General features: G+C 52.3%; 3 protein-coding genes and 1 long non-coding RNA gene across 9 annotated transcripts; 2 read left to right on the top strand and 2 right to left on the bottom strand.

Moving 5' to 3' along the window:
* Positions 1-7,317: 7,317 nt before the first annotated feature.
* Positions 7,318-20,750, bottom strand: GLRX3 (glutaredoxin 3). 2 transcript variants are annotated; one of them, XM_050976553.1, is made up of 11 exons: positions 20,585-20,750; positions 17,918-18,026; positions 15,297-15,371; positions 13,804-14,011; positions 13,287-13,459; positions 13,129-13,190; positions 11,661-11,718; positions 10,967-11,019; positions 10,168-10,207; positions 9,638-9,839; positions 7,318-7,548 (listed from the first exon to the last, which is right to left on the bottom strand). In XM_050976553.1, the coding sequence occupies exons 1-11, from the start codon at positions 20,650-20,652 to the stop codon at positions 7,484-7,486; spliced, it is 1,113 nt and encodes a 370-aa protein (XP_050832510.1). In that variant the 5' UTR covers positions 20,653-20,750; the 3' UTR covers positions 7,318-7,483. The 2 variants fall into 2 exon arrangements, with proteins under 2 accessions (XP_050832510.1, XP_009085338.1); XM_009087090.4 differs by having other exon boundaries at positions 9,638-9,730.
* Positions 18,035-20,578, top strand: LOC127059789 (eukaryotic translation initiation factor 3 subunit A-like). Its single transcript, XM_050976554.1, has 2 exons — positions 18,035-19,716; positions 19,870-20,578. The coding sequence occupies exons 1-2, from the start codon at positions 19,339-19,341 to the stop codon at positions 20,530-20,532; spliced, it is 1,041 nt and encodes a 346-aa protein (XP_050832511.1). The 5' UTR covers positions 18,035-19,338; the 3' UTR covers positions 20,533-20,578.
* A 5,093-nt stretch (positions 20,751-25,843) lies between the features above and the next one.
* On the top strand, positions 25,844-29,748 carry LOC127059747 (uncharacterized). Of its 5 annotated transcripts, none has more exons than XR_007777874.1 (5): positions 25,844-29,175; positions 29,216-29,297; positions 29,339-29,524; positions 29,565-29,583; positions 29,719-29,748. It is a non-coding gene; the product is annotated as an uncharacterized LOC127059747 (long non-coding RNA). The 5 variants fall into 5 exon arrangements; XR_007777877.1 differs by lacking the exon at positions 29,719-29,748 and having other exon boundaries at positions 29,339-29,401; positions 29,484-29,524; positions 29,565-29,578; XR_007777876.1 differs by lacking the exons at positions 29,565-29,583; positions 29,719-29,748 and adding an exon at positions 29,664-29,685 and having other exon boundaries at positions 29,339-29,420.
* An 18,480-nt stretch (positions 29,749-48,228) lies between these two features.
* On the bottom strand, positions 48,229-49,207 carry LOC127059746 (uncharacterized). Its single transcript, XM_050976110.1, has 2 exons — positions 48,882-49,207; positions 48,229-48,823 (listed from the first exon to the last, which is right to left on the bottom strand). The coding sequence occupies exons 1-2, from the start codon at positions 49,205-49,207 to the stop codon at positions 48,229-48,231; spliced, it is 921 nt and encodes a 306-aa protein (XP_050832067.1).
* Positions 49,208-60,948: the final 11,741 nt, after the last annotated feature.

Genomic DNA, 60,948 nt, shown 5'->3' with positions numbered 1-60,948 from the left:
CCACCCTGTCCCAGCCCAGAGCTCCCAGTGCCACCTCCAGGAACTCCTTGGGCACCCGGGGATGGGCACTGAACCCTCCCTGGGCACAACAGGCTGCAAACACAGCCTGGGCAGCAGGGAAAGATCCCAAAATGCCAAAGGGGGGGTGGAGGAGCTCCCTCCCTCCCTGTCCAGCCCCAGCCCATTCCCTGTGCCCTGGGCACAGACATTCCCAGGGCTGGGCACACATTCCCAGGGCTGGGCACACACCCTGTACCCCCAGCAGAACCAGGGACAGAGCCTTCAGAACAAGGATAAACTGAATTCCTGAGCTGGCTGTGCCACCCCTGGGCTGGGCTGGGCTGGCACTGGGAGTGGTTCAGGGCACAGGGGATCCCTGACAGCCCTGGGGATCCCTGTGCCAGCCCTGGGGATCCCTGTGCCAGCCCTGGGGATCCCTGTCCAGCTCTGGGGACTCCTGACAGCCCTGGGGATCCTGCCAGCCTGGGGTCCCTGTGCCAGCCCTGGGGGATCCCTGTGCCAGCCCTGGGGATCCTGTGCCACTGGGGTCCTGGCCAGCCCTGGGGGACCCTGTGCCAGCCTGGGACGTGCAGCCCTGGGGATCCCTGTGCCACTGGGATCCCTGTGCGCCTGGGATCCCTGTGCCAGCCCTGAAGGATCCCTGTGCCAGCCCTGGGGATCCCTGTGCCAGCCCTGGGGATCCCTGTGCCAGCCCTGGGGGATCCCTGTGCCAGCCCTGGAGGATCCCTGTGCCAGCTCTGGGGGACTCCTGACAGCCCTGGGGATCCCTGTGCCAATCGTGGGGGATCCCTGTGCCAGTCCTGGGGTCCCTGTGCCAGCCCTGGGGATCCCTGTGCCAGCCCTGGGGATCCTCTCAAGAATAACAAAGTTCTGGAATGTTCTGCCCGGGAGGTGGTGCAGTGCCCATCCCTGGGTGTTTAACACAGCCTGGATGTGGCACTGGGTGCCAGGGCTCAGCTGGGTGTTGGGCTGGGCTGCACTCAGTGATCCTGGAGGTCTCTCCAAGGACTGAATCCCCACTGACGTGAGTGACTCTATCACACCCAGCCCTCTCCCAGTTTCCACTGTCCCAGGTTGTTCCCAGCCCTTCCATCCTGGCCCTGGACACTTGCAGGGATGGGGCAGAGCCATTCCTGCAGTTTGACAGCCTTGGGGCAGAGGATCTCCCCTGCATCAGCCCCTGCATGCCTCTCCCAGAGCTCCTACAAGCAGGCCCCTCTCAGTTCTCACCCTCACTAAAAACAGAGATACTCTGCCCAAATGTGTTTGATAATTGCATTTTCCCACTGCCCTCCCACCATCCCCGGTGCCCGCAGTGCCCGAGCTGTTCAGGGGGCAATGGAGAGGGCACAGCCCAGAATCAATAATTGGAATTATCCCAGGGCCGTGCTGCAGCTCCCCCTGCCCTGGCACACCCCACAATCTCCCGGGGGCTCGGGGTGTGCTCAGAGTGACAGACGTGACACCCCTCTGGTGACACCCCTCTGGTGACACCCCTCCGGTGCAAGGAGGGCACTGGGAAGTGTCCCCAAAGCCACAGCACCAAACAGTTCTGCCCTCGGAAGGGTTTCCCCAGGACAGACAAACAGCCGGCTGTCTGACGGACGGGAGGTTCTGCACGTCCCTGGGCGCTGCCAGAGCCACGAGCACAGCTCTGCCCGCTCTCCACATCCCCCAGAGCCGTGGAATGCCGTGGCTCTTTTTTAGGCTGCTTTGGGTTGGCAGGGACCCCCCAGCTCAGCGCACCCCACCCCGGCCGCGGGCAGGGAGCCCCAAAATCCGCTTTAAAAACTCTGTGTGCAGCCCTGCCTCTCGGTTCGGAGGCACGAGGGATTTGAGTCACTCGGTCCAGGTGAGCTTTGCCCTCCGCAGGTGCGGGGAACCCTTCCCCACGGGTTTCCCCTGATCGCCCCCGGTTCCAGCGGCGGTGGCACGGACACGGCTCAGAGCCGCTCCCAGCTCCGAGCTCCTGCCGCGCACAGGAGGCTCCATCTAGTGCCACACGGGCATATTCCCGGGAAAAAGGGAAAGAAGGGGGAAAGGCAGGGGAGAAGAATTGCTATGGGCTTTTAAGCTGCCAAAAAACCTAAAAAACCGGATTTTCCTACCGTGTTTTGCTGTCCACAAACGGTGAGTTCCAGATCTTCCATGGTGGCTTTGGAAAAGGGAGGGACAGCACCCAGGGAATGGCTCCCACTGCCAGAGGGCAGGGATGGATGGGATATTGGGAATTGGGAATTGTTCCCTGGCAGGGTGGGCAGGCCCTGGCACAGGGTGCCCAGAGCAGCTGGGGCTGCCCCTGGATCCCTGGCAGTGCCCAAGGCCAGGCTGGACACTGGGGCTGGGAGCACCTGGGACAGGGGAAGGTGTCCCTGCCATGGCAGGGGTGGCACTGGGGGGGATTTGGGGTCCCACCCACCCAAACCAGGCTGGGATTCGGTGATGGCTGACACTGCTCCATGAATTCTGAGCCATCACTCCGTTACCCCAGGATCTGCACCCTGACCAGCACTGGGCCCAAATCCAGGAGGAATCTGAGCAGCCCTCGGGGGGCAGAGCTGGCACCCCGACTGTGCCAGGCTCAGGCACTCAGCGAGGATCAGCCCAGATGCTGAGGGGCAGAAATGCCAGGCTGGGTCTGCCAGGAGCCCGAAATCCCTGAGAGTTTGGGTCCCCCTGACAGCTCCAGCCTGCCCAGGGGAGCACTCCCAGTTTAACCCAAACCTTCCCAGGGGCAGGAACGCCTCGGCTCTGCCCTTCCTTCAGAGGCACCCGTGGCACCCCGGGGGTTCAGAGCTGCTCCTGGGGCACTCAGACTGAGCAGCAACCACGGCTGATACTGGCATCATCATCATCATCATCATTATATTACTGTTATTATTATTGCTATCATGATTACTATTATTACTATTATTGCTATTATTTCCCAAGCATTTGATCTGAGAAATGGCTGAAAAGTCCAGGTTTGCCTTGGGAACAGCAACCAATGGATTTAAATTGAAAGTTTAAATGAATCCCCAGCAAAGTCACGTTGGACACTTTACCCTGAGACCAGGGGGGGCTGGGCTAAGGAGCCCCCAGCCCTGGGGCCCCTCCTCTTGTCCCCATTTCCCACCCATCCTACAGCATTCCCTGCCCCGTTATTCCCTATTGTCCCATCCCACAGCATTCCCTGCCCCGTTATTCCCCCATTATCCCACCCCACAGCATTCCCTGCCTCGTTATCCCACCCCACAGCATTCCCTGCCCCATTATCCCACCCTGCAGCATTCCCAGCCTGATTTCCCTCCCTATCCCAGCTCCTACTCCCCGATATCCCCCCGAGCTCCCCCTCAGCATCCCCAGCCCCGTGTCCCCCATCACCCCCCCACCATCCTGACCTGTGGCATCCCCAGCTCTGCTCCCATGCCCTGCCACTATCCCGTTATCCCGGGACAGCACCCCCAGCCCCATCATCCCATTATCCCGGGACAGCATTCCCAGTCCTGCTATTCCACTATCCCGTTATCCTGACACAGCATCCCCAGCCCCATTATCCCATTATCCCGGGGCAGCATCCCCAGTCCCATTATCCCATTAGCCTGTTACACTAGGGCAGCATCCCCAGCCCCATTATCCTTCTATCCCATTATCCCAGCGCAACATTCCCAGTCCCATTATCCCACTATCCCGTTATCCCGGAGCAGCATCCCCTGCCCCGTTATCCCGCTATCCTACTATCCCGTTATCCCGTTGTCCCATTATCCCTCTCTCCCTCGCTCCGCGGTGCCCAGCACCGCCCCGTGGCCATGCCCGGTGCTGCCGCCCCCAGGAAAATCCCGGGATTGGGTTTCCCCCTGTCCCGGACTCTCCAGCCCCGTCCCGTCCCTGTGCCCGGAGGGTTCCCCGGAGGGTCCTGCCGGGGCCAGTTTGGGACCCCCATGAGGGTTTGGCTCAGTTTGGGGTTTGGGTTTGGTGTTTTGGGGTCAGATTGGGACCCCCATGAGGGTTTGGGTCAGTTTGGGGTTTGGGTTTGGTGTTTTGGGTCAGTCTGGACCCCCATGAGGGTTTGGCTCAGTTTGGGGTTTGGGTTTGGTGTTTTGGGGTCAGATTGGGACCCCCATCAGGGGTTTGGGTCGGTTTCGGGTTTGGGTTTGGTGTTTTGGGGTCAGTCTGGACCCCCATGAGGGTTCGGGGTCAGTTTGGGGCACGGGAGGAGCCCCTCAGCCTCCAGGCCGGGACAGCAGAACGGGAATTCCGGGATGGCAGAAGGGAATTCCGGGATGGCAGAACGGGAATTCCGGGATGGCAGAACGGGAATTCCGGGATGGCAGAAGGGAATTCCGGGATGGCAGAAGGGAATTCCGGGATGGCAGAACGGGAATTCCGGGATGGCAGACGGGAATTCCGGGATGGCAGAACGGGAATTCCGGGATGGCAGAAGGATTTGGGGAGCCGGGACCGATAGGGGGGTTCAGGGTTCCCACAAAGGAAAGGTCGGGGCTCTGCTGACACCTCGCTGTCCCCACTCCCCAGTTTTTCAGCTCCCTCGCAGGAGTTTGCCCGGCTCGGGGGATTCTGCTGCCCTGGCCTGGGGGATCGTAGGGACAGGAGGGGACAGGGACCGGCCCCGGGGACAGCGGCACAGCCCTGCGACACCGCGGCCGTGAGGGCAGGCACAGCATCAGCAAACACAGCTCCTTAACCTCAAAAACAGCTCCTTTCACCCCAAAACCTGCTCCTTTCACCCCAAACCAGCTCCTTTCACCCCAAACCAGCTCCTCCTTTCACCCAAATCAGCTCCTTTCACCCCAAACCAGCTCCTTTCACCCAAACCTGCTCCTTTCACCCCAAAACCAGCTCCTCCTTTCACCCCATGTCCCCTAACTGTCCTTCAAATCCCCCTGGATCCACACCTTGAAGGAAAAACAAGTCCCTGTTTGCTCCCCTGGGGTCTCAGCCCCATGAAATGAAATCCTGATTACTCCCCAAGAAATGCCCCCCTAATTAAAATCATGAACTAACCCCGATTTCCCCATAAAATACACCCTAATTAAAATCATGAACCCTGATTTCCCCATAAAATACACCCTAATTAAAATCATGAACCCTGATTTCCCCATAAAATACACCCTAATTAAAATCATGAACTAACCCTGATTTCCCCATAAAATACACCCTAATTAAAATCATGAACTAACCCAATTTCTCTCAGGCCTGGCAGAAGCCCTCCATCAATGTTCACATGCAGCCAGGTGTTCAATTTTAATTTAAGTCCCAGGTATTGATGCTTCCTGTTCAAACCTGGAATATTTCATGGAGCTTGGAAGGAATTTCTTATCCCAGCACCGAGGAGGTGACAGAGGTGACAATTATCTGCCAGGTGAAGTTGTTTAAGATATTTAGTAGCACAGAGGGTTTATTCACTGGCTGTTCCTCTCATCTTCCTTAGGAATATTTGGGGACTTTTTTCCTAATATCCCAACATTAAATTGCAGGGAAAAAAATAATCCAGCTGAAATGTTGGGACAAACAAGGGAAATATTGCAAAATAAGGAGGGAAACACAAACAAGGCACCCACAGCTGCTCTGGGCACCCCATGCCAGGGAACAATTCCTTCCCAATATCCCAAACTGGAATAAATAAAACCACAAACTGTCAGGAACCAACTGCTGTTCCCTGCATGTCTATAAATCCATTAACAGGACTCCATAAACCCCAAATAAATTCCACTACACTGAATTCTGAAGGAAAACTAAATAGCATTTGGTATTTAGTATTTAATTAAAGCTCCTAACTCCTTATTTCACCACAGGGGTGCTACGTTTTGCTGTAATAAATTATTTTTTTCCTACTGACAACTACCTGAATGCATTTGCAATTCACTTAAGAGGATTAATTAAGGCTTGTTTTCATGACAAGGATTTTTTTAAAGCAATTAAATTCGGGTTTAAAGTTATAACACATATTTGATAGCAATTACTAAAACTAATCCTAGAAAATTAAATATCCATCCCTAGGAATGCTCCAGCACGTGGAAGGAAGGACCTGCTTCCCTGCAGCCAACCCTCTCCAGGTTGGGATAAGCTTAACAGCAGATTAGGTTCAGGGTCTGAGACCTGGATCATGTTTAGGATTTAGGGAAAAAGGCCCAAAGTTGCTCCCCAAGCCTTCCCCTGCTGCCTGAAGGTTTCAGCTCACCTGGAGATTTCCAGGCACACCTGGGAATGTCAGTCCTGGCCCTCCCAACAGGGAGAGACTCCTGCCAGCATCTGGGGACTTGGACTTCACCCAGCTCAGGTGCTGCAACAGGGACTGAGCCCAAAGGAAATCCCCTGGGTGCAGCAGAGCAGAGCCCTGGAGCAGCCTGGAAACCTTTCCCAGCCCTGGAGGATCCCGGGGTGTCAGGAGCCAGCACATCCATCCCTCGGGCTGCCCTGGGTGACTCCAGACCTGCCACGGGGTCACAGACACTGTGCCTTGGATTTTAGCCATGGAAACGATTCCCAGCTCTGTGTGAGGAGTTACAGAGCACAGGGGTTTGAGGAGAATGACAGTGAATTTGTCACAGGGTGGAAAAGTGGAATTTTGGGGGTTTAGAGTGGGGGATCAGGAGGCAAAGTGGAGGAATCTGGGTGTGTCCTGTCCTTCTCCTTCTGGTCCTCCCTCTCCTGCTGGGATGGTGGCACTGCTGGAGTGGTTCAGAGCACAGACAGACAGACAGACAGAGCTGGCAGGGATTGGGAAATCACTGTACATAGAGCTCAGGCAGCTCTGAGTACAAAAAGGGCAGGGCTGAGGCACAGCCCGAGCTGCTGGGCAGAGCTCAGCAGGGCAGAGAGAGAATGGGGTGGGTGGCAGAGAATGAACAGCCCTGAGAGCCAGAGCCCGGCAATCCCAACTTCTTCTGTCCTGGGGCTGGGAAAAAGAGACTTTCCAACACCTCGGGGTCATCTCAGCCACAGAAACCTGAGAGCTGAGGGTCCAGCAGCACTTCCAAAACCACTGAAACCTCCCCAAAACCCCACGTTAGTGACTGAGCACCCCAAATTAGCAATTAGTGCCCCCACTTAACGAGTTTGCAGGGCACAGAGCAGCAGCTCTTCAATAACTCCCTAAAGCTGTGCTGGCTCAAGGCTCCCAAAGTGTTTCTCTTGTTCATTAGACATGGAAACAATTGATGGGGGCAGGAAAAGATGGTGCTCCGTTAGCATTCCCCTAATGAGAGCTGAGCCCAAAACCAGCCAGTCCCAATTTCACCTGAAATAATTCTGGGGTGGACAGGGGTGCAAATAATGAAACCCCAACACCACAAATCCTGGAGCACTGAAAATTTTAATTGACCTTTTTGTGTCCCTAGTCAAACTCCTTTTCACAGAGAGAATATTTCTATTTATTTGCTGTCTGCTTCCCCTCCTGATGCTGCTCAGGGCTGCAGGTGTGTGTTTCTCCAGGAGAATCTCTAATTGTCCCAGGGATTTCTCATCTCCTCCCCATCAATTCTCCCCCTTGAGCACAGGCAGCAGCTCCCCAGTTTCCTTCAGCTCCTGAAAGACACAAAGGCAGCAGAGGTGGATGGGCTGGGATGGTCCAAGGGGATCCCAGCAGGATCACTCCCTGCCAGCAGGGCACTCCTCACAGGGGCCCCTCCTGGGCAACACTCTGAGCTTTATAAGGATTCAAACTCTGCCCTGGCTGGGTTTAGGGCAAAGGACAGAACTCTGAAAGCTCTGCCCGGTGTCCCTGATCTCCTGCCAGGGGAACTCCAGACACTGCAGGCACAGAACCCCCCAACAGCCCACAGCAGCAATTCCCCACCCATGGATGGGCTTTGTCTTCCCACCCATAAAATAAAATAAAATGAAAGAATAAAAGAAAGTGTGAAAAAAATGTGTAAAAGTTAAAAAATTGAAAAAATAAAAAAAATAAATTTAAAAATAAAATGAAAATAAATAAAAAGTAAATAAATTTGTAAAAAATTAAAAAAATAGAATTAAAAAAATAAAAATAAATAAAAAATAAAAAATATAAATTAAAAATTAAAAATATAATTAAAAAGTAAAAAAGTAAAAAAAATAAAATAAAGTAATAAAAATAAAGTAATAAAAATAAGGTAATAAAAATAAAGTAATAAAAATAAAGTAATAAAAATAAAATAATAAAATAAAATTTAAAAAATGAAATGAAATGAAATGAATGAAATGAAATGAAATGAAATGAAAAAATAAAATAAAATAAAATAAAATAAAATAAAATAAAATAAAATAAAATAAAATAAAATAAAATGGAAGCCCTCAGGAGTGCGAGCAGGAGGTGCCTGCCCTGCTGATGCTGGGGACTGACATTCACACTCAGGGCTGGCAGCTGCCCCAGGACACGCCTGGGAACAACGTGGAATGTTCTTCTTCTCCCCCCCCTGGAACCAACAGCTCCAGTTCAGTAATTCCACACTAGGCTGCATTAAAAAAGGAAATGTAAAGCACTGACAGCAGCACCCAGCACACAAACCATGAATTCAAACAGGCCAAGGATGCAAAGAGAGAAATTACAGAGAAATAGCAAAAAAAGGATTTTACAGCAACTCCCAGTGCCCAGGACTTCTCCTCCTGAGCACTGCAAAAGCCCCACACTTCCTAAATTACCCAGATGAATTTCATTGATTTAATCCCCACATTTGCCAAATAAACAAATAAAATTAACCTATACATTAAGTTAATCTATATAAGCAAAATTAATCTATATCGTTGAAACAATCCCTACACCAGTTAAATAAACAGAATTAATTATATACTTTAAGTAAAATTAATCTATATAGATAGAATTAATCCATATAATTTAAGTAAAGTTAATCTACATAAATAAAATTAATCTACAGAATTTAGGTAAAAATAGTATCTATAAATAAAATTATTATTTATATACTAATTTTATAATAATTTCAATTATAAATTTATATAACTGAAGCAATCCCTACACTTGTTAAATAAATAAAAATTTATATACTTTAAGTAAAATTAATCTACCTAATTGAAGTAAAGTTAATTTATATAAATAAAATAAAGCTATACAATTGAAGTAAAATTAATCTTGGTAAATAAAATTAATCCATATACACTAAGTAACATTAATCTATATAAATAAAATTAATCTATGTGATTGAAGTGAAATTAATCTTTGCAAATAAAATTAATCTACGTAATTGAGGCAATCCCTCACACTCCTTAAATAAATCAAACAAATCTCTGTAATTTCAGAAGTCCCAGGATTTTTAGAATGAAATGGGATTTATTGCTTGAGCATCCCCAGGAGTCTGAGGAATTGGCTCTGAGCCATCCAGGAATGGGCTCAGCAGGATTTGGGAACTCTGGGGCTGCTCCAACCACTCCAAGAAAATTCCCGTTCTCCCAGGAATGTTTCATGGGGGAAAAAACCAATATCAGGAGCAAAATTAAGGACGAGGAAAGTGCAAAAACAAAGGGTAAAAATTGGCTTTTTCCAGTCATTCCTGGGGAATTAAAGCTCCTTTCCCTGGAAAAGCTGCAGGGATTCTGTGGGGGACAGGCAGGAAAATCCCAATGCAGGGAATTTTGAAATGCAACAAATGGAGTTTGGATTGCAAACAAAACCAGCTCCTACCTTGACAATGTCCAGGCCCCCCACCAGCTCCCCCTTGACGTAGAGCTGGGGGTACGTGGGCCAGTTGGAGAAGGATTTCAGCCCCTGGCGCACCTGGAATCACACAGGGAATGCTGGGAATGCTGGGAATCAGACTGGGACTGCTGGGAATGCTGGACAGGGCTGGGAATCCAACAGGGACTGCTGGGAATGCTGGACAGGGCTGGGAATCAGACAGGGACTGCTGGGAATGCTGGACAGGGCTGGGAATCAGACAGGGACTGCTGGGAATGCTGGACAGGGCTGGGAATCCAAACAGGGACTGCTGGGAATGCTGGACAGGGCTGGGAATCAGACTGGGACTGCTGGGAATGCTGGACAAGGCTGGGAATCAGACTGGGACTGCTGGGAATGCTGGACAAGGCTGGGAATCAGACAGGGATTGCTGGGAATGCTGGACAAGGCTGGGAGTCAAACTGGGATTACTGGGAATGCTGGCCCTGGAAGAGGCAGCAGGGAATGGGTCCCCAGGGAAGGGCAGCTGCTGTTACCTCCTCATCCTCCAGAATGTCAAAGGTCTCGTAATCCACACTGGGGAGAGGGAAAAAAAATGGGATAGTCACAGCAAAAATGGGATATTCACAGCAAAAATGGGATATTCACATTATTCACACTGCAGCTGGGAAGAAATGCTCAAAAAGCAACAAAACCCCACAACATTTGTAAAGAAACGCCTCAAAATTCTCATTACAACTGCAAAAATTACCCCCAGAAATTTCTAAAATCTCAACGTTTTTAAAAATCCATTTAATGCTGGGAAAAACCTCTCAATGTTCTCAAAAACCCCTCAAAATTATCAAAACCTCCTCAATGTTCTCAAAAACCCCTCAAAATTATCAAAAACTCCTCAATGTTCTCAAAAACCTTCAAAACTTAGAAAAAACCCCTCAAAGTTCTAAAACTTCAAGATTTTTTTCAAAAGCCTCAAAAACCCCTCAAAACTCTCAAAGCCTCGAGGTTTTTTAAAAACTCCAAAAATTTTCAAAACCTCTCAAAATTCTCACAAGAAGTCCTCAAAATTCCCAGAAAAAAAAAACCCTGAAAATTCTCTCAGACAAACCCCAAAATCTGGAAAAAATACTCAAAATCTTCAAAAAAACCCTCAAAATTCTCAAAAATCTCCTCAATGATCTCAAAAAGCCTCATTAAAATTCTCAGGAAACCCTTCAACTGCTTGAAATCCTCTTGAAAAATAAAACCTTAGATTTGAGGAATAATCCCACTCATATTTTCCACTCTGTTTTCCATAAAATGCAGTTTTTACCCCCAAACTCAAACCCCGTTACCTACCCGGAGTCATTCATGATTTCTAGGATTTGCTTGCTGAAGCCACATTTTGCCATCTAAAATATAAAATACAGACATTAAATGTCTCTGCTTTTTTTAATCCACGGAATTCCAGCTGCACTGCAGCAATTCCCAGTTTTTTGCTGGATGAGCCACTCCCTAATCCCTTTTCCATCCTTTATCTCCTGATTTTTATGGATTTATGGAATAAATCTGCTGCACTTTGAGGCATCTGGATTCACCATAATAAATGATAATAAACAAGAACAGCAACTTGCTATATTTATTATCATTAGAATTAATTGAATTATAATTAATTTAACTGCAATTAAATTCATCATAGTTGGAATTATAATGATTTAATCATTCATTTCCACTGCAAACTCTTCACATGAAGACAAAAACCACAGAGCAATTTTTAGATATTAATTGGTATTAAAGGTATCTATTACATAAGATATCTAAGATATCAGATATATCTATTATAATATCTAGGCATTAGATATTTCTATTAATACATTAATAGATGTTAATAGAAATATCTAACAGTTAATATTCAGCAATAATAGAAACCAGGGCTGTTTTATGGTTTATAGAGGCACCAAATAAAAAGATAATCAACTTTTGCAGCAGCACTGATTTGAATTAAGGAAGAACAAGGTCAAAATTCAGGATTTTCTGGAACCCTCCACGTTACCTGCTTGTTTCCCTTCATGAAGAGCATCACAGGAGCTTTGTTTATCAAGGATTTAAGCCTGGAAAAAGACATGGAATCCCTTGGTTAGCAGCCCAGAGCAAATGCAGAAGGGGGAATGAAGCTCCAAGTGAGCAATCTGCAGGAGCTCTGCCCGGGGATGGGGATGCAGTCCCAGCAGGAACCTCCCGAGGAGCAGCAGGTGAAAACTGGCACTGAACCTCCCCAGAGCTGCTGCTGCTGCTCACAACACATCCCATGGACAACCTCAGCCTAAAGAGAACTTCCAGGGAACCTTAAAACCCTCTGGGAAGCACAGGACGTTTCCCATTCCCTTCTTTCCCTCAAAAGTTTGTGCCAAGCAAAAAAACTCCTGTGTGAATGGGGTTAGTGCTGGTGCCATCTGCAAACTCCCATCAACAACGGCCAAAAATGTTTAATGTCTGAACCAACTCCTTAGAAAGCACACGAGGGGGCTAAAAGGCCTTCAAAAATAAGTTTTTAAAGGCCACCAAAATAAAGTTTTTAAAGATGAGTTCATCTCATCTTTATCTCCAATTAAATCTGTGCTAAAAGCATTAATTGGGGTTTGTGGCCTCAAACAATTTCAAAGTAAAGTAACCCAAGGCTTGAGACAAATTTGGAAGGGATGAATAAATCCCTAGAATTTACAATGGTGGGATTATTATTTATCACCACTTTTACATGGGATTTATTAAATTATTTCTGCCCTGCACTGAGCAGGGAGAAGAACCAGGCAGGGATTCCCTCTACTGAGGGATTCCCTCCAACAAAAACTTCATTTTTCCCAACCAGAGTTGGGAAATCTGTGGCAAGTAAAGGTGGAAAAGGCTTAAAAAGATTCTTTTCCCAGTTATTTTTAAAGAATAAATTGCTAAAGAGAGACAAGAAAGAATCTATATCTATATATCCACCTATAGATACAGATATATAAATATATAAGTAGAAATAGATAGATATATAAATATATATGTAGATATCTATAGATGTATAAATAGAAATCTAGAAATACAGATATATATATAAATATATACTAGATGTAGAAATATATAAAAATAGACATTTATAAATATATATATAGAAAGGCATATTTATAAATATATAGATACATATAGATATATAAATAGGTATAGATATATAAATGGGTAAATAGATATATAGAGATTATATATATATAGATATATATAGATATAGATATAGATATAAATAGACATATAAATACATGAACTGATATATTTGTGGTTTAATTTCTGCTTGTTGCAAGAATGTGAGTAAAGATTCTTGGACTGAAATGGACAAACCCCAAAAGACATTGAAAAACTGCAAGAATTCTGCAAGTAAATAAATTCTCCAGGCTCTTCTGATGGAGCAGGAATTCTATCAGAACTCACAGAGGGTTTTCCCTGTATGAGCACAGAAAATCCCTCAACATTTGTTACAATTCCCCCACCTCTCCTCCAGCTTCTGGCCCTTTGGGCAGATCGTGTCCAGCTCTCCCGATGCCTCGAGCTCCTGAGGAAATTGGGGGAAAAAACCAAAAATGAGGTGGAGAAAGCAAGACAGAGCCATTTCTGGCAAGCCAAAGAGCAGAGAGACTGAGCTGGGCACCTTGACGATGTCCAGGCCCCCGATGAGCTCCCCCTTGACATAGAGCTGGGGGTAGGTTGGCCAGTTGGAGAAGGTTTTGAGGCCCTGGCGCACCTCCTCGTCTGAGAAGATGTCGAAGCTGCTGAAGGCCACGCCGTGCTTCTGTAGGATCTCCACCATCTGCCTGCTGAAGCCTGCCATGGAATGCCCTGGGAACTCAGCACAGCCGTGCCCAGCCTGGCTCTGAGACTGGCTCCCAGCTGTGCCCAGCCTGGCTCTGAGACTGGCCCACAGCTGTGCCCAGCCTGGCTCTGAGACTGGCTCCCAGCTGTGCCCACCCTGGCTCCCAGCTGTGGTCAGAGCCCACCATGGCTCTGACCCTGGCTCCAACTGTGCCTACCCTGGCTCCCGGCTGTGCCCACCCTGGCTCCCAGCTGTGCCCACCCTGGCTCCCAGCCACGCTGAGCCCAGCCTGGCACGGTGTGGCCGCATGCCCAGCCTGCCGTGCCAGGGAGGGATGCCAGGCAGGCTGACTGACCGCAGCGGGGCTCCTTGGGAGAGCCCTTCATGAAGAGCATGCAGGGGGCGGCGTTGATGAGCCCCCTGAGGCGGGCGTGCAGCTGCTCCTGGGCCGGGGCAGCGCCCCCGGGGCCGGCCGTGCCCGCCGTGCCCGCTGCGTGCCGCTGCACCTTCTGCGCCAGCTCCGGGGCGTGCGCGCCGTCCAGGCGATCCACCTTCTGTGAGTTCTGTGGGGACAAACAGTCACCTTCTGTGAGTTCTGTGGGGACAAACAATCACCTTCTGGGACAAACACAGCACAGGGCAGGGACACACACACTGCACAGGTCAGGGACACACACACTGCACAGGGCAGGGACACACACACTGCACAGGGACACACACACTGCACAGGGCAGGGACACACACACAGCACACGGGGCAGGGACACACAGCACACGGGGCAGGGTGGCAGATACACAGCACATGGGGCAGGGGGTAAACAGAGCACACACAGCCTTCAAAACAGGCATAAACACAGCACACACATCTTCAGAACAGGGAGGATAAACACAGCCTGCAGGGCAGGGTGGGATAAGCACAGCACACACAGCCAGCCAAGCCCCTTGCAGAGAGGGGCTGCACTGCCAGGCTCCTGCCTTTCTGGTGGCAATGATGCCTGAAGGATTTTAGCCTGTTTTTCAGATCCTTTCTCTTTTTCAGCTCCTAACTCTGAACTCCATGCACAGTGTGAGCTACAGCCCTCACATTTTGGTCAGACTAAACAATCCCTCCAGGCCTGAAACTCATGGACACCCTACAGCCTCAGGCCCTGGAAAGTATAAACAAAAGCGAATTGGGAAGGAGCAAATTGGGGGTAAATACCTCCATCACCTGAAGGTGACCTGGAGGATTAACCCCTGATATCCAACAGACCAAACTCATATCTCATATCATATCTCATGGTCCATCCTCTGGGAGGCTCTGAGTGCCCAAGGTGCACCTACTGAAGGCCTTTAATAAATGCCCACTGTATCCTCTCAGCCTTTAGCCTCTGCTCTGGGCAGCCACTCCAAGGCATCAGTAACAGCACCAAGTTTGCCTCTAGAAATACTTCCTGAAGAAAATATTATCCATTTTATCATAACAGGCAAACAGCACCCAAAGAGAATTGTTATTTCTGTTATTACCATATTGACTTGGGTCTTTTCCCCAGCTACAACACAAAGAAATATTGCTGTAAATTTTTTGACCCAAGTACAACAAGTGAAATAAAAACCATGTATGAATCCCAAAGCACTTTAGGGAGCCCTGAACTATTTAATATAAAGTGCAAAAACCATGTCTATTTCCATTTTTAGGTTCCACTGGATAGACTTCAATCAGTTACAGAGGTGTTTCCTCACTGAGAAAGCTCCTAAGGTTCTGGTAGAGTATTACAAAAGTATAAGTATTAACAGTCCACATGGATTCTATCTTCTCTTAAATCCACTTTTCTTAAATTCATTTCCTCTTAAATCCATTTCCTCTTACCTTAAAGAACAAGAACGTTGGAACAGAACTAATTCCATATTTTTCAGACACTTCAGGCACAGCCTCAGCTTCTAGCTAAAAACCAAACCAAAAAAAAAAAAAAACTGGATTATTTTCATAATCTTCTTTAAAGTTTCACTGCGAGTGTCAATCCTGGAATGTTCTCCCTGGCATTTTATACATTTAAGCAGGATCTGCTGCTGAAGTCTGGGAGACATTTGCATTTAAATGAGACTCTCTGGGCTGCATGGCACCCGCTGAACCTCCACGGTGTCAGAACAGCTTCAGAGGTTTTTATTTTGTTGCACATTTCCAAAGACGCCCGGAGGCTGCGAATAAAATTTTTGGTGCACTCCTGACCTAGTAAATTCTCCGTGCTGTGCAGCTCCTGCTGTATTGGAAGCCATAAATCACTGTCCCCAGTGATGTCACCACCACAGAGGTGTCCCTGTGCCCCTCTGGGGGCTCTGCATCACCCCTGACATCTGCAGCCCCTGCAATCAGGAGGGCAAAGGAGCTGCTCCTTCAGCTGATGGATTTTAACTTGATTTTGAACTCCTGCAAGGCTGCTGAGTGCCCAGCCTGGGATTACTGCTCCCACTTTCAGCACAGAGGGATCTGCTATGAAAATCTATCTTCACTGCCTCCGATTCTGAGCAGCTCCAGCTACACAGGCTCCTAATGAAGCCACTAATTAGAGAGGCAAAGCAGGAGCATCACAAGTGAGCCCCAGCCTCCTCCTGCAAATCACCACTCCAACAGAATCACCTGGAAAACTACAGCTAGAAAATGAAAGCTTACATCCCACTGAAACTGCACTGAGAGCTTATTCATAATTGAAAGAGAAAAGGTAATTCCAATTATTGATTCTTTTTCCAGGGGCAAATGATGACTTCCAGCACTAATACTCCATTTTCTTTCCCAGCAAAGTTTCCTGCTTGGATTTTTATGTTCCACAGAACAGATTTCATTTCATATTTCAGGAACTTGCTCTCACTGGCACAGCTTCCCAAAATGTTGTTTGTGAGTGCTCTGGGATGTGAACACACTCATTTCAACCAAACATCCGAGGAGGTAACAGGTGCTTGCCAATTCCAAGGCAGGCTGGATATCCTGGAACACAACAATCCCACCAAGAACTGCCAAAATCAAATCTATTCCTCTGGAGGAGCTCCTCCCTCCAAAGTGTATCAGTAAAATTCACCCAAGAATTTTCCTCAGCTTATTTCCTCTAAGCAAGAACACCAGTAATATTAAAATTGCTGGGAGGAGGGAAGCTGGGGAAAGGATGTGCCACTACCTTGGTTTCACAGCCCTGGATGACTTTGGAACCTCATTATTAAAATATAAATTACAGCTGAATAATAAGGGTCATAAATAAATAATATAGGAATAATAAAAAGGCAACTGAGAGATTTCAGACTTTGCTGGGCTGAGTAAAAGCTACTAAACTCTGGATAAATGTGAGCATCTTGAATTTGCAATATGTTGAAAATCAGTCTTTTGAAGCTCCAAGTCATAAAATACCATTAAAACAATTCTGACCTGTTTTACAAATACCAGCTGAGAGGAATCATTAAATAAACCCCCCCACACATCCTGAAAGCTGTAAAAATCACATTAAAATCCTCACACACAGCTGGCTGCTCCACTGCTCCCTGCCCTCATCATGCCACAAGTGCCTCGTTAACCAGAGAAATTTGGTTTAAAACCAACAGCATGTGGATGAAGGGAATTCCCTTCTCCTTCCCCTGGATCCCAGTGGGATGTGCAGAGGGTCTCACAAAGCAGAGTGACAACCTTGCAGGGGCTGAACACACCTTCCTGAAGGGTTGTTTCAGTGCCACAGGAACCCTCTGGGAATCCTGAGATCCCTTAACCAGGAACATCCCCAAGGCTGGACACCTGGGGACAGTGGAAGATGTCATGGCAGGGGTGGCACTGGATGGCTTGGGGGTCCCTTCCCACCCAAGGCATTCCAGCATTCCCTGTCTGAGCCATCCCTGACATCAGCAGCACCTCTGGGATAACACTGGATGGCTTGGGGGTCCCTTTCCACCCAAATCATTCCAGGATTCCCTGTCTGAGCCATCCCTGACATCAGCAGCACCTCTGGGATAACACTGGATGGCTTTGGGGTCCCTCCCCACCAAATCATTCCAGGATTCCCTGTCTGAGCCATCCCTGACATCAGCAGCACCTCTGGGATAACACTGGATGGCTTTGGGGTCCCTCCCCAACCAAGGCATTCCAGGATTCCCTGTCTGAGCCATCCCTGACATCAGCAGCACCTCTGGGATAACACTGGATGGCTTGGGGGTCCCTTCCCACCCAAGGCATTCCAGCATTCCCTGTCTGAGCCATCCCTGACATCAGCAGCACCTCTGGGATAACACTGGATGGCTTTGGGGTCCCTTTCCACCCAAATCATTCCAGCATTCCATGTTTGAGCCATCCCTGACATCAGCAGCACCTCTGGGATAACACTGGATGGCTTTGGGGTCCCTTTCCACCCAAATCATTCCAGGATTCCCTGTCTGAGCCATCCCTGACAGCATCCAAGAGGAACCATTTCCCCCCCCCCAGGGCTGTCGTGGCTCCAGGAGCTGCCCTGGCCTCACCTGCACGAAGGTGACCTGGCTGTGCTCCCGTGCCAGCGCTGCCATCACCTCGTTCATCTGCACACACTGCGGAGCCCACGGCGCCCAGAAGTGCACCACCACCAGGGACCTGGGGACAAACAGCATTCCTGGGCACAGCGGCCAAAAACACCTGGATCATGGAACCCCTGAGCCTGGGAGAGGCCTCCAGCATCACCATCCAGGGGCCTGACACCCACCTTGTCCCCAGAGCCCGGAGTGCCACCTCCAGGGATGGGCACTCCATAAAACCCATCAATCCCCTCCACCTGCCTGGGAGGCCTCGAGAGGGCTGACCCAGAGCAGGGGCTGGGCAGAGTCCCAGAACAAAGCAGGGATTGATTCCAAGGATCTCCTCCATGGATCCACCTTGGGCAGCACCAGAGCCCAGCCAGGGCTGCACCCAAGATGACCCAAAATGGCCCCAAAATGCCCGGCCGGGCACGGGGTCTCTCCCTGGGATCAGCTCTGCTCCATTCCCACCTTGCAGTTCATTGTTCAAGAAATCCTCTGAAATTAACATGTAATTATAATTGCTGTTTTCAAAGGAAGCAGAGGAAGAGTTATCAGTTATCAGCTCATCTTGGGTCCAAGAACATGGATAAAATAATAAATTACTTTAGAGAGAAAAATGAACAATGCTCTGTGACAAAGGCCATGAGAAAATTAGTGGTGAGTGTTTTTAAATAACCTTAAAATATTGTGTTTGTTCCTGAAGCCATTTTCCTTTGGGCACATGAGTTCCTTCTGCAATGTCCCTACAAAACAATCCAGCTGAAGGACAATTCCAGGAGGGAAAGTGGAAGTCCTGCAGCAAGTCAGGAAGAAATTCTGTTCCTTTTTCCCAGAACCACCATCTAACAGCATTTCCTTTGGCTGTCTCTCAGAGCTGATGCTGGTATTCCCCCACCCTTTAATCACTGTAAATCTGTAATCACAGAGGGGCTTACTGCAGCTCTTCCCTCCCACAGCCAAACACAAGCATGGCATGCTGGAATAAAACCACTGGGATTGCTCAGGACAGGGCTGGGAGCACCCTGGGACACTGCAAGGTCCCAGAGCAGGCTGGGGTGGCAGGAAAAGCAGAGCCCTGTCATTAATCACAGAGCACAAATCCAGACTGATGGGACCCTGGGGGAGATGAGTAATTCAGAGCCACTTCTGTAGCAGTGAACACCCAAATGTTGTTCCCACTGAAATGTCACTGCTGTGCCACTAAAATGTCACTGCTGCTCCCACTGAAATGTCACTGCTGCTCCCACTGAAGTGTCACTGCTGCTCCCACTGAAATGTCACTGCTGTTCCCACTGAAGTGTCACTGCTGCTCCCACTGAAATGTCACTGCTGCTCCCACTGAAGTGTCACTGCTGTTCCCACTGAAGTGTCACTGCTGTGCCACTGCAATGTCACTGCTGCTCCCACTGAAGTGTCACTGCTGTGCCACTGCAATGTCACTGCTGTTCCCACTGAAGTGTCACTGCTGCTCCCACTGCAGTGCCACTGCTGTTCCCGTTGAAATGTCACTGCTGTGCCACTGCAATGCCACTGCTGTTCCCACTGAAATGTCACTGCTGTGCCACTGCAATGTCACTGCTGCTCCCACTGAAGTGTCACTGCTGCTCCCACTGAAGTGTCCCGGTGGTTTTGGTGACACTCCCACGGCTGGAGGACAACCCCAGTTCCCAGGGCAGCTCTGGTTTATGGGGTTTTCCAGCCGATTCGCCCAATCTGGCCCCAAATTCCCTGCGGCAGGAGCTGCTGTAGGGTGGCACCTCCGGCTGGTGAGCCAGGGGAGCGCGGGGCTGGCAGAGGCCCAGCAAAGCCGAGCCTAAACCCGGCCTAAGCCCGAGCCAAAGCCGGGCCAAAGCCCGGCCTTTGTGCAGTTTGCGGCTCGGTTTGTCTCCATTTTGGGGTTTTTTATCTTCCCCTCGTAGGTTTCACGGAGCGCTGCAACCGCACCGGCCCCTCCCGAGCGGTGCCCTGCGGGGACAGCGGGATGGCACCGAGGGACGGGACCCAGAGAGGGGACAGCGGGATGGCACCGAGAGACGGGACCCAGAGAGGGGACAGCGGGATGGCACCGAGGGACGGGACCCAGAGAGGGGACAGCGGGATGGCATCGAGGGATGGGACCCAGAGAGGGGACAGCGGGATGGCACCGAGAGATGGGACCCAGAGAGGGGACAGCGGGATGGCACCGAGGGATGGGACCAGAGAGGGGACAGCGGGATGGCACCGAGGGACGGGACCCAGAGAGGGGACAGCGGGATGGCACCGAGAGACGGGACCCAGAGAGGGGACAGCGGGATGGCATCGAGGGATGGGACCCAGAGAGGGGACAGCGGGATGGCATCGAGGGACGGGACCCAGAGAGGGGACAGCGGGATGGCACCGAGGGATGGGACCCAGAGAGGGGACAGCGGGATGGCACCGAGGGATGGGACCCAGAGAGGGGACAGCGGGATGGGGAGCCCGGGCTGGCACCCACGGAGGTGACACCGGTACGGCCCCAACGGATGGCACCGAGGGACGGGAGGCGGAGATGGCCCCCATGGAGGAGACTGAGGGGCGGCACGGCGGGACGGGAGCCCCGGTAAGGGACACAGGAACGGGACCGGCCCCTCCCTCCTTCCCCCGGTGTCCCCTCACCGGTCCGGGCGCTGCAGCAGCTTCTGGAACTGCTCCACGGAGCCCGCGGCCGCCACCGCGCCCGCCATGGCCGGGCCCAGCCAGGGACACGTGGTGTCGCCGGCGGGTCACGTGGCGGCACCCGGCGGGTCACGTGCGTCCGCCCTGGTCACGCGCTTCCTCCTGCCTCACGTGGCCGGCCCGCGTCACGTGTTCTCCCCGCCGCAGGGGAGCTTTCCCGTGTCACGTGTCCTTCCCGTGCCACGTGCCCTCCCTGTGTCACGTGTCCTCCCCGTGCCACGTGCCCTCCCCGTCTCACGTGTCCTCCCTGTGTCACGTGCCCTCCCCGTGCCACGTGCCCTCCCCGTGCCACGTGCCCTCCCCGTGTCACGTGTCCCGGTACCGGCGGGCCCGTTCCGGTCGTTCCCCGGTTCAGACCGGGCTGTCAGGCGGTCGGTGATTGTTGGGCCGGCGCTGTGAGTTCGGTGGTTCTGCTGTACACGGGGTGAAGCGCAGCTGTCACAAGGGCCGTGCCAAGGTGCCCTGGGCACACCGCGGGAAAGGGCACAGGAGCCAGCCCGGACAGAGCTGCCGTGGCCAATCCAGGCCTGAAACCTCCGTGCACAGGAAGGGTCCGAACAGAAACCAGCCCGAAGGGGTGAAACACACCCGTCATGTGGTTTTAAATGGTTATAAAAATAGTACTATAACTTGAGTTAAAAAAAAAAATAGTACTAATAGAAAAAAATAGAGTTATAAAAATAGTACTATAACTAGAGTAATAACAATTTGAACGATTGTGATTAGGACAGTATAAAAACAAAGAGTTACAGACAGTCTGGGTACCTTTTCTGGGCAAAATAAGCCCAGGTTAACAGAGGATTAACCCTTAACACAACAGCCTGTAGCACATTCCCACAGCCCATCCCTGGTGCATCAATTCCATTCCCACCCAGGATTCTGGCTGGGCAGGGGCAGCTCCTTCCTCTGGATCCTGGCGGCGTCTCCAGGGCTGAGCAGGCAGGAATTTATTCCTCTGATAATGGAGCAATAAATTCTCTTTCTCTTCACTTTAACATGACAGAAACCCAGTGCAATAATCAGAAATTCCAGCCTTTAGGAAAAGCATCTTTGGGATTTTATCCCGTTTTGCTCATTTCTGTAGCTTTTAAAAACTATTGTTCCTCTCTCACAAAAAAGGAAAAATCGTGGGGGTTTTCCCCCGATAAAATATTTGTTTTGAAGAAAATAATTTTGTTTAAATCCTGAATTCTTGTGTTATCAACAGGATTGCCCAATTTTATTTTAGATTCCAGCCGATATCAAATAAAATCCCAGGTGGAACAAGAGGGAAATCACGTGGCTGTGCCATTAGTGAGGCCAAACCAGGGAATTCCACAAACAAACCCATTTCCCAGCAGGAAACCCTTTTGCCCTTGGAGTTCTCCACCCCACAGGGTTTTGCTGTGGACATTCCCTCTGTGCCACAGCCGGGCTTCCATGGAGAATTCCACGGAATTCCTGCTGGCTCCTGGCTTTGGGGTTCTTTTTCCCTGTTCCAGTCCCATCCCTGCTGAGTTCCCAACAAGCAGGGGTGGATTTGGGCAGTGAAGGAATTCAGCAGAGGGAATGCCAAGGGTCTGGGTGCAGGCATTATGGGATGGAGGCCGAGGCTCCGTGCCACGGCTCCGCTCCGAACGGGACAGATGGAACCCCTGGAAATAAATCTCTTCCCTCTGTGGCCCCTGTCAGCTCCAGCTCTGCCCCATAAATCAAACCCTGAGCCTTGAGAGAGCTTCCCGAGACCTTTTCCAGGCTCCTTGGGAAGGGAGAGGCGAGGACTGCTCTCCAAATGGATAGGCCCAGGGAGACAGGGGGGAGCTGAGTCTCCCTCCCATCCGGCTGTATTTCTGGGATCCCATATGGAGCCTTGGCAGGAGCCTCCCAGGGAAGCTTCAAGGACTCAGGCTGGAGCAGGCAGGGGGACAAATGAACCTGTGATGCCAGTGATGCTTTGCTCACCTGCAGCCCCGAGGAGATGGGTGTGGAGCCCAAATTGGGGGAAAAACCCCAAAGGGAAGAGGCTGGCTGGGTGCTCCCAGCTGCTCCCAAGTCCCACTGCAGTTTTCCAGCAGCTTTCCCAAAGAATCCTGTGTTGCCTTTCTAATGGATTTCTTTCCTGCCAAGGTCGTGATTAAATTGTGAGAGGGTTTTTCCTGTTGGGACTCAGGTGTTTATCAGTTCTCATCCATGTCACAGTCTCACCAGCCCTGAGCTCTGCAGCACTTCACTCCAACACTCTGAAAATGGAGCCCAGCTCTCTCTACAAGGCCCTTGAAGGATCAACTGTTCAATCAAGAAATGGCATTAAATTATTTTTACTTTTAGCTGAATAACCAACTGTGATCTGCAATGGGGACTTTTTCATCCAGTGACACAAAACCACCCAACCCCATGGAGGAGAAGGGGAAGGAGAAGGTGGAGAAGAAGGAGCAGCCTCCACCCCAAAGCTCCATCTTGCCTTATATCCATCACTGTATTCTAAACCCTCAAACTCTGAGTTTCCCACCCTGTGACATCACACACTTCTATCCAAACCCCACACCCACAATCCCAGTTCCATCATTCCATGCTGGAAGCTTCTCCCCAGCCTCAGGTCAGTGCAGTGCTCTCCTGGGGGCAGAGTCTGGCAGCACAGAAAGTCTGGAACTCTCAGGGTTCCAGCACCTTTCCATGTGCTAATTCCCACGTTTTAGTGCCCAGCTGGAGCAGTGAAAGCACCTTCCCTATGGACACAGGGATAGCCTGACACATCCCAGCTGGGAATTCCCTGAAATATTGATGCTTTAACCTAATTCCTGTTCTAGCCAGGCCCTGATCCCACAACGTCTTGCATGGCAGAAAAGTTCCTGGGGCTTAAGGCTGTTAATATTGCAGACATAAAAAAAGACATAACAGGAAAGAGACTGGAATTCCAGTTGGAGGTAGCTGGAACTTGCCAAGTATTCAGAAATAGTATTTATTGATCCAGAAATAGTATTTATTGCAGTGTAAAATAAAAAATAATAACTTCAGAATACACCTAGCAACCTTTTTCTTGTGTGGATACATCATTTTTTTACTCCAATATTATTATTCTGATATTAAAAATAGAATTGGTGTTAAATGAAGAAATTAAAAAATACAAAATGAAGAAATGAAATTAAACATTAAAACATTTACTGAAGAGCATTGTGAAAAGGCTCTGGCAGGACAGCAGTTTTCCTGGTGAAATGTCACAGAGATGTACACACAGAATAGAACAAAATAATGGGGAGTTTTACTGGGAAAACATGGAAATACTGATATTTTCCTCTGGGAAAATGGAAAAATGAAGGGCCCAGCTGAAGTTCTAAAGATCTCATTCAGCTTTGGCCCAAAAAAAGAGAACAAACAGTTTTGGAATTGCAATTAATCTATTTTAAATCCTGAGGCTGTCTCCCAGCACTCAGCAAGGAGTGCCAGGGAAGCTGTGAGGAGTTTGTGGCTCCTAAATCCATTTATTTGGGGTAAGCAGGTTTAATTCTGTAGGGTGGCCAAAGTGGGGCAGGGTGTGGCATCTCCATCCTTGGAAAAGGAGTTTCCCCTCGGGACACAATCCTGCTTCAGGAGCATCTCAAGAGGTTCCTTCCAGCCCAGGTAATTCTGAGAAATAATTCTCTTTTTAAATCCACTGGAACCCCGTGAAATGAGGGAGTTCAGAGCAGAGAAAGGATGGAGAAAAAGGGGGGAAAACTGAGAGGGGAATGGGACTTGTGAGCCCTCCCTTTCTCAGGATCCAGCACCAAAGGTAAAAAGGAGGTTTTGGGGTGGTACAAAGGAATTTCTCTGCAAATCCAGGACAACATCTGTGGGATAAAAATCAGGAAAGTCCAGCTGATGGCATGGAGGGGAACCAGCTCCCTCTGCCAGTGACAGCACACCCGTGTTCCCGTCCTGGAGGGGTTTCTTGGTCAGGGCTCACCTGGAGAAGGCAAGGTGGAAGTCTGGAGGTGTGTCCACGTCAGCAGCAGCCAGGTGCACAGCTGGCACCTGCAGGATGGGATGGCCGGCCCCGTGCTGGCACTCTGAGGTGGATGTGGCACAGAATTCCTGGGGTTTGTGGTGCATCCCATTGTTCTCACCAGCACAGGCACTGGAAAACATTCCCCAGAGCTGTACTGGCAGGACACCTAAGCAGCTCTGGGAGGTGGCTGGGAAAAAATGAAATAAATCGGATTTGTTGTGACCGGGTTTGGGTTTGGTTCCAGCTCTGCAGGGACTTGGGATGTTCTGCAAAGTGGATTTACCCGCATTTTGGTTATTCTGCCATCAGGCATGGCAAGTGCTGAATGAAAAAAGGATAACTGTAAGAATTTGTGGATTATCTTTTGTGAGACACCCTCGGGCCCAGGGAATGCGACAGAGCATCTCCTGGAAGTACAGCTGGATCCTGAGTGAAGAGTGAGCTCCAGAAGGGATGGATGCCAATGGATGCCAGGGGATAATCTGTGTTCTCTCCTGCCAAACTGCTGGGTGCAGCTGGAAGGCCAGCAGGGTTTTATTGGAGAGGGATGGAAGGAGCTTCACCCTGTGAGAAGGGCTGGGATCGTTCAGCCTGGAGAAGGATCCAGGGTGAGCTGTGGGACCTCTCAGTGCCTGCAGGAGCTGAGGATGGAGGGACAGGACTGGGGGATGGCTTTAAACTGACAGCGGGTAAATTTAGTTGGGATTTTGGGAATTGGGAATTGTTCCCCGGCAGGGTGAGCAGGCCCTGGCACAGGGTGCCCAGAGCAGCTGGGGCTGCCCCTGGATCCCTGGCAGTGCCCAAGGCCAGGCTGGACCCTGGGGCTGGGAGCACCTGGGACAGGGGAAGGTGTCCCTGCCATGGCAGGGGTGGCACTGGGGGGGATCTGGGGTCCCTCCCAAGTGTGGCCATCCCGTGATCCGGACCGGGCCGGGCTCAGCGCTGCGCGATGGACGCGGAGCGGCCGCGATCGGCCCGGGTCGGTGTCGGAACCGGGACCGCATCCCCGGCCGGGCCGGGGCCGGATCCGGGTGTCGGGGGTGGATCCAGGGGAGGCTCCAGGGGCGGATCCCGGGCCGGTGCCGGTGCCGGGGGAGGTTCCGGGGGTGGATCCGGGGGTTGTTCCAGGAGCGCCTCGCGGGACCGCGGGACAGGGGCGGTCCGGGGCGGATCCGGGCGGTCCCGGGGCGGTCCCGGTTCCAGGGGCGGGTTCCGGGGCGGTGCCGGTGCCAGGGGGAGGTTCCGGGGAGGTTCCGGGGCGGTGCCGGTGCCGCCATGGCCGCGGTGCCGGTGCGGGGCCGGCGTGGTGCGCTCGGGCCGGGGGCAGCTGGGGAGCCGGAATGCGTGAGTTAGGAACGGGGATGGGAATCGGGAATGAGAATGAGGACCGGGACCGGGAATGGGGCAGAGGCTCGGGCAGGGCCCGGTGCCGGTCCCGTCGCCGCCCGGGCCGTGTCGCGACTGTCGCGGGTGGTGCCGGCTGGGGAGCGGGCACGGCCGGACCGGGGACTGAGATCAACAGGCTTCGGGGTTTTGCCTTTTTTTCCCTGTTTTTCCATAGTTTTCTCTTTCTCGTCTTATTTCCCCCCCTGGTTTGTTTTTTTGTTTTTTGTTGGGTTTTTTTTTTTTTTGGTTTGGATTTTTTTGTCTTTTTTCCCTTTTTCTTTTCCTTTTTTCCTTTTGAATTTCTCGTTTTTCCCTTTCTTCCTTTTCCTTTATTCCTTTTTAATTACTCTTTCCCTTTTTTCTTTTTCCTTTTCTCTTTTCACTTATTTTCCCTTTTTTTTTTTCCCTTCTCACCCAGTTTGGGGTTTTTCCCCCCCTTTTTTTCTACCCCGTATTTTTTCTTTTCCTTTTTTTCTTCCTCTTTTCCTTTTTTAATTTTTTTCTTTCTTTCTGCCTGAAACCCTCTTTCCCAGTCAGCCTCACCAATTCCATTTATTGCTGCTCTCCTGGCTCCAAGATGACAGAGAGGAATCAGAATCCCAGCCTGGTTTGGGTTGGAAGGTTGGGTTTTAAGGCATTTGGACTTAGAGGAATATCAGATTTTCAGTGCCAGAGCTCCCAGTGTGTCCCGGTTTGGATTGAGCTTCAGGTGGAGTTTCCAGGTGGATCTGCATGGATCTCACATTCCCTCTGCCTTCCCAGACAGAGCCATCTTTCCCTGGGGAAAAAAGCAAGGATCATCTCCCCAGGGATGCAGTGGGGCTGATCCAGGGAGGGCTCTGTGGGACAGGCTGGGTGGAGCCCCAGCCAGGAGACAGCCTGCCTTTAAAAATGGGCTCTAAAAGCAGAAATTGCACGACAAGGACGCTTTAAACTTGGAGGAAATCTTTAAAATTGAGCCCAAAATACCCCAACAAACGAGCGGAACTTTTCCTACAGCTCCTCCAGGTTGGTTGTCCCGTGGAGCTGGGCTTGGCCTGAGTTCGCTTTCCTCTCCGAGGTCTTTATCCCATCAGTGGGAACGAGTGGGATTTCCCAGGGCTTCCAGGTGCCAAGAAAGTGAGGGTGGCCTCCCTGCAGGGAGATGTTCCTGTTCCTGCCTGCTGCTGTGTCCTGCCCATTCCCAGCTGCTGGGGCAGAGCATTCCCTGGCACAAGCACACAGTCCCTGCTTGCCTTGGGCAGGGAGCTGCTGGATCCTGTCAGCCCCAGGCTCCTGCACAGGCAGGGCTGCTGTGGGGCTGCTTCTTCCCCAGGAGAGAATTCCAGAGGCTGGAGTCTGCCCCGAGCGAGGAGCTCCCCAGGCTGGCATTGGTGGGATGAGTTTGTGTCCTCCAGGTGCTGAATTCCTGCCACCGAGCAAACCCCCCCAGACAATACCTGGAGTTGATTTTTAATCAGCCAAATTCCTTCTGGTGTGGGCCATTGAGTCATTTTTCCCTTTGCCCCCTCATCTCACACGCATTCCCAGCTGGCTGCTGCACTTTGCCTTTCCCTGCAATAAGGGAGGAGTTCTGCAGCAGCAGCAGAGGCAGAGGATGTTTTCCCAGTGGGAGGCAATCTCAAGGATTTAGAGGACCTCCCCAGACTTTTATTCCATTCTTCCCTCTCTTACTGCAGTACATATTTCACTTTTGGATTCCTTTCCCATCCTGCTGTCCTGCCTCCCTTCCTGCTGATCCCATCTCAGCCCTTTCCTGCTGAGGTTCCTGGTGCATTGATCCAGTTTTGGTTTTCCATAACTTACTCCAGGTTTAAATCCCATTTCTGTGCTCCAGCAGTCTGTTAGTTCTGTGCCAGCACGCCATCTTCCTGGAGGAAGAGGTGGAATGTTGGGATTCCTTAAAGTTTGTTTGGGAAAGAGCATGCCAAGTGTGTGAGTGGAATTCAGGCCCTAAATCCGTGTCAGTTTTGTAATTCCCTTGCTTGTGTTAATCTGCTGGGCAGGTTCCAAGGAATTGGGGTCCCTTTCCGTGGCCAGGGATGTTCTTCTGGACATTTCCACTTCTGTGTGGATTTCCTGTGGTGCTTTCCATGGATTTAACCTGCCCAGTGCCATCGTGCTGCTCAGAGCAGCATTTCTGGGAGCCCCTGCTCCTGGGAGGGCTCCCTGAGCCCTGGGAGGGCTCCCAGGACAGCCCAGGCACAGCTCAGGAAGGGAGTGCGTGGAGGAGCCCTGGGAAAAGGTGCCACTGTTCAGGGAGGACACAAATAAATCCCCTCTCCAAGGGAGTTCCCATCGCTGGAATCACTTTTCCTTCTGTTTCTTGGGTTTAATCACCCCTTCCATGCAATTCCTTGGATCAGCCCCGTGCCAAGTCCTGCTGGAGGGGAGGCTCAGGGATGCCATTTGCCAGGGATTTCATGGCACTGGGGCACAGAGGGGTGTGACACACAGAATTCCTGCCAGGCACAGAATTCCTGCTCTTTATGGGGCACAGAGGGGTGTGAGGTACAGAATTCCTGCCAGGTACAGAATTCCTGCTCTTTATGGGGCACAGGCTGGTGTGACACACAGAATTCCTGCCCCAAGGGGCACAGGCTGGTGTGACACACAGAATTCCTGCTGGGTACAGAATTCCTGCTGTTTGTGGGGCACAGGGAGGGGTGACCCACAGAATTCCTGCTCTTTGTGGGGCACAGGGAGGTGTGACCCACAGAATTCCTGCTCTTTGTGGGGCACAGGGAGGGGTGACCCACCGAATTCCTGCTCTCCCAGCACGAGGGGCAGTGGGAGCCCCAAACCTTGGGGTGCTGCCCCAGTGCCCGGCTGCTCTCCTGGTGCTGTTCCCGATGGATGTGTGGTCCCTGGGAGGCCAGCAGGGAGCCCTGGAGGTGGGGCTGTGCTGGCTCTGAGGTGTCCCTGTCCCCTGGAGGTGGGGCTGTGCTGGCTCTGAGGTGTCCCTGTGCCCTGGAGGTGGGGCTGTGCTGGCTCTGAGGTGTCCCTGTCCCCGGGAGGTGGGGCTGTGCTGGCTCTGAGGTGTCCCTGTGCCCTGGAGGTGGGGCTGTGCTGGCTCTGAGGTGTCCCTGTCCCCTGGAGGTGGGGCTGTGCTGGCTCTGAGGTGTCCCTGTCCCCTGGAGGTGGGGCTGTGCTGGCTCTGAGATGTCCCTGTCCCCGGGAGGTGAGGCTGTGCTGGCTCTGAGGTGTCCCTGTCCCTGGAGGTGGGGCTGTGCTGGCTCTGAGGTGTCCCTGTCCCCGGGAGGTGGGGCTGTGCTGGCTCTGAGATGTCCCTGTCCCCGGGAGGTGAGGCTGTGCTGGCTCTGAGATGTCCCTGTGCCCTGGAGGTGGGGCTGTGCTGGCTCTGAGGTGTCCCTGTCCCCAGGAGGTGGGGCTGTGCTGGCTCTGAGGTGTCCCTGTCCCCGGGAGGTGGGGCTGTGCTGGCTCTGAGGTGTCCCTGTGCCCTGGAGGTGGGGCTGTGCTGGCTCTGAGGTGTCCCTGTCCCCAGGAGGTGGGGCTGTGCTGGCTCTGAGGTGTCCCTGTCCCTGGAGGTGGGGCTGTGCTGGCTCTGAGATGTCCCTGTCCCCTGGAGGTGGGGCTGTGCTGGCTCTGAGATGTCCCTGTCCCGGGAGATGGGGCTGTGCTGGCTCTGAGGTGTCCCTGTCCCGGGAGATGGGGCTGTGCTGGCTCTGAGGTCTGTGCTGGCTCTGGTGGTCCGTCCCTGGAGGTGGGGCTGTGCTGGCTCTGAGGTGTCCCTGTGCCCTGGAGGTGGGGCTGTGCTGGCTCTGAGGTGTCCCTGTGCCTGGAGGTGGGGCTGTGCTGGCTCTGAGGTTCCCTGTGCCCTGGAGGTGGGGCTGTGCTGGCTTGAGATGTCCCTGTCCCCTGGAGGTGGGGCTGTGCTGGCTCTGAGGTGTCCCTGTCCCCGGGAGGTGGGGCTGTGCTGGCTCTGAGGTGTCCCTGTCCCCTGGAGGTGGGGCTGTGCTGGCTCTGAGGTGTCCCTGTCCCCTGGCTCTTGCAGAAGCGGCTGTGCAGGCTGCTGGACTCCATCCCAGGGGAGGCTGCTGCCCAGCTCATGGACTGTGCCATGGCCCTGGATCCCAGGCACAAACTCCTCCCTGCCTCTGCTCCCTGGCCTGCAAAGGCCAAAGCGAGATCCATGGTAAGTCCACTGGCCAGGGGTGGGGGTGCGGGCAAAATCACTGGCGCAAAGACAGTGCGCAGAAAGCGGCAAAGAAGGGCCCGCGCGGGGTTGGAGGGGGGGGGCGGGGTTGGGGAAGGGGAATGGGGGGGGTCGGGGGGAGGAGGGGGCGGGTGTGCGAGGGGTGCGGGGTTCGAGGGGGCGGGGGGTGCCGGTGGTTAGGGGGGCGGGGGGGCGTGTGGAGGAGGGGTAGGCGGGGGTGCGGGGGGGCGGGGTGCTCGTGGGGGGCGGGGGGAGGGTGGTGAGGGGGGAGTGGGGAGGGGGAGGGGGGCGGGGGTGGGTGTGGGCGGGGGGAGGGGTGAGGGGGTGAGGTGGGGAGGTGGGTGTCTGGTGGTGGGGGTCGGGTGGGACGGGGGGGAGGGGGGGGTGTAGGGGTGGCGGGGGTAGGGTGGTGGTGGAGGGGGCGGGGTGCGTGTTTTGGGGGCTGGGGGTTGGGTGGGGGGGGGTGTTGCGGCGGGGGGTGGGGGGGGGAGGGGGGCAGGGGGTACGGGGCGAAGGGGGTGCCGGGGGGATGGGGGGAATGGGGGAAGGGGGGCAGGTGGGACTGGGGGGAAGGGGGTAAGTGTTCCTGTGTCATTTTTTCTTGCTTTTTCCTTTTTCTTTTTCCTTTTTTCTTTTTTCCTTTGTTCCTTTTCTTTTTTTTCTTTACTATCTCTTCCTCTCTTCTTTCCTTCTTTTTTTGATGAATGTGTGTCTGGTGTTGTTCCTCAGGTTTTGGAAAACCCTGGGAGCAAAGGCATTTCCCAGCCCTGCCCGAGATGTGTTGCTGGAGAGTCTGTAAGTGTGGGGATCTGCTTTTGGGACAGAAAGGACTGGGGCTTGTTCCCCATTAAAAGATGAAGTTAATTGAAGTTAATTACCTCCACAGTGGCATTGCTCAGGGATAAAGTGTGGACATTACAAATAAAGGAGGTGGACTTAGCATTCCAGCAGAGCAGAAATGAATATTTCCAGCAGCACTTGGAAAATCTGGGGATTCTCAACACATTTTTCAGTTTCTCTCTAAAAAGCAGGATTTGGGCAGTAACTGAAAGAAACAATAACATCACACTTCTCTGCCCAGTTTTACTTGTCCTTGGTTTACTGGATCCTCATAAATATTCAGGAATCTCATTCCAACTCCTTTTTTTGTAATTGGGTATTCCCTTTCTGAGGAATAGATAAAATATTGAAAATACTGCTCCTTCCAGAGCCAGAATGAGGAGAGGTGTGAGGAAATGCTGGATGTTCAGAGCAAAATCTCTGATTTAGGGAATTAAAGTTTCCATCAGGAGCTGGGACTGAGCAGACATTGATTGTCTTAATTTATTTCCACTCATCCCTGGAGGGGGAAAAAGGAAAAAAAAAGGGAATATTTGTGTGGAACTCAGTGATTTCAAATGGGATTTGAAAATGAGGAGTGAGGAAAAGCCTTTTTGCCCAGCTCCTTTGTGGTGACCTGAGGTTTTCTCATTCCAGGGCCACTTCAGTCACATCCTGGGCTTCTAGGAAAGGAGGGGAGCAGAGGAGCAGCTCTGCTTTCTCATCTCCTGCTGGATCCTGCCCTGCCCACCCTGGGCACCAGTCCCTGCACCTCCACACCTGCCCAAAATGCCTCTGCTCCTCAGGAGATCACAGCTGGTCTGAAAAGGACCAGGAAAGGCTGATTTCACCTTCGGGTACCTCAGAATTCATATTAAAAGGACAAGGAAAGGCTTATTTCATGTTTAGGTAGTTCAGAATTTGCTTTAAAAGGACAAGGAAAGGCTGATTTCATGTTTAGCTCAGAATTTGTTTAAAAAAAGACAAGAAAAGGCAGATTTCCTATTTAGGTACCTCAGAATTTGTTCTAAAAGGACAAAAAAAAGCAGATTTCATGTTTAGCTCAGAATTGGCAAGAAAAGGCAGATTTCATGTTTAGGTAGTTCAGAATTTGTTCTGAAAGGACAAGAAAAGGCAGATTTCATATTTAGTTCAGAATTTGTTCATGAAGGACAAGGAAAGGCTGATTCCATGTTCAGGTAGTTCAGAATTTGTTCTTTGTACCTCAGAATTTGTTTTAAAAGGACAAGGAAAGGCAGATGTCATATTTAGCTCAGAATTGGCAAGAAAAGGCTGATTTCATGTTTAGGTAGTTCAGAACTTGTTCTGAAAGGATAAGAAAAGGCAGATTTCATATTTAGTTCAGAATTTGTTTTAAAAGGACCAGGAAAGGCAGATTTCATGTTTAGGTAGTTCAGAATTTGTTCTGAAAGGACAAGAAAAGGCAGATTTCATGTTTAGGTAGTTCAGAATTTGTTCTGAAAGCACAAGAAAAGGCAGATTTCATGTTTTAGACTGGTTAAGTTGGGCTGGCCTTGGTCCCAGTCCTCACCTGGGGCTGGGCCAGAGCTTGTGTTGACTCCAGAGGTTCTCCTGACCCCCCTGGAAAATGCTCCTCTGGAAAATCCTCCCTGTGCAGGGCCCTGGCAGGAGTGGGAGGACACCAGTTTTTGTTTTGAAGTGGCTTTGCAGCTGTGAAGACCAGGAAAAAATCCCCTTGAAGGTTGCATTTAAATCCCCAAAAAATCTGTTTAAAAAGGCTTGACCTGGTCCCCCAGCAGGCTTTTATTGGCACAGATCTAAGGGCAGGTTAATTAACCCCTAAAGGTTAATTTTGGGGGTTTTCAGGCTGCAGAATCCTCGGGCAGAGGTGTTCTGCACTCCCTGAACCCTCCCCATGTTGTGTGTGGAGCTGGATGAGCGCTGAGTTGAGATATTCTCATTAAATAAATGAGGATCACTTAAATACTGAGGTTCATTAAGTAATACATGGGGAAATAAGTCTTAAAAGCAGGCCTGCACTTAACTGGTGTTCAGATTTTGGTCAAAAAATTGAGTTTCCTCCAAGCCAATAAAAATTCTGGTTAAATTAAGAGTAAATACTTTCAAGTTAGTATTTACATGCTTGGTACCAAGGTCTGGGGGTCAGAATTCGTGGGGAATTCATTTTTACATCCCCCACCCTTGTCTTTTAAAAACCCTGGTAGTCAAAGCAGTATTTAAAAAATGAGGTATTTTAAATAAACAGCAGTTTCTGTGCTGCAAAAGCTGGAATATCTGATGGAATGCTGTGGGCTGGAAGGGTTTAATTCCTGCAGAATCACTCGAAACCTCGGGTGTGACAAGTCATGGTTAGGACTGTCAAATACTGGGCAAATATTGTCAAAATTTTGGGTGTGCCAAGAGGGGAGTACCAACACTGGCCTCAGAGCGGGTGATGGAAGAGTTTCCTGCCAGAGTGCATCAGGCAGAAGTGTGGGATCAGGTTTACAACTCCTCAAGGGAGGACGAGGATTGTTGGAGGACACAGTCTCAGGCTGTGCCAGGGGAGATGCAGGCTGGAATTCAGGAGGGAGTTTTTCACAGAAGGAGTGGTCAGACCCTGGAATCGCCTGCCCAGGGAGGTGCTGGAGTCCCCATCCCTGGAGGTGTTTATAAAAAGACTGGATGTGGCACTTGGTGCTGGGTTCTAGCTGAGGGGTTGGAGCGTGGGTTGGACTTGATGATCCTAAAAGGTCTCTCCCCACCTAGAAATTCTGGGATTCAAACACCAAGGGGTTTTTCCCTACATACCTCCCCTTTTCTCGTGTTCAGGAGTTCACAGGTGCCTGTGTCCACATCTCCTCTTTGCTTCAAACTTGGGTCTGGGCTAAAGCCAAGGCCCAGCTGGCTCCTGTCTGGTTTTCCTTCTGCTCCCGCTGGGGTTTGTGGTACAGAAACCTTTAAATTCCTGTGAATTCTCCTGCTTTTCCAGCATTTGTTGGAAATGCTTTGGTGAATCCCAGGGCTGGTCCCAGTTCTGGCTGCAGCAGAATTTCAATGGCAATTTTGGGAACTTGTTTCTTTTCACCAAACTCTGAATGCCAGTTTAGTGCAGGTGAGGTTTTAGATTTATTTCCTCCTGTGTGACTTGAGCAAGCCCAGAATTTGTGTGCTGCCCTGGGTGTGAGGAGGATTGCCCCTTGTCCCTGGGCATTCCCCTGGGCATTCCCCTGGGCATTCCCCTGGGCATTCCCCTGGGCATTCCTGACCCCATCCTGCCTTTGGCTGGGGGTCAGCAGGGAGCTCCCTGCCCCGTGCCAGGTGAGCAGGGAGCGCCCTGCCCAGTGCCAGGTGAGCAGGGAGGGCCCTGCCCAGTGCCAGGTGAGCAGGGAGGGCCCCCTGCCCGTGACCAGGTGAGCAGGGAGGGCCCTGCCCCGTGCCAGGTGAGCAGGGAGCACCTGCCCGCCAGGTGAGCAGGGATGCCAGCTGCCAGGTGAGCAGGGCCCTGCCGTGAGTGAGCAGGGAGCCCCTGCCCCGTGCCAGGTGAGCGACAGTGCCAGGTGAGAGGGAGCTCCCTGCCCCGTGCCAGGTGAGCAGGGAGCGCCCTGCCCAGTGCCAGGTGAGCAGGGAGGGCCCTGCCCAGTGCCAGGTGAGCAGGGAGCGCCCTGCCCCGTGCCAGGTGCCCCGTGCAGGCTGGGCTGGCAGGGACAGGGGTCCCAGGTGTTCCCTGAGGGCCGTGATCCCAGCAGGGCTCTGCAGCAGCACAGAGGGGAAGGCAGAGCAGTCAGTTCTGGTGTTCAAATCAATAAAGAGATGCCATCTCCCTGATGCCATCGATGCAGGGAGTGAGCCCCAGGAGGGCACCAGGCAGTGGAAGGGAGTCTGCCCTCATTTCAGCTGTGCCAGCTGCTCTGGGCTGGAGAGGAGCTCTGAGCCCATCCAGCTCCACCTGGGACACCTCCCCCTGCCCCGTCCAGCCTGGCACTGCCAGGGGTGCAGGGGCAGTACTGGGCTGTGCTCTGCCTACCCTGGGCTGCAGAAATTCACATTTCAGCTCCTTCTGGTGGAGCTGTGCCCACCTGGAGCCCCTGGGGCTGCTCCCTGGCGCTCACATCCAGCTGTTCCCAGGGCAGGGCAGCTGCTGCCCCGGCTCCTCCTGAATAAAACCACCTTTAACCCCCTCAGACCCTTCATTAGCCTGATTTGTTCCCCAGATTGGAAGGCAGAAGTTCCTGGATCAATTCCAAAGTGAACTTTTCCTCTTGGATGTGATTCCCTGCTCCTGTTTTCCAGCAGTGCTTTTTTAAATCAGGCTGGAGCAAATTGGAGTTCAATTGTCTGCTCCACTGAAGGCTTTTAATAGTGATATTTTTTTAAATAGATGTGTTTGTAATTTATTTTGGGATTTTCCAGGATCATAAGGCTGGCACAGGCTGGGGCAGTGGATATTCCTTTAAAGCAGATTTGTGTCAAATCTGAGTTATTTTTGTATGCCTTGTAGAACTCTGAACTTTCGTTTTCTTGATGGAAAAAAAAAATTATAAACTTTCTATTTCCTACTGCTGTGGTTTGTACACAGAATAACCAGTGATGCTTTATTCACCTGTATATTGAGAGAAAGGCCCCTGGCCTGTTTTTAATTCAGCTTTAAAGGATCTAATTCTTATTTTTAACTTTGTACTTTGTAAATTGTTCCTTACAAAAGCAGAAGCATTAAACACCACTTTGGCTGCAGCATGGAATTGTCTGGTTTTGTTACTCCGTGAGTGGTTTCTGAGGAATAAAAGTAAATAAAATCTCTGATGAGGATATTAAATATAAATATAAATATAAATATAAATATATTATTTAGGTCATGTAAAATCTTTGTAGCAGAATTAGGTGCTCACTTTATTAATTTGATGGTAATTACAGGTCCACTTGGCATCTTGAGTGCCAAAAGAAGATGGAATATCAAAATATTGAGATAAGTGGGGTTTAAAGGCAACCTGGATCTGACAAGCCAAGACTTGTGTTGAATACAGTTAATACATTTAAATTTATTTTTGTTTATTTTAGATGTTATAATTTATTGACTAGATTTCAAATCCGTGGTGTTTGTGTCTGAATTAGTTGCTTAAACCCTCAGCACTCCCCTGGGAGGTGGTGTGATACCCTGTCACAGATAAATAACTCTGACTGCTGCAGATAATTATCCAATTAACGCCCACCCTGGGCATTTCCTCCCTCACCCACTTCCAGTCCATCCCTGCTGTCCATTCTGGGCCCTGGTGCTCTGAGCAGGGCCAGGCTGGGGCTCTGCCCTTTCCCTGGGAATTCCTGCCCTGGCAGCCGTTGTCACCTCCTTGCCCGGGGTGCCAATGCCTCGGCCAGGGCTCCAGCAGCTCCCCCAGCCTGGGCACACGGGGCTCAGCCCTCCTCTCCCCTCCTGAGCTGCTCCCAGCTCTCCTCAGGGAGGCAGGAAAAGCTTAAAAAGAAAAATGAAAAATCCCAGGAAGATGTAACAGTCACAGAATTGTTCAGGTTGGAAAAAGGCTCTGAGCCCATCAGGTCCAGCCCTTCCCAGCACTGACCGTGTCCCCAAGTGCCACCTCCACAGGGCTGTTAAACCCTCCAGGGATGGGCACTCCAGCCCTGCCTGGGCACTCCAGCCCTTTCCAGGAAGGAATTTTCCCAAGATCCATCCTGAACCTCCCCTGGCACAGCTTGAGGCTGTTTCTTATCACAGAATCCCAGGATGGTTTGGGTAGGTGGGACCCCAAATCCCACCCAGTGCCACCCCTGCCATGGCAGGGACACCTTCCCCTGTCCCAGGTGCTCCCAGCCCCAGTGTCCAGCCTGGCCTTGGGCACTGCCAGGGATCCAGGGGCAGCCCCAGCTGCTCTGGGCACCCTGTGCCAGGGCCTGCCCACCCTGCCAGGGAACAATTCCCAATTCCCCATATCCCATCCATGCCTGCCCTCTGGCACTGGGAGCCATTCCCTGTGTGCTGTCCCTCCATGCCTGTCCCCAGCCTGGAGCAGCCGTGCCTGGCTCTGATGTCCCAAACTCTGCCCTGACCCTCCCAGAGCAGCTCCTGCCCTGCTCCTCCACCCCTGGGGCTCTTCCCTGTCCTGAGGGTGGGCAGGGTGAGCTCCAGGGCCTCCCTGGGTGCTGCTGGCCCTGTGCTGGGGATATTTGGATATTGGGATGTTTGGCTGTGATGATGGAGCTGTTCCTGCACCCCTCCCCAAGTCGCCGCGTGATATTTGCTTGCAACACAGGGTGTCATTCATGAGTTATACATAAATGGCAGCTTTACATATTTAAAAGGAACATGGACTGCTTCATATCTGAAGTATGGTTCCCAGGGGAGAACGCCACCATTTGATCTATTTTTGATTAAAATGTAAAAATTAAAAATTAAATCAAATGGTAGTCAAATTCCTCGGGGAAAACATACTTCAGTTATGAAGTATTCCCCACAGTAACCTTGGGAATCTTACAGCTGCATTGTCTCATCTGTAGGTGGTCTTTTTATGTCTCACATAATTAAAATGAATTGCTGGTAGAGAACCCCTAGTAGTGCATGCAGATTTATGGACCTGGAGGCACCCCCACTCCCAGACAAACAGGGGCAGCCCCTGGGACCTGGGACTGGCTGGGAATCCGGGCTGCCTGCAGAGGGGGGGCACAGCAGGGTCTGGGGAAGGGGTGGGCAGCAGCCCTGAGGTGGGACAGGACCTCCCAGACCCCTGAGTCCACCCTGTCACTGCTCCGTCCCCAGCCCAGAGCTCTGAGTGCCACCTCCAGGGGACACCTGCAGGGATGGGCACTCCAACCCTCCCTGGGCAGTGCCAGGGCCTGAGCCCCCTTTCCATGGGGAAATTCCTGCTGTGCCCACCCTGAGCCTGCCCTGGCCCAGCCTGGGGCCGTTCCCTCTGCTCCTGTCCCTGTTCCCTGGAGCACAGCCCGACCCCCCCGGCTGTCCCCTCCTGGCAGGAGCTGGGCAGAGCCACAAGGGCCCCCTGAGCCTCCTCTGCTCCAGGCTCAGCCCCTGCCAGCTCCTCAGGGATTCTCCAGCCCCTTCCCAGCTCCCTCAGGGATTCTCCAGCCCCTTCCCAGCCCCATTCCCTGTCCTGGTCACCCTCCAGCCCCTCCAGGGCTCTCCTGCCGTGAGGACCCAGAGCTGGACTGAGCCCTGGAGGTCCCTGTGGTGGCACAGGGTGACAATTCCTGCCCTGGTCCTGCTGCCACAGGACTCAGCATTTCAAATACCCACGGAGCCCTTGCTGTACTAAGCAGTGGCTAAATGTCACCAGAACATGATTGTGAAATTGGATTTCCCAGGAAAATGTGCTCTACCCAGTCTAATGCAACTGATTTCTGGCAAGCTGCTTTATCAGGCTGCCTTGGAATCTGGGAATGTATATTTGATAAGATTAGAGAATCGTGGGGATCAGGAAAAATAAGACTCTAGACTTTGCATTCCCATTGTCACCCAGCTGAAGGACACACATGTCATTTACTTTGTGTTTGATTCTCACGGTCCTGCTGATGTGCCCTCAGCAGTGGCCTGTGACTGTGCATCCTGCTCAAGCTGTGACTAAAACTTTCCCCAATTTCTGTAAGAAAGAAGGGTTTGGGAGCGAGATGCTGGGATTTATAGGGAAAACAAAACAATTCTGACAATAAAAGTACCGAGCTGAAGAGTTCCACAGTGCCTTGCAGAAACATTTTGTAATAGGCAGCAGGAGTGTTCAAATTTCACTGTAATGCTTGAAAGGAAATGTCTCTGATCTCTGAGTTTCTTTGGAGAGAGGAGTTTTTAATGAATAATCAGCCTGAAATCCTCCTGTAATTGCACAGTGAGAGGCCTGTGAAGTCTCGGGGAGGCTCAGATGGAGCACAGACCTACAGCAGCACCAAGGGTTTTCCTCATCTGTGGGGGACTCCAGGCCTGTGGCATCAGCCTGAGCTGTCCCCAGGTGCAGGTCCCACCTGGAACCTCTCCCCAGCAGCTGTGCTGCCACCTCGTGCTGCCACTGGTGGCTCTGAGCTGGCACTGTGGTCACTGACTGATGAAATTCTGCCAGGACTTGACCCCCCAGCTCCTTCCCCTTTCCCCTGGCTCCAAGCCCAGCCATGCTCCAGCTCCATCCAGCTCCTTGGGAAGCCTTTCCCCTCTCACCATTAATGTTTACCTCTCAACTGCGTGGAACCCCAAATTGCTCTGGGTTCCAGGGACCCCAAATCCCCCCCAGTGCCACCCTGCCATGGCAGGGACACCTTCCCCTGTCCCAGGTGCTCCCAGCTGGCCTTGGACACTTCCAGGGATCCAGGAGCAGCCACAACTTGAATCCTAATTTATTAATTATGCCTTGATTAATGAGGAAGTGTCAGCACCCCTCTCCTTTTGTCAGTGGTGCCCTAAGCCAGGCTTGTCCATGCCCTGGGAATAACTAGAGTTGGCTGGAATGTGACTGTCCCAGCAGGGCAGAGCACAGCTCCAATCACACAGTTAAATCCTCCCTGAGCCTCCCAAACCCTCCCTCTGCTCGTGAGCACCTCCCTGAGCTCCAGCCTTCATCCTCACCACCCAGGAGAGGGGCAGGAATCCATCTCCCATCCCTCAGCACTCCCTGCACCAGCTGGGTGCTGCTGTGCTGGAGTCCTGAACACAAAAAGCCTTTAAATAAAAGTTAAGTTCTCTAATTCAGCTCCTCCCAGCAAGTGCCAGATGCTTCAGGCCCTGACTGAGCAGCTCAGCAAGGAAGGAGCCTGGGAAGCTTTAAAATGTGCATTTCTGGGCAGAGCTGAGTGGGGAAGGATTCTGAGTGGTTTTTAACAGAGTTTGTAAGGAAAGGGAAATAGCTGGTGCGAGCTGTTTGGTGAAGGGAGGCGATTTCACTGAAGATTGGGTGATTAGGGCAGCTAGTAAACAACATTCTGGGGTTCCTGCCTGGATTTATGGCCAGGGTTCCACCACTTGTGCTGAGCATCCTGCTGAAGTCGTCCCAGTTCTGGTAAAAGCTGAGTCACAAACTCCTGCCCTGCCCAAACTTTGCTTTCTCAGTCCCTGCGTGCAGCAAATCCCCTCAGTCCCTGTGTGCAGTTCCTTCAGGGAAGGGCAGGGAAGATTTCTGTCCTTTCTGGAGCCCAGGGTTGCTGTCTGTGCTGAGAGCATGGGGTGGGTTCAGTGCCAGCTCTTACAGCAGGGAGTTTGGGGATCTTACTGCTCTGCTTGGGATGAGGGAATGCTCCTGGAGCAGCCTTTGGGTTAAGGCCCTGATTTCCTTGGGGGGATCCTCCTGAGCCCACTGAGAGCACATCACACTTGGGATAAAATCCTGGAATGGTTTGGGTTGGAAGGGACCCCAAATGCCACCCAGTGCCACCCCAGCCATGGCAGGGACACCTTCCCAGCCACAGTGTCCAGCCTGGGCTGGGGCACTGCCAGGGATCCAGGGGCAGCCCAGTTTTGTGCTGAAAATTCAGCACTGGGGGATTGCTGCAGCCAGGAATGGGCAGGGGGGTGAAATGCAGCCGTGCTGGGGGAGAGCTGGCTTGAAAGGAGCAGGGCTATGGGCTCACACAGGGGCAGTGGTTCAGGGCACTGCCACAGACACAGCCCCGGGGTGGAAAGGAATCACTGTTTCCATGGCTTTGTGCTGAAAATAAAAAATACCTGCTTTTGCCATCACTACATCCTCAGCAATTCAGGTGTAGCAAAGCCTGAGCCTGGAGGGACAGCCAGACAGCAGAAGTTCTGTGGAATTTGTGGCCTTCAGCTGAAGGAGGGCAGGGCTGGTTGGATTTTGGGAAGCAATTCCTGGCTGTGAGGGTGGGCAGCCCCTGGCACAGGGTGCCCAGAGCAGCTGGGGCTGCCCCTGGATCCCTGGCAGTGCCCAAGGCCAGGCTGGACACTGGGGCTGGGAGCACCTGGGACAGGGGAAGGTGTCCCTGCCATGGCAGGGTGGAAAAAGATGAGCTTTGAGGCCCCTTCCAGCCCAAAGCAGGCTGGAATTGTGGGAATTTCAGACTCACAGGGCCCAGGATCTGTGTGGAGCTCCCCTCACCCTGTGCTTGGGACTGACTCAAACACAAAACTTGGTTTCCTTCTGCAATAGCAGTGGCAGGTAAAGGGAGCTCCGTGGCTTTCCAGGTTCTGAAGAGCAGATGATTCAAGAGCAGGATGAATAAATAATGAGGGAAAGTGAGATTATAAATTGCACTTCCTCATTTGAGAGGCCTCTTCTCCTGATTCATCATTATAAATGCCTTACAAACTCCAGGTCATTTACAAAATAATAGAACTCTTTAAGATTACCCTTAGCTTTATGTAAATGCAATTTTAATATTCTATCTTCATTAATTATCTAATCTTGGGAGCAAATAAACTCCTGACACAATTCTGTAGCTATTTTGCCAGCAGGATTTCCTTTGAAGTCGGTTGTAAGAGGAAGTGGATGACAGGACTGAGCCTCACCAGCACTTTTGGAAGAAAAGGAACTTAAACAGTAGCTGAAAATCCAGACTTCCTATGGGCACAGAGCTATTCCTGCACTGCCACACGTTCATTAGTGCCAGAAAAGTGGGGTTTGATTCCCACTGCTCCTGTTCCAGAAGTGTGGAAGGGTTTGCTCCCACCTCCTCCCAGTCCTGCTCTCCTCCCTTGGCTCCCAGCGCAGAGCCTGGCCCTGAATGCAGACCCAGCGGGGCTCAGGGGCTGCAGCTGGACCTGGTGTGACTCTGCTGCTCTGTTTTCTCTCTAGAGCAGCATTTGGGCAGGTGGGGCTGGGTAAGCTCTGTGGAGAGCATCACCAACGATGTGACAGAATCCCAGAGGGGTCTGACTGGAAAAGGACCCCAAAGCCCACCCAGTGCCCCCCCTGCCAGGGCAGGGACACCTTCCCCTGTGCCAGGCTGTCCAAGCCCTGTCCCTCAGGCCCTGGGTGCCAGCCTGTGCCCAGGGAAGCCTGTGCAGCCCCACTCGTACCCCCAGTGTCCCATCCCTGTGGTAGTGCAGCCTGCATGTTTTCCCACCTTAGTCTGAGTTTCACCCAGCTCAACGCGTATAAATGCTCATATTAGAAGGAATTCATTAATAACTTACATTTCGTTTCTTCAGAGCAGCAAGAGCAAAATCAGTGCATGGGATGGGAGAGTGCTGGGCTCAGGATCCCCAGCTGGCCCAGGCAGCAGCAGGGCTGGCACTGCTGCCCTCAGAGCTCCTCAGCTGAGACACAACATCCAGGGTGAGCTTGGCACTCCACGGCCCCAGAGCTGCTCATCCCACCCAGCTGCTCCGTGCAAGGGAGGATGGATATCCCAGGATATTGCTGTCACCAGTAATCCCATCCATGCCTGTTGATTATTTCACTAATTACTGCTAGAAAGACTGCTGAGCATGATTGCAAGCGTGGCTTTGTTTTGATTGTCTGTTGTCCTGGCCAGTAGCAGAAACCTGAATTCCTTGACTTTGTCTAACAATATAAATAATGTTCTCTGTGCTTTCCCAGTGCCCGGAGCTGTCCCTGGGAGTACAAACTGAATAACACAACCCTGATAAACTCATCTGCAAACTGCTCAAAGCTCGCAAATTAAACCCTATTTGCACACAAAAAACTCACCAAAAGAACATTGAGGGCCAGATTGTGTTCGTTTGAAGGTCTGGGGCAGCACTTGCTCATCCCTGCTGCTGTGGCCAGGGGAGCAGGCAGCACCCACGGCTGTGCCCGGGGCTGGGCAGAGCTGCCCGCCCCCAGACCCCCATTCCAGCTGGGAAGGGGTGTGACACCCCTGGAAATGACATGGTTTGAGGAACACGGCTGAGTGACCCCCAGCTGGCCCAGGACTGGGTGAGGGGACACCCAGAGTGTCCTGGAGCAGTGTCCAGGGGGTCACTCTGCCCTGAGCCCCCCGGGACCGCGGGGCTGGAGGGATCCGGGGATGGCCCAGGTTCCAAGGCTGGTTCCAGGCTGATTCTGAGCTGGTTCTGGGCTGGTTCTGAGCTGGTTCTGAGCTGGTTCTGGGCTGGTTCTGGGCTGGTTCCAGGCTCCTTCTGGGTTGGTTCCAGGCTGGTTCCTGGGCTGGGTCCAGGCTGGTTCCTGGGCTGGTTCCTATTCTGGTTCCTGGCTGGTTCCTGGGCTGGTTCCTATTCTGGTTCCTGGGCTGGTTCCAGGCTGGTTCCTGGCTGGTTCCTGGGCTGGTTCCAGGCTGGTTCCTGGGCTGGTTCCAGGCTGGTTCCAGGCTGGTTCCTGAGCAGGTTCCAGGTGGGTTCCCAGCTGGTTCCCAGGCTGGTTCCTGGCTGATTCCTGGGTTGGTTCCTGGGCTGGTTCCAGGGCTGGTCCCAGGCTGTTCCTGGGCTGGTTCCTGGCTGTTTCCAGGGCTGGTTCCAGGCTGGTTCCCAGGCTGGTTCCTGAGCTGGTTCCAGGCTGGTTCTTATTCTGGTTCCCAGGCTGGTTCTGGGCTGGTTCCTGGGCTGGTTCTAGGCTTGTTCCAGGGCTGTTTCCAGGGCTGGTTCCAGGCTGGTTCCAGGCTCTTTCCCAGGCTTGTTCCAGGCTGGTTCCAGGCTGGTTCCCAGCCGGTGCTCCACAGGCAGTAACTCATCACTGCCACCACAGGAAGGAGCTCCAGCACTGCTCGTGGAGCATCGCTCGGCCCTGCGCCTGCCCGGGCTCACATCTGCCCGTGCTGCTCCATGGGCTCCATCCCTGCTCATGCCTTCAGCTCCAGCTCTGCCATTCCAGGCTCTGCCCAGCCCAGGGTGACCCTGCAGCCCTCAGCAGGGCCAGCAGCTCTGCTCCCAGCCCAGCACACACAGAACAATCCCTGCCCAGCCCAGGGTGACCCTGCAGCCCTCAGCAGGGCCAGCAGCTCTGCTCCCAGGCCAGCACACACAGCAATCCCTGCCCAGCCCCAGAACCAAGGACTTGGCTGCAGCTGCAGCCCCAAGGTGCCAGGAGCAGGGGCTGGAGGAGAGCAGCCTGGCAGGGTGGGACTGCATCCCCTGGAGCTGGGGTTGGACCCTGGAGCAGCTGGGAATGGAGCAGGAGTGAGCAAAGGGTGAGAGCTCCTGAGCCGGGCCCAGCTGGGCTGGAGCCACTGCCCAAGGTGTGTCCTGGGAGGGAATGGTTCCCTTGGGATCCAGCCCTGCTTTATTCTCTCACCTGCCCCAGGAGCTCTCAGGTATCCCTGCCCAAGGTGTGTCCTGGGAGGGAATGATTCCCTTGGGATCCAGCCCTGCTTTATTCTCTCACCTGCCCAGCCCTGCGCCAGGGAGCTCTCAGGCATCACCTTCTCCTGAGCATCCCCTCCCCACAGTGCTGAGGTCCTGCAGGGAGCTGGGCCCCCTCCTGTCCCTGCAGAGAGGGGATGGACAGTGAGGGGATGGATGGGATGGACAGGATGGATGGGGTGGGGGATGGACAGGATGGACAGGATGGATGGGATGGACAGGATGGGCAGTGAGGGGATGGATGGGGTAGGTGGGATGGTAAGGATGGATGGGATGGGTGGGAGGTGGGGTGGATGGGATGGATGGGATGGACAGGATGGACGGGATGGATGGGATGGATGGGCTGGGTGATGGATGGGATGGACAGGATGGACAGGATGGATGGGATGGACAGGATGGACAGGATGGACAGGATGGACAGAATGCAGCTCAGGGCTGCAGAGCCTTGCCTGCTCCAAGCCTCCCTCCTAGGCTGCCTGCGAGTGGCCCAGCGTGTCTCACTGCAGGATTTGCAATTCTGAGCCAGCCTGAAGAAGACATAATGCTCTGTTTTCTCTGCAGGGAGAGCTCCCAGCGTAACCTTTGCAGCAGCAGCAGCTCAGCTCAGGTATTGATCGACCCTTCAGAACGCTCCTGACACGGCTCCATCCTCACCTGGGCTGTGCCAGGTGCATGAACTCTGATTCACAGAATCCCCAGGCTGGGAGAGACCTCCAGGATCACTGAGTGCAGCCCAGCCCAACACCCAGCTGAGCCCTGGCACCCAGTGCCACATCCAGGCTGTGTTACACACCCCCAGGGATGGGCACTCCACCACCTCCTGGGCAGAACATTCCAGAATTCCCTGAATCCACAGGAGAGGAGCAGAGGACCTGCTGGAGCAGCAGCTGGGCTGGAATCAGCTCCATGAGCTCAGGAGGCCCATTTGGCCCCAGCAGTAGCCCAGCTCCCCCTCTCCAGTGGGAACATCCACAGCCAAACCACCCGTGGAGCCCAGCCCAGTGGGGAGGGTCCCAGAACCCACCCCAGCCCATCCTGGCTCCAGCTTGGCCAGAAGGACTTCTCAGAAGTGGAGGGGGAAAATTAAATTGAATTAAATTAATCCAAAATTAACAATTTCTGGGTGCTCCAAGGGGTCCCCCTGTGCTTCCCCTCCCTGTTGCCCACAGTTCCACTGAATCTCAGACTGGCTTGGGTGGGAAGGGACCTTAAATCCCACCCAGAGCCACCCCTGCCATGCCCAGGGACACCTTCCCCTGTCCAAGCTGGGTTTGGACACCTGTCTTTGCCCAAAGGTGAGAGAGGGTGAGATCTGCTAATTTACAAAGCAGAAGGGCAGGGGAGGTCGTGGAGGGCTCCAGGTGGCCCAGGGACCCCCATCCCTTCCCAAATCCCCCACCCTGGGCACACCTGAGTGCTCCCAGAGGCTGCCCCAGCCTGGTGCTCTGCTGTCAAATCTATTTCAGCATCTTTTCTCATCTCTGTGCTGAAGAAGAAGTATTATCTCCAGGAAAAAGTGTCCCTGGCTGCCTTCCAGTCACCTCCTGCCTGATACCAGGAGTCACAGAGCACAGGCAACAGAAGAATAAAAATACAGCAGATAAGTCGGCTTTGTACAAAAACTAAATTAAATTAAATTAAATTAAAGTAGGTTCACAAGATACACAAGTGGAAACCACGTGGTCTTTGGCCCTAACGTGTTACAAAGAGAATTTTGGGTCCAGGACATTCCAAAGGGGACAGACCTTTATTTAGGCAACTCAAAAAGCCCAAATGCAAAGCAAATTTAAAAACCAATTACTTCAACCAGCGTTTCTCACTTTTTTTTTTTTTCCCAATTTAAATCATGATTAAAGGCAGTTCCTTGGCTGATTTCAATCAAACCACGCAGTCTCTCTCTGCTGATCTCAGGCTGTTAAATAAGAAACAGAAAATCATCAATACCCCATCTGTGTCCCAGCTGAGGAGCAGCCCCACGGGGCCGGAGCTCCCCGGCTCTGCCGTGGCCATCCCTGGGCTCTGAGGGATGCCAGGAGCCCCCAAAAAGGGATTTGTACCCCCAGAAGGGAGGGCAGGGTGGTGACCAGGCATTCCCACTCCCTAAGCAGAGCCCGGGTCACCCTTGAGAGGCACAGGCAGCAATTCCAAATCGCTTTTCCTGCTCTGGGAATCCCAGCGGGATGGGGAGCGCGCCCTGCAGAGCACGGAACCAGCAGGGCAGGGAATCATTGGGGAAAACCTGGGAGACCCCAGAGCCCAGGCACGGCCAGCAGGGACAGGGAATCATTGGGGAAAACCTGGGAGACCCCAGAGCCCAGGCACGGCCAGCAGGGACAGGAGGATGAAAGGAGCGGGGAGAACCCGTCAGGGAGAGGAGGCAGAGCCGGGCAGGCTGGGGATGAAAGGAGCGGGCAGAGCCCGTCAGGGAGAGGAGGCAGAGCCGGGCAGGCTGGGGATGAAAGGAGCGGGGAGAGCCCGTCAGGGACAGGAGGCAGAGCCGGGCAGGCTGGGGATGAAAGGAGCGGGCAGAGCCCGTCAGGGACAGGAGGCAGAGCCGGGCAGGCTGGGGATGAAAGGAGCGGGCAGAGCCCGTCAGGGACAGGAGCAGAGCCGGGCAGGCTGGGGATGAAAGGAGCGGGGAGAGCCCGTCAGGGACAGGAGCAGAGCCGGGCAGGCTGAGGGATGAAAGGAGCGGGCAGAGCCCGTCAGGGACAGGAGCAGAGCCGGGCAGGCTGGGGATGAAAGGAGCGGGCAGAGCCCGTCAGGGACAGGAGGCAGAGCCGGGCAGGCTGGGGATGAAAGGAGCGGGCAGAGCCCGTCAGGGACAGGAGGCAGAGCCGGGCAGGCTGGGGATGAAAGGAGCGGGCAGAGCCCGTCAGGGACAGGAGGCAGAGCCGGGCAGGCTGGGGATGAAAGGAGCGGGCAGAGCCCGTCAGGGACAGGAGCAGAGCCGGGCAGGCTGGGGATGAAAGGAGCGGGGAGAGCCCGTCAGGGACAGGAGCAGAGCCGGGCAGGCTGAGGGATGAAAGGAGCGGGCAGAGCCCGTCAGGGACAGAAGCAGAGCCGGGCAGGCTGAGGGATGAAAGGAGCGGGCAGAGCCCGTCAGGGACAGAAGCAGAGCCGGGCAGGCTGAGGGATGAAAGGAGCGGGGAGAGCCCGTCAGGGACAGGAGTAGAGCCGGGCAGGCTGGGGATGAAAGGAGCGGGCAGAGCCCGTCAGGGAGAGGAGGCAGAGCCGGGCAGGCTGGGGATGAAAGGAGTGGGGAGAGCCCGTCAGGGAGAGGAGGCAGAGCCGGGCAGGCTGGGGATGAAAGGAGTGGGGAGAGCCCGTCAGGGAGAGGAGCAGAGCCGGGCAGGCTGGGGATGAAAGGAGTGGGGAGAGCCCGTCAGGGAGAGGAGGCAGAGCCGGGCCGGCTGGGGGTGCCGGGCTGGCTCGGAGCCCTTCCCCGCTCTCGGGAGTTCCCTCCCCGCTTGTCTCATTGTCCTTGATGGATTCGCTGTCCCCCAGGAGCGCCAGCCAGACCTCGCAGCTCCAGATGTCTGAATATTATGCGGGAAGCTGGTAAACAAATTCCTCCTATTTTTCCTGCTAGCAATTAGGACCGTAGGAAGAACACATTGCTGAGCGGGCCAGGGATCCGCGGCTGATATTTCATATGCATTTATGGCCACTTAACGCCTCTGGAAGGGTGATAAACACCGACCGTTGTAAATCTGTCTGATCACCCCTTGTTGCTACAAAATCCGGGAAAAGTCAAAATAAGGGGAAAAAAAAAGCCCCAAACAAACTAAATGTTGAAATAAGAGTTAAAATTGGGATAAATTAGTGATTGCAACTCATTCCAGGTTAACTACCAAGCACTCGGGTGGCAGAGCAGCTCTGCCACTTCCCCCCAGCAGCTTTTGTAGGTGATTTCAACTTTTTACCCCAATTTCAGCTGGGGAGCAGGTCCCAGCCTGGCTCCTGTACCTCCCTTCTCCGTTAATTTCTCTGCCTGCTCCAGCAATCCTGCCCTTGGAGGGATGGCTTAGGTGGCTTCAGGAGTCTTTGCCAGCATTAATTGTTATGATTTCAGAGCCCCACAGGGTGCAGACTTTGAAAAGGAGAATTTGTTCAAAAGATTGAGAGGGAAATGAAAAAAAAATCCAGCGCCATGGCCGTGCAAAACCAGCCCAGGGACAGAGCTGGGACACCTGGACAGGGAATTGCATGGCTGGGAACCCTGGACAGGGAATTGCAGGGTAAAGAAACCTGGACAGGGAATTGCAGAGTTTGGAAACCTGGACAGGGAATTGCAGGGCTGGGAAACCTGGACAGGGAATTGTAGAATTTGGAACCTGGACAGGGAATTGCAGGGCTGGGAAACCTGGACAGGGAATGGCAGAGTTGCAGGGTAAAGAAACCTGGACAGGGAATTGCAGAGTTTGGAAACCTGGACAGGGAATTGCAGAGCTGGGAAACCTGGACAGGGAATTGCAGGGCTGGGTCACCTGGACAGGGAATTGCAGAGTTTGGAACCTGGACAGGGAATAGCAGGGCTGGGAAAGCTGGACAGGGAATGGCAGGGCTGGGAAACCTGGACAAGGAATTGCAGAATTTGGAACCTGGACAGGGAATTGCAGAGTTTGGAACCTGGACAGGGAATGGCAGGGCTGGGAAACCTGGACAGGGAATGGCAGGGCTGGGAAACCTGGACAGGGAATAGCAGGGCTGGGAAACCTGGACAGGGAATTGCAGAATTTGGAACCTGGACAAGGAATTGCAGAATTTGGAACCTGGACAGGGAATTGCAGAGTTTGGAACCTGGACAGGGAATGGCAGGGCTGGGAAACCTGGACAGGGAATGGCAGGGCTCCAGCTCACAGGGGGAATGGAGGGATGGTGCTTCTGGAAAGCACAAACCACACAGCCGCATGCTGGACTTCTACAAGCTGCAGGAATTTGGGAGCAGTTAGATACATTTTGTGGTGAAGGGAGCTTTATCCAGCCCAGCTGCTCTGAGTTTATCAGTGCCATGGTGTTCTCTGGGAGAATTAAGGCTGTCTCTGTTTCAAACCAAGGGCTGAGCTGAGATCTCTTTTCGTGGCTGAAAAGCCCCTCTGCAGCATCTTCCCAAATAACAGCTGTGCCAGAGTGGGTTTCCCATCCTTTTAGGCTGGATTTTGGTCTGAGGACACATAAATTGCTCTGAAGTAGAGGGAAAACCTACCAGGAGGTGGAGGCAGCTCCTCCTCTGCAGCTTCAGGGTGTTCAGTGCTCACCAGGCTCTGTCTGAGCACCCCCAGAGCCACCAGAGCCCTGGCCCTGCTGTCCCAGGCCACCAGGGAGCCCTGGCCACCCCCTCTGCAGTGCCCCTGAGCTGCTGCCCAGCCCCAGGGCACCTGTGCAGGTGGGACCCCCACGCCCACCTGGCCCAGCATCCCAAAAGTGCCAGGCCCCCCATGCCAGGAGCTGCAGAGGGGCTGCAGGGCCTTGCTGGCCACGGTGCCATCACTCTCATCGCCTCAGGGCACCTGACCTGCTCACTGAATCGTTCTGTGCCCTGCTTTGTGCACCTTTGTTCTCAAAACTAAAGAAATTCTTCTTCCTGAGGCTTCTGGGCACTGCTCTGCCAAAGAAGGGTCCCAAATCCAGGTGCAAGAGGCCAGGCTGCTGCAGCACCAGCTCCTGGCCCCTTTCTGAGGGTTTAGCCATCCTTCAGCCATCCATTAGCCATCCATTAGCCATCCATTAGCCATCCATTATCCATCCATTATCCATCCTTTGGCCTTCCTTTGGCCATCCTTTATCCATCCTTTATCCATCCTTTGGCCATCCTTTGGCCTTCCTTTATCCATCCTTTATCCATCCTTTGGCCATCCTTTAGCCTTCCTTTAGCCTTCCTTTATCCATCCTTTGGCCATCCTTTGGCCATCCTTTAGCCTTCCTTTATCCATCCTTTGGCCATCCTTCAGCCATCCTTTAGGGGTGTCCCAAGCCCTGGACAGTGTAAAGGACAGCCAGGGCTCCCAGCCACAGCCCAAAGGCAAGTGCTGCCCAATGCAAAGCACCATTTTCACCCCATTTGACATTTTTCCCCCCAAACACAGGTGCTGGTGAGGCCCAAGCTGGCCCGGAGCGTTCTGGCCTGGCTGTGTTTGTTCTGGAGCCAGGCAGGAAGGCTTTGGTGCCACCTCTGCTTAGGGAAAGGGTGCAGGAAACCCGAGCCTGGCCTTTTCAAGCCTTCTCAAATGGAGGTTTAAAATAGCCCTGGGAGCAGAGCAGAGCAGCTGGGATGCTCCTCTCAGACAGAGCTGGGAGAGCAGCAGGAGGATGAAGCCATGGAGCCAAGTGATGTCTCCATCCCACAGCCCTGGCAGGGCGCTCAGAGCCCCCCGTGCCCCAAGCCCGGCTCTGCCAAGGGGGTTTCGAACCCCTCCCCATTTCTGTTTGTTTCTGCAGCACAGATAAATGCAGCCCTGCCGAGCAGGTGTCTGTTGGCTGCTTCCCTCCCTCGGCCTGGCTCAGGTGTGTGTGGAGCACAGACCTGTTGGAGGACTCAGATCTCTCCCGCTCCTCGCCGCGATGAAGGAATTAAATACAAAATCTTCTGTAGGAAGCAATTGTGAAGTGTGGAAGTTTCTAGTCAGGCAAATAAATTGGATTTAAGTATATTACAGTCATAATCTTTTTCTGCCTCTCTCCAGACAGCCTTTGTACATGGAGAAATGAGAATGTATTCTCAGACAAATCTTGACCTGAGGGAGAAGGCTGCGGGAATCTGGATTTTCAATAACATAAGACAATAAAGCTCAGACTTCTAACCTGCCGCAATATGGTAAAAGTATAAAGAGCTTAGCAACTAATAAAAGAAAAGGGTCTTCCAACTCATATTTGAAGATCTGGACCCCCAAAAGGACACTTCATAAAGATCATAATGGGTTAGTCAGTATCTAACAGATACCATGTACCTTGTTGACCAATTGTCTGACAGTTGTCTTCTGCAGGCCTGGATATTAATAAGCCTTGTGTTGATTTCCTTGGGGTATTTTTTCTTCGTAATTGTACATCTCCTTGTTGTGACACTGCAGCCTGCCATGTATTTATTTAATGTCATTCCTGCAGAAAAAAAAAATAAAATTATAAAATAAAAATCAGCGCGTGTATGGCATTGTTTCCCTCGGATGAGATGCACACACTGCAAATTTCCTCCCCCTCCGGGGCAGCAGAATCAAAGCCAGGCAGAGGGAGAGCTCCTGGACTTGGGGCGAAGAGGAAATCCAGATGTGTTTTCCCCTCAGGTGTGAGTGTGTCTCACTCCCTGCGTTACACGGGGAACACAAAGGGATTCAATTATCACCGCATTTTGATTTCCAATAATAACACAAACTCCTTCCAGAAGGGATTCCATTAAGCAATGTTTTGACAGATAATGCTGCTGTAAAGCAGCTGTCAGTCAGGCAGGGAGATCAGGGGGAAGCAGATGCACCAGGTAAATCGCAGGGAGGCTTAGGGAGGGGAAATGAAGCCTGGAACAAACTCTTCTCACAAACTAAACCAAGCCAAAGCAAGCCAAACCAAACCAAACCAAACCAAACCAAACCAAACCAAACCAAACCAAACCAAAGCAACCAAACCAACCAAACCAAACCAACCAAACCAAACCAACCAAACCAACCAAACCAAACCAAACCAAACCAAACCAAACCAACCAAACCAAACCAAGCCAAGCCAAACCAAACCAAACCAATCAAACCAACCAAACCAAACCAAACCAAACCAACCAAACCAAACCAAACCAAACCAAACCCACCAAACCAACCAAACCAAACCAACCAAACCAACCAAACCAAACCAAACCAAACCAAACCAACCAAACCAAACCAAACCAAACCAAACCCACCAAACCAACCAAACCAAACCAACCAAACCAAACCAAACCAAACCAAACCAAACCAAACCAACCAAACCAAACCAAACCAAACTAAACCAAACCAACCAAACTAACCAAACCAAGCCAAGCCAAACCAAACCAAACCAAAACAAACCGAGCCAAGCCAAACCAAACCAACCAAACCAAACCAAACCAAACCAAGCCAAGCCAAGCCAACCAAACCAAACCAAACCAAACCAAACCAAACCAAACCAAACCAACCCAACCCAACCCAACCCAACCCAAACCAAACCAACCAAACCAACCAAACCAAACCAAACCAAACCAAACCAACCAAACAAATCAAACCAAACCAACAACCAACCAAACCAACCAAACCAACCAACCAAACCACCAAACCACACCCAAACCAACCAAACCACACCAAACCAAACCAAACCAAACCAAACCAACCAAACCAACCACCAAACCAAACCACCAACCAAACCAAACCACCAACCAAACCAAACCAACCAACCACCAAACCAAACCAACCAACCAAACCAACCACCAAACCAAACCAACCAAACCAACCAAACCAACCAAACCACCAAACCAACCAACACCAACCAAACCAAACCAAACCAAACCCAACCAAACCAACCAACCAACCACCAAACCAACCAAACCAACCAACCAAACCAAAAACCAACCAACCAAACCAACCAACCAAACCAAGCCAACACCAAACCAAACCAAACCAAACCAAACCAAACCAACCAAACCAACCAAACCAAACTAACCAACCAAACCAAACCAACCAAACCAACCAAACCAAACCAAACCAACCCAAACCAAACCAAACCAAACCAAACCAAACCAAACCAAACCAACCCAAACCAAACCAAACCAAACCAACCAAACCAAACCAAACCAAACCAACCAAACCAACCAAACAAACCAACCAAACCAAACCAACCAAACCAAACCAAACCAAACCAACCAAACCAAACCAAACCAAACCAACCAACCAAACCAAACCAACCAACCAAACCAACCACAAACCAACCAAACCAAACCAAACCAACCAAACCACAAACAACCAAACAAACCACCAACCAAACCAACCAACCAACCAAACCAAACCAACCAAACCAAACCAACCAACCAAACCAAACCAAACCAACCAACCCACCAACCCAACCAACCAAACCAACCAAACCAAACCAAACCAAACAACCAACCAACCACCAACCAACCAAACCAACCAAACCAAACCAAACCAAACCAAACCAAACCAAACCAAACCAAACCAAACCAAACCAAACCAAACCAACCAAACCAACCAAACCAAACCAAACCAAACCAAGCCACGGCTGCCCGGGGCCCATCCTGCTCCCAATGCCCGGGCAGCCCCGGAGTGCAAGGCAAATGTCCTGGGCTGCCTGGGCAGAGGGGCTGCAGCTGTGCCAGCCAGTGCAGGGGGAGAGGGCACCTGTGCCCAGGGCAGGGTGAGAAGGCAGCTGTGCCCAGGGCAGGGTGAGAGGACACCTGTGCCCAGGGCAGGGTGCTGAGGCATCTGTGCCAGCCAGGTGGGAGGAGGTGCCACGCTGGGGCACAGGAGGGAGCAGAGCTGGACTCGGGGCTCCCTGCAGGGCTTTGGCCAGGCCTCCCTGCTGCAGCCCCAGCCCAGCTGGTGGCCAGGTCACCCTCCCTGCCTGCAGCTCTGAGAGGTTTCCAGAAGCTCTGCCAGCCTTGCCCAGAGGCTGCTTTGCTTTGCCACTGAAGCCAGGCTCAGCCCCCCTCTGCTGCAGGGCCCCTCTTCCATGGTCTGGAGAACCCCTGCAGCCAAAGGGGAGTTCCATCCCACCCTCCCAGCATGGAATCCACTCTGGGCTGGCTGGGAGGGACCCCAGAGCCCCCCCAGAGCTGCCATGGCAGGGACACCTCCCACTGTCCCCAGCCCAATGTCCAGCCTGGCCTGGAACTTCACTCACCTTTGCCACCTTCACCCCAAAGTCTGGCCCAAAGTGATCAGGAACTTCACCTTCACCCCAAAGTGACCAGGAACTTCCCTTCTGCTACAGGTGCTGCACAAAACCCCCCAGGAATGCTTTGCCACGTCCCCTTTTCCCCAGGCTCACCCTGGTCCCAGCTCCCAGCCCCCCACAGCCCCTCGGGGTCACTCCTGGTGCTGCCCCTCTGCTGAGGCTCCCCATGTCCTGCCCCCAGAGTGGGATTCAGGGATAAATGGAACAGCACCGTGGAGGCAGCCTGAGCTGCAAGAGGCACAGGAGAGCACTAAGGGGAATATTAAAATTACCAATATTTTGATTTATGGCAGCATCCAGAGTCACAGCAGAGTGTGATGTGAGCCTGATGCAGAAGGAGCTGCTCCACTCCTGATCCTGGCACATCCCAGGATAACATAAATTGTGGGAAATAGCAGAAATAAGAGATATGTTCCAAGGCATTTGCTGAGGGGGCTGATTAAATTACAATTAATTGCAGTCTTTAAAATCTCCAAACTTTCCAGGCAAGTCCTGAATGAGCTCGTTGAAAACTTTTAGCTAGAAACTCTATTTGAAAGGCATTCAGCTTTTAAAAATTAGGTTTTATTTTGTCCACTGCTGAACTTCTCCTGGAAACTGAGCCCAAAGTTTAATATGGGATTAAGGGAGAAAATACCCCGGCAGAAGATTCAGTGCTCCTCCCTCTGGAATTTCATGGGTCAGACACAGCAAATTCCAGCTCCTTCTCCCAAAACCATCCCTCCATCCCACCAGGTTAAGAGAAGCCATAACCTGCTCCAGAGGAAATCTTCAGCTAAAGAGTTTTAACTGAAATTTCTCCATCTGGGTAAAATTTCATGCAGGGAGGAAAAACCAAACAAAAAGTAAAAGTTTTTCCAAGGAAGGAATGAAGTGAGGAAGGGATGTGATCCCCCAGCTCCGTATTCCTCCAGCACCTTCCCCACCAGTGCTGTGGGTAAAAATACCAATATTTATAGGGGAAAATTCGGGGGGTTATTTTCAGGTGCTGCACTCATGGGAGAGTGCTGCAAATTATGGGACAAGGCAAAGGAATAATCCAGCTGGAGAATCCCAGCAGAAACTGCTCAGGACCGTGCAAGAGCCTCCAGGAAAATAGGAAATGCTTCCTTTAAATGGATTATTAATGCACGCCGAATAAAGGCCGTGAGGGCGCTCCGGGAAGGGTCAATAAAGGGTTTGGGATATCTGATATCGGAGTTTGTCCCTTCGGGCAGCCAGGACTGGTGGCAGGAGGATGCTCTGCCCTGCAAGGACAGCTCCTGGCCTTGGCCCCCGGGGAGCTGCTTTTTCGTGCGGCTTTTTTTAAACCCTCAGGCAGAGTTACACGAGAAGAGAAGTGGAACTGAACTCAACGAGCAGCTAATTTTATCCTTTGTTTCTCCTGATAAACATCAGCTCGCAAAGCCGGGGCCGAAAACTGCGGCCACGCTTGGGAAGGAAATATCACGGTATATTTATAGTAAATAATCCTATTTTTAAATTATCCTATTTTTAAATTTATTTTTTAAGTTATAGTAAATAATCCTATTTTAGTCATTTTGCACCGAACTGTAGCTGAAAGGTTTGGCTGCGTTCCCCCGCCTCACCTGAAGCTGTTTAACTCAATAAATTCCCTTAAAGCCTTTTCCTCAACAAACGCTAAAGGAGGTTTATTTTCACCCCAAAACTCGTTTGGACACCAGAGCCCAGAGCAGCCACCCCTCCATGGAGGCAGGGCTGGGCACACACAGGATTTCCAGAAATACTCTGCCTGAAACAGGAATTTTAATGCCACAAAACTGCTGGAAATGAGGAAAATTCTGCACGAGAACTTCACTCGTGGAGCCTGGGATGTGATCAAACCTCCTGTGACTGCATGAAGCAGAATTTGGGGAAAATGGGGAAAAAACGGGCACTGCCCATCCCTGGCAGTGCCCCAGGCCAGGCTGGAGCAGCCTGGGACAGTGGCAGGGGTGGCACTGGGTGGGCTTTGGGCTCCCTCCAACCCAAACCAGGCTGGGATTCCCTAAAAACCCTGAACCTTCATCCCCTCAACCCCTGCAGCAGCTCCATGCAAAGCAGCACTGCAGGAATGTGGTGTGCCAGGACTTTGGGAATGCTCCAGGCTGGAGACTGGCACAGACAAGCACACTCCACTGCCCCAGCATTGCATCTGTCATTTATTATGGCATTGTCATTGCATCTGTCATTTATTATGGCATTGTCATTGTATCTATCATTTATTAGAATGTTATCACTGTATTTCTCATTTATAATAATATTATCACTGTATTTATAATGTGTTAAGAAATTATCACTGTATTTATCATTTATTCCCATATTATCACTGTATTTATCCTTTAATGAGATATGATCACTGTATTTATCCTTTATTTCACCACTGTCACTGTATTTATCCTTTATTCCACCATTATCACTGTATTTATCCTTTATTCCCCAATTTTCACTGTATTTATCCTTTATTCCCCAATTTTCACTGTATTTATCCTTTATTCCCCATTTTCACTGTATTTATCCTTTATTTCCCAATTTTCACTGTATTTCTCCTTTATTCCATTATCACTGTATTATCCTTTATTCCCAATTTTCACTGTATTTCTCCTTTATTCCATTATCACTGTATTTCTCCTTTATTCCCCAACTATCACTGTATTTATCCTTTATTCCATTATCACTGTATTTATCCTTTAATCCATTTTCACTGTATTTCTCCTTTATTCCCCAATTATCACTGTATTTCTCCTTTATCCCAGGCCCTGTGCTGGAGCAGGAGCACTGGCCCTGCAGCCTGCCTGTCACCTCTGACACTCTTTCCTTGACCTACACCTTTCACATCTCTATTTCCAGCCTGGGATTTAACCTGGGGACCCAAACCTGGGATTTGCCGTCCCTCTGAGGGTGTCAAACCCCCCCAGGGTGCTGCAGTGGGAAAAGCCCTTTTTCCTTTTCCCTTTTCCCCTTCCTGTGTCCCAAAGCTGCAGCTGGAGCCAGGGGCAGGGTTGTGGTCCAGCAGCTGAAAGCCCTTGCTGGAGGAGACAGAGGGGAGCAGCCTAATGTGCTCTTGCCATGTGGTAATTTTCCAGATAAATGGACAGTTGCTTCAGCAGCTTCCCTGTTGAAGGTCAATGATCCATATAATACTGGCAATTACAGAAGTATTTCCACTGCAGACTCGGTGACAAATTTTCAGTGCAAGACAGCAGAGAAGCTGGAGCAGCAGCACCAGCACGAGGGGCTGAGGCTGGGGATGCCACAGCCAGCTCCTGCCTGGGGTTTGCTGGAGCCATCAGCCCACCCTGCCCAGCTCACCAGGTAATTCTGGCCCTATTTCCTCTTACTTGGGCAGTTTGTAATCCTCATTTAATCCTAAAACTCAGTTCCCACCTCCTGGCTTTCACACACCCACTTTTCCTGCCTCCCTGGTCAAAGTTCAGCACTTTATAAAGATACATAGCAAAGTTCAGCTGTTTTATAGACACCCTCTAGGGCTGCAGGAAAAGATCTCCAATAAGGGCAAACTGCTCAGCAGTTGAAAATCTTGGGCTCCCAGCAGAGCACAAGCACAAGCACCTCTAATTGCACTCCAAAAGTGGCAGGAGGTGTTCTGGGGACAGTGTCCTGCTGGGGCTCTGACAGCTGCACCCAGGGCTGGCTGCAGTCTCTGCTCATGCCTGAGCCATTGGCTGAACGCTCCCAGCAAAATAAAATAAATAAAAGAAATGAAGAATTGTTTTGTGTAATGAGCTGTGCATGAGGGCTCTGGTGACAGGAGCTGAGGGAACAGCAGGAAGTGATGCCAGGGGAGGCTTAAGGGTGGATTTTGGGAAAGGTTCTTCCCCAGAGGGTGCTGGCACTGCCCAGGCTCCCCAGGGAATTGGCACAGAGCTGCAGAGCTCCAGGAGCCTTTGGACAATGCTCTCAGTGGGATTGTTGGGTGTCTGTGCAGGGCCAGGAGCTGGACTCCATCCTTGTGGGTCCCTCCCAACCCAGGATACTCCATGATTCCATGAAATAACAACTTGGATTTATATGAAATAACAGCAGGACTCCATGAAATAACAGCAGGACTCCATGAAATAACAGCAGGACTCCATGAAATAACAACTTGGATTCCATGAAATACCAGCAGGACTCCATGAAATAACAACTTGGATTCCATGAAATAACAACTTGGATTTATATGAAATACCAGCAGGACTCCATGAAATACCAGCAGGACTCCATGAAATAACAACCTGCACCCTGGCACGGGCTGTGTGAGCACCCCTTGCACTCCCACAAAGCACAAACCCTCCCTGCCCAGCATCACAAAAACCAACAGCAGCCTTGGGAAAGATCCCTGAGCTGCTCCAACAGCTCCAGCTCCGAGCTGGTGAAGGCAAAGAGGCTCCTGCAGCTCCAGCCCTGCTGTAAACCCCCTGAAAACACCAAAAGGTGCCACACACAGGTGCCCCAGCCAGGCAGGGGCTGCACAGCTCTAACCACAAACACGTGGGGCCCTGGCAGACTGCAGGGTTTTCTGGGGGGAACACACCAAACCTGAGGCAGTGCTTCCCCTGGGATGGCACTTCTGCTTCAGTTCCAGTCACTGCAGCTCTTACCCCTGGTGGAGGCAGAGCTGCCCTTTCACTCTCCAAAAGGAGCAGGAAACACCCACAAAGAGCAGCCTCAGTGGTGAGCAACCCCCTGGGAGGGACGTGGAGCTGCTCAGGAGCCTGCCTCAGAACTTCAGCAGATTCTGCTGAAAAGGAAAGGGGGAAGGAAGGCAGAGTTGAAATACAGGATTTTAACCTTCAGAAATGAAGGTTAAAATGAAAAAGGAAATGAAAGGATGTTTGCAGGGACACCAGCAGCACAGCCATCCCTCCCTCCCCAGCAGCAGGAGCACCCTGAAGGAGCCAGGACTTGTGCAAAAAGTGATTTTGGAGGAGGATAATTAATAAAGGGGGTGGGTTTGGGTGTCTTGTGGGGTCAGTGGCTCATTTATGAAATTTGCATTGATAACCCACAGCCATGAAAGAGCTGGGTGGCTCTTGGGTCACAGACTGGTTTGGGCTGGAAGGGACCTCCAGGACCCCCCTGCCCAGCCCCCTGCCCAAACAGGGCCACTGCCTGCCACACCAGCTTGTCCAGACCTCCCTGGGGCAGAATTAGTCCTGCCTTGTGTTTCTCAGGGAGATCAGGAGGGATGGGGCAGTCCAAGGGCTGAACACAACTTCCTCCACCCTCAGGCATCCCCTGCTCACCAGCCCCAGAATTAAACATTAAATTAAAAATCAAAAAGAAAGAACTCTCCCTACAACACCCCAAATAATTAAGTAATGGTTACATGGTGTTGGACATATGAAGAATTTCCCCATGGGAGGGGAAGGGCTGGTCAGGTATTGGCATGGGGTGCCCAGAGAGGTTTGGAGTGCCCATCCCTGCAGGTGGCACTTGGTGCCAAGGTGGGGATGTGGCACAGGTTGGACTCCATGGTCTGGGGGGGCTTTTCCAACCCCTGGGATTCTCCAGAGCTGCCTTCTTGCAGCATGCCTGGGCTCCTGAGGCTCTCCTGTGGTGCAGAGCTCCAGATGGGATGTCTGAGCCAGCAGAGTCAGGGAGCTGGGTGTTTGGCAGACCTGCCACCAGAGGAGCACCTGGAGCTGCATTCCCTCCCAAGTTTAGCAGTGGTTAAATCGCTGGTTGCTGGCTGATCTCTCATCGCTGTGCAGAGCAGCTGCAGCCAGTCCTGCACGTGTGCTCCGAGCCCTTGAGGAAGGGACAAAACCACGGGAAAGGAGAATTCAGTGTCTGGTGTGAGCTGAGGCAGCTCGGGGGAGCTCACCACCCTGGCTCTCCCTTCCTGAGCAGCAGCTCCCTGGGCAAACAGCCTGCACACAAAACTCTTCTCCTACAGCATCCCCCAGCCCTCCTCACCCTTGGACAGATCGTGGAGCTCCAAGCTGCTTCAGAAATTGCAGAAAAGGTGCCTGTGTCGTGATTAACTGTCCCCACGGCCTCTTGTGAAACTTTTTCCAAGTTCCAGCTGGTCACACAGGGTTTGGTTCACAGAAGTGTTGCACATTATTGGATTTTCTGATGAAAAGGGCTCTTTTGTGATTCAGAAAGCCTCTGCTCCTCCAGACAACTGGCATGCTCTTTGTTATTCACCCCGGAGAGGAGGCAGCCAAACTGGAGTGCACTCGGATGGAAAGAGGCATTCCCAATCAGAAATGCAGATGGAGCACCACGTGTGCACTGCAAACAAAGCAGCCCCGAAGTTTGGGAATGGGATGGAAGGACAGGGCAGGGCTGGGGTGGGGTTTGCTGCCCCCACCATCACCCTGAGGGCGAAAGCTCAGCCCTGCCCACCCACGGGATGTGGTGCCAGGGAAGAGCCTGGCTCTGAATCCTGCCCTGGCTTGGAACTTATCAGGTTTGACCGGTGATAAAAGCTGGTTAAGGGAGGCAGAAACACCACTGAGCTTGGGAATGATCTCCAGGATCCAGTCCCAGCTGTGCCCATCCCCACCCTGTCCCCAGCCCAGAGCTCTGAGTGCCACCTCCAGGTGACACCTGCAGGGATGGGCACTCCAACCCTCCCTGGGCAGTGCCAGTGCCTGAGCCCCCTTTCCATGGGGAAATTCCTGCTGTGCCCACCCTGAGCCTGCCCTGGGCACCCTGAGGCCGTGGAGAGGAGGAGGAGGATGCAGCACTGCCCCCACCTCTGCTGCCCTGCACAGGATCCCCGAGGGCTTGGCTGGAAGGGACTTTGGGAATCACCTGCCCCACGTCCTGCCAAAGCAGGGTCACCACGAGCGGGGGCACAGGACCAAGCCCAGGTGGGTTCTGGTCATCTCCAGCTGGGA

This window comes from Serinus canaria, chromosome 6, assembly GCF_022539315.1.
Source record: "Serinus canaria isolate serCan28SL12 chromosome 6, serCan2020, whole genome shotgun sequence".
Taxonomy (NCBI): domain Eukaryota; kingdom Metazoa; phylum Chordata; class Aves; order Passeriformes; family Fringillidae; genus Serinus; species Serinus canaria.
Note: the sequence above shows the minus strand (reverse complement) of the source record. Positions and strands in the feature narration are given on the sequence as shown.

Bases quoted from the DNA above. Each gene is read 5' to 3' on its own strand.
- LOC127059789 (XM_050976554.1), top strand. From the start codon at position 19,339: ATGTCACTGCTGCTCCCACTGAAGTGTCACTGCTGTGCCACTGCAATG. The intron at 19,717-19,869 runs GTGAGCCAGGGG...TTCCCCTCGTAG, and splicing joins TAGGGTGGCACCTCCGGCTG to GTTTCACGGAGCGCTGCAAC.
- GLRX3 (XM_050976553.1), bottom strand. From the start codon at position 20,652: ATGGCGGGCGCGGTGGCGGCCGCGGGCTCCGTGGAGCAGTTCCAGAAG. The intron at 18,027-20,584 runs GTGAGGGGACAC...GTTTGTCCCCAG, and splicing joins CTGCTGCAGCGCCCGGACCG to GTCCCTGGTGGTGGTGCACT. The intron at 11,020-11,660 runs GTAACGTGGAGG...TTTATATTTTAG, and splicing joins TCATGAAGGGAAACAAGCAG to ATGGCAAAATGTGGCTTCAG.
- LOC127059746 (XM_050976110.1), bottom strand. From the start codon at position 49,207: ATGGCACTGATAAACTCAGAGCAGCTGGGCTGGATAAAGCTCCCTTCA. The intron at 48,824-48,881 runs GTTTCCCAGCCC...TTCCCTGTCCAG, and splicing joins CCCTGCTATTCCCTGTCCAG to GTTCCAAACTCTGCAATTCC.